The 72,089-nt window shown below is 40.1% G+C and overlaps 2 protein-coding genes across 5 annotated transcripts; one reads left to right on the top strand and one right to left on the bottom strand.

The window, feature by feature from the left end:
- Positions 1-17,511: 17,511 nt before the first annotated feature.
- LOC149310391 (gallinacin-10-like) lies at positions 17,512-27,847 on the bottom strand. 2 transcript variants are annotated; one of them, XM_089528283.1, is made up of 2 exons: positions 20,019-20,076; positions 17,512-17,651 (listed from the first exon to the last, which is right to left on the bottom strand). In XM_089528283.1, the coding sequence occupies exons 1-2, from the start codon at positions 20,074-20,076 to the stop codon at positions 17,512-17,514; spliced, it is 198 nt and encodes a 65-aa protein (XP_089384409.1). The 2 variants fall into 2 exon arrangements, 1 of the variants encoding a protein (XP_089384409.1); XR_016281566.1 differs by lacking the exon at positions 20,019-20,076 and adding an exon at positions 27,792-27,847 and having other exon boundaries at positions 17,579-17,651.
- A 7,856-nt stretch (positions 27,848-35,703) lies between these two features.
- LOC149310390 (uncharacterized) lies at positions 35,704-52,746 on the top strand. 3 transcript variants are annotated; one of them, XM_089528816.1, is made up of 5 exons: positions 35,705-35,837; positions 36,991-37,076; positions 39,856-39,988; positions 40,540-40,704; positions 52,488-52,746. In XM_089528816.1, the coding sequence occupies exons 2-4, from the start codon at positions 37,019-37,021 to the stop codon at positions 40,664-40,666; spliced, it is 318 nt and encodes a 105-aa protein (XP_089384942.1). In that variant the 5' UTR covers positions 35,705-35,837; positions 36,991-37,018; the 3' UTR covers positions 40,667-40,704; positions 52,488-52,746. The 3 variants fall into 3 exon arrangements, 2 of the variants coding, with proteins under 2 accessions (XP_089384943.1, XP_089384942.1); XM_089528817.1 differs by lacking the exon at positions 36,991-37,076 and having other exon boundaries at positions 35,704-35,837; XR_016281644.1 differs by lacking the exons at positions 35,705-35,837; positions 36,991-37,076 and adding an exon at positions 36,293-36,314.
- The last annotated feature ends 19,343 nt before the right edge of the window (positions 52,747-72,089 follow it).

Below are 72,089 nucleotides of genomic sequence, written 5' to 3'. Positions count from 1 at the left end.
TTAAAAACTTCCATTTGTCTCTCTTATACAGGGGTAGGCAACCTACGGCCCGTGGGCCGGATGCGGCCCGCAAGGCCTTGAGACCGGCCCCACCCTGGTCCTGCCGCCAATTGCCGCCAGAGCCTTTGGCCTCTCGCGTGAGGGCGTGGGGCCTTTGGCCTATCAGGAGGAGGCGGGCAAGGGGGGGCAAGTGGCAGGCAAGGGGGGCAAGCGGTGGGCAAGGGGGGCAATTGTCTATAGAAGCCTCAGAAACATGCATTTATATTAACATTTTTTAAAAAAATCAGCAATTTTTTGTGTGTCCTCCATTTTAAAAAAAGTGTCCTCCATTTGAAAATTTTGTCCTACATTTGTCCCGGTTTATTTATTTATTTAATTTTTTATAAAAATTATTTAATTATTTATTTTTTGGCTTCGGCCCCCCAGTTGTCTGAGGGACAGCAACCCGGCCCCCGGCTCAAAAAGGTTGCCTACCCCTGCCTACTTTCTTCAATACTCTCCCCTTTTAAAGGTCAGGGACACTATGTGGAAAAAATGATAAAATGCTAACAGGGGACAGAGAAACGAGAACTACTAAACACATTCTTTGCCTCAATCTTCTCCCAAAAGGGCAACAGCTGAATCTGAGGTAAGTGAAGCAGATGGTGCAGAAGGGGCAATGTAGCACAGAGCAGGTAAAGAGGTAGTACAGGAATGCCTGGCTTCTCTAAATGAATCCATGTTTCCAGGCCAGATCAAGTACATCAAATAGTATCAAATGATCTGACAGAAATAATCTCAGGCCACTGGCAATAATCTTTGAGAAATCCTAGACAACAGAAGACCCAGCAGACTGGAGGAATGATGCCCCCATCTTCTAAAAGGAGAAAAAAGAGGACCCAAACAATTACTGCTAGTTAGCCTGAAATCAATACCAGGAAAGAGTCCAGAGCAGACCAAGACAGAGAGAGTAGCTAATACTTCAGAGGACAGGGTCAGAATTCAAAATGGTTTTAACAGATTAAAAAGCTAGGTCAAAATGAACAAAATGAATTTAAATGGGAATGAAGGATATTTCACATAGGCAGAAAAAATACAGTGATATATAAAATAAAAAATAAAAATAATACAGTGATATAAGATGGGTGACACTTGGCATGATGGCAGTAGATGTGAAAGGGACCCAGGAGTGTGATATTGACCACAGTGTCTAGAGTGAGAGAAGTAATAGTATCATTCTATCCTGCTTTGGTCAGACCTCACCTGTAATACTGTGTCCAGTTCTGGGCACCACAATTCAGAAAAGATATTGACAAGCTGAAACATGTCCATAGGAGGGTGATCAAAATGCTAAAAGGTATCAAAAAAGGGGCCCTATAAGGAGCAACCTAGGAAGCTGGGTATGTTTGCCAGGAGCTCAGTATGTTTAGCCTGGAGGAGAGAAGGTTAAGGGATGACATGATAGCCATGTTTAAATATGGGAAATACACGGGAGGTGTCACGGCACTCTTTTGTCACAGCATTTATATGCTTCATGCTGAAAGAAGTGTTGAAAAATGTTGCCGCCACAGCAAAGGTGCCTTTTTGCTGGCTCTAAAAGGAGCAGTATTTTGCTGCCTCTTTTTGAGCTGGCAAATTGCCGGATTGGGACTATGGTGTGTAGTAGCTGCAGCCCTAATCCAATCTCCACCCCAGCAAAAAAATTCCCTACCCTCAACCTTTTTCTTCTTCCTCAAAGTGGTGAGCAGCCTCTACTGGATACACCATGTAATGGCAATTCACCCTTTAGACAGGTTGCAGTTTTGTTACTCTTTAACATCATACTTACCCATTTTCCCACCCCAAACTGAACTTCTGTTTTTCCCTTATCTCCCTCTCCCCACCAATGTGTGTGTGAACGTGTAACAGAGCGGGTGCATTTTTGGTACCCATGTAACCACTGGAGAATTCCATCTGTATAAAATTGGCCTTGGACCCTCTGGACCTTTCCACTGTATTGATTCTATGTCATATTGAGTTGGGGTTTAAAAGGAGATTTTTGAATTCTAAGAATCTAGTATGTCACAATCAAATTCTGGGACCATCCTGTTGAAAGAAAGGTATCTTCTTCGCTTAAAATATTGTTGAGAAGGGGCTAAAACATGGCAAAATCAGCCCTGCCCCCTAGAGTATATTTTGGACATTGGAGGTGTTTTTCAGAAACAGTAATTCAAAGGAAAACATTTGAGTCTGGAGAGACTGGCTTGAGGGGGGGGAGTTACTCTGTGACCATGGATCAACCTTTCCACACCACCTGCCTATCCATAATATGTTAACTATTAGAAGCAATAGTTCTTCAAGATCTCTCCAGTCGAACCACATGTCTCAGCACTGTGTGAGAGCAATATTTCCAATTTTAATAGAACCAGAAAGGTTGCCTTGGTAATGTTTTCACCATTATTCAGTTTTGTCAATCTCTTTCTGTTTTGAGGGAACAGACTCCGTTCCAAGAAATAAAGTTGAGTGTCACAAGAAGGGCGGACACTGCAAGCTTTTCTTTTGTCCTGCTTTGAGCTACAGATACAAGGGAAAGTGTACAAAATTCAAATATTGCTGCCAACCAACGTGGTTTCATTCCATGTATGACAAAAAGTAAGTACAATGATCCTAAGTCTGAGGGTGATGGGACAGCAATTGTGGTAGTCTTTTCTTCTTGCAGATATTGCCATTGTGGTTTCTGTTTCAGATTTGAACAGGGGAGTATCTGAGAGAGAAGTGGGATAGGCAAACAAAACTCAGTTTGTATCTTTAACTTCCACCTCCTCTCTGGGGCCATTTGCACTTTGGGTCAGGCCAGGAGGAGACACCAAGCTCTGAAGTTACCCTTCTGCAATTAATAAAGCAGCCCCTAGTGACCCAATATTTCTTCTTCTTTCTTTTTCTTGTAGTCGTGGGTGAGGAGGTGAGAGCAAGTCTGATAAGCAGAAGCCATCTGCTTTGGAAGATAAACTGTGGAGATAAATTGGTGCCCTGTATTTGTCAATATTCAATGGAAGCCCCCAGATCTCTCAGTTATAGGACAGATTAATGAAAGGGCATCTAATCCCTCTTACAGCTCTCCTGGAAAACCTCAACAATTCTGCTGTAATACAAATGCTGCATTGCAGTCTTTCCACCAGCTGAAGAATGAAAAACAAATCTTCTGATGTGCCTGCATAAAAATAAATGAAAATCAAAAATAAATTTCAAAAATATTGCCAATGATCCACTACTTAATAATGTTTCCTCTCTTTCTTTAGGTCTTCATCACAGGAACACAACAAGTTGCTTTATACAGAATCTTATGATTGGTTCAACTATCTCATTATTGCTAGCTCTGACTGGCAGCCATATGTCAGTTTCAGGGAACATTATTTCCTAGCCTTACTTTTTTATTCCCTGGTGTAACTTATCAATTTCCAATCCATTATTATGTGACACCAGCCTCTCTTAAATTAGATGATATCAGTATCTTCAGGCTGGCATGACAATACTAGGTGTTCATCATGCAATGTTTTCTATGGTATTTTCTCATCATGTTTTAGCCAAAGCTAAAATATACCCAAGGTTAGGTGTACCTAACTAAATAACTGACCTAAAATGTCAGCATACATTTCTGGAGACCTCTCATCAGTCTATATTTGTGCAAGAAAGATTTCGCCAGAGTCCCAATCCCAACATGTCTCCAAGGGCAGATGAACTTCATCCAAGGATATTAAAAGGACTGGCACAAGTAATCTCATAGCCACTGGCAATAATCTTTGAGATTCCTGGAGACTAGGAGAGGTCTCAACAGACAGGAGGAGGGCAAATATTGTTGCCATCTTCAAAAAGGGAAAAAAGAGGACCCAAACAATTACTGCCTGGCCAGACTGACATCAATACCAAAACAGATTCTAGAACAAATTATTTGACAGTCTATAAGTACTTCACAAATAATAAGCAGCAGATACATTATGAGGAATCAAATCTGCAAAAGTCAAACCTGCAAATATGGGGGGTTGGCTTTATTTTCTTAGCTTGAAATGGTGAGGGAAAGGAACTAAAACATGATGAAATCAGTATTTTTGGACATTTGGGGTGCTTTATTTAGAAATAATAATTCAAAGAATAATATTTGAGTCTGAAATAGCAGAGGTGAAGAGACTAAAATAGCCCAGTGGACATGGCTCATGCTTTCCACTTCTCTATCCAAACCATGTCATTTCCAAGGGGCAACATTCCTCGAGGTCTCTCCAGTCATAGTGACATGTCTCAATACTGTGTGAGAACTGTAATTTCAATTCTATTGGAACAAAAAATGTTGATATGCAATGAGTCATTGGTATTATTTACACCATATTATTTAGTTTTGTCCATCACTCTATCTGTTTTGAGGGAACAGATTTCTGTGCAAAAAATGAAGTGGAGTGTGCTTGCATGGGTTTGGTTTTCCACCTTTTCTTTTGTGTTCCTAGCCACAAAAACCAAGGAAAGTGTTCTACATTTAGATCTTGCTGCTACCTGACATTATATGCTATCCAATAGTGAGAACAATAATCCTATATTTGAGTGCCATGGGATAGCAGTCGCAGGAGCCCTTTGTTTCCAGCAAAATGCATAGATGGGAGGGGGGGCGGGACACAACTGAATTAAGGAGACTTCATATGAAAGGGATCTAGGAGTCAGGTAGACAGTGCAATGTAGCAAGTAAAAAGGCCAATGCAATTTTAGGCTGCATCCATAGAAGTATAGTGTCTAGATCAATGGAAGTAATAGTGCCACTCTACTCTGCTCTGGTCAGGCCCCATCTGGAATACTGTTTCCAGTTCTGGACACCACAATTCAAAAAGGACATTGAGAAACTGGAGTGTGTCTAGAGGAGGGTGACTAAAATGGTGAAAGGGTCTGGAAATCATGCCCTATGAGGAACAACATAGGGAGCTGGGGATGTTTAGCCTGGAAAAGAGTAGGTTTAAGAGGTGATGTGATTGCCCTGTTTAAATATTTGAAGGGATGTCATATTGAGGGGGGAACAAGCTTGTTTTCTGCTGCTCCAGAGAACAGGATCTGGAGCAATGGATGCAAGCTACAGGAGAAGAGATCCCACCGAAATATTAGGGGAAACTTCCTGACAGTAAGGGCTGTTCGACAGTGGAACACACTCCCTCAGAGTGTGGTGGAGTCTCCTTCCTTGAAGATCTTTAGACAGAGGCTGGATGGCCATCTGTAGGGTATGCTTTGAATGAGAGTTGCTGCATGGCAGGGGGTTGGACTGGATGGCCCTTGTGGTATCTTCCAACTCTAGGATTCTACGATTCTATAATATTTCCATAAAGCTCATCTGTCATTTTGATCAGGATGTAGATTCTAGATAAACCTTTGCACTGTGCAAAATTGGTACTTGGTTGTTTTGTAAGAAAATAGCATTTTCTGCACTTTACATGCTTGTACTAGTCTTCCCATCCTTTTAGTTTGAATATTAATTCTTCCCCAAAAGTAAATTAATCTGATTGTTATTTCCAACTAGAGTGAATCCATTAAATCAATACATATCAACTTTGAGACTAACTAAAAAAGAAGGCAGCATGAGCTTTTATAGACTTAAATCTATTTCCTCAGACCAAATGCATCGGAGGAAGTAGCCTTAAGTCTACGAAAATTTATGTTGCCAACTTCTTTCTTTAGTTAGTCTTTAAGGTGCCACAAGATTCCACAGAGTAACATGGCTATATATTTGAATTCTACCATTAAATCAATGACATTTAGCTACTATTGAACTACTGACTCACTATTCAAGAATTAATTCAGTGGGTCTACAGTTACTGTTGTTATGAGCTTTCAAGTTGATTTTGACCTACACTGACCCTATCATAGGGCTTTGTGGGCAAAATTTATTTACCTTTGCCCTCCACTGAGGCTGAGAGGCTGTGACTTGTCCAAGGTCACTCAGTGGGTTTCCATGATGGAATGGGGATTTGAACCCTGGTCTCTCAAAGTCTTGCTCAACTCTGAAATCACTGTATGAGGCTGTTCTGTTCTATTGTTGTTGAAACTAACTAGTTTCCCTTTTTCTTCCCAAGTCACCCATGTGCTAAAGATTGTAGTGGAATTTTGTGTGCCCTGGTGTTCCTACTAAAATGAACATGCCCTTCTTCCCAAATAACAGTATGGCAAATTGCCCAAAAGATTTTCAGGTACACATTTGTAATGCATCATACATTTTCAGGGGGTGGAACAGCTGAAGATTTAACATTTGCAATGGTATGTACAGTTCCTACTGCCTGAACACCTAGTACAAAAGAAACTGTAATGCCGTCTCTGAGCAATCTTTCTGAGTCTTCTTAAAGGAGCAGATAAATTCCCAACTTCAGTGTCCATAGCAATGAAGACCTGTTGTGTTTTCTCAATTATCCTTATGTTGATGCTAATTCCTAATCCAGGTAAGCAGTCTTGGAGAGGGTATTGCCTAGAAATGCATAGTTTGGGAGCAATGCTTATGTGGCAATGTCCACCTAACTCAGAAGGTGTTGTTTTTTTTAATGGTGGTTACATAGCCAGCAATCAGGGGTGCTTTAATAGTAGAGTCCTGCACAGACAAGAGGTTGGATTAGATGACCCTTGGGTCTCTTCTTTTTTATGATTTTATTATCATTCTTTTATTCTCCTTCCTGCCCTCTCCCTTTCCAATGTAAAGGTATCACACCACTCATAAAAGGTAATGGTTTATTTTCACAATGACCTACGAGTATTGTGTGACATTTAGTTTCACTTAGTACTCTGGTTTCCGAACTAGCAAAAAGGGACTGTCAAATTCATGATATGCAGAGTTGACAATGAGGAATCAGTGTTGCCCCAAAAGGTGAGGGATTGGGGTTCCCACCAATATTGATATTTTATCTGGGAGAATATATTAGCTCAGCAGGGGGTCTGTCAGAAGTTGGATAATTTTCACCTGAGTATACTAATACAAACTACGGGAGGACTCCAAGTTTACTGAATAAAGAGGGGTTTATTTAGAAATATGCAAGAGAGTACATAAACACACAGTGACAAATCAATCTAAGACATCACACAAGGCTACCAGAAATAGAGGCATGGAAATTGGATAGTGGAGGTTTAGGGTTATAGAGAGGGTGATATCTACCAGTCCTGTAGAGGAATACATGGAAAGCAATAGCAATAGCATATACATTTATATACCACTTATCAATGAACTCAGCACTCTCTAAGCAGTTTACAATCTGTACCCTAATTGCCCCCAACAAACTGGGTAATTTTACCAACCTAAAAAAGGATGGAAGGCTGAGTCAACCTTGGAGTGCCTGGGATTGAACTCACAACCTTGTGGCTACAGTACCCTCATTTAACCACTGCTCCAACAGGGATCCCCGGAAAGTGGGGAATTGCTCAGATGGTGTCTGATGGCAACACAATGAGTGAAGGAGACCTTCTGTGCATACATGAGGCCAGAGCTGGAATTATATTTCTATCTGATTTCCTAGCCTTGAGGGGTACTTGGTGCCATCCTTCAGTGTAATAAAGACTTCCCAAAGAATCAACAGTGGGATTCCAAAATGACTGATGGCCTTAACTTTGGAATAACAAAACAATGATTGGATTTGGGATAATTCCAACATGGATGGATGGATGGATGGATGAATAGGGAGGTTGCCTGGGAACACAATTATTATTATTATTATTATTATTATTATTATTATTATTATTATATCCCACCTTCCTCCCACTTCAAGGACTCAAGGCGGCTAACAAAACAAAAACAAAACCATCACCCATGTCAATATGTAAAAACCTGGTGGCATAAAAATATTTTTTATCTGCCATCAGAAAGAAAGCGAACATGGAGCCATTCTGGTCTCTCTAGGGAGGGAGTTCCAGAGCTTGGGAGCAGCCACTGAGAAGGCCCTCCCTCTTGTTCCCACCAAACACACCATGGGACAGAAAGAAGGGCCTCTCCGGATGATCTAAACACTCTGGTGGGCTCATACAGGGAGATACAGTCCTTCAAATAACCTGGACCCAAGTCGTATAGGGTTTTACAGGTCAAAACTAGCACTTTGAATTGTGCCTGAGCTGTTGCAACAAGGGAGGTGTATGCTCCCTGTAACCTGCTCCAGTTAACAGCCTGGCTGCATTTGTTTGAACCAGCTGAAGTTTCTGAGCACTTTTCAAAGGCAGTAATCCAAATGAGATGTAGCCAAGGCATGTACCACCATAGTCAGATATGACTTCTCCGGGAACGGGCATAGATGGTGCACAAGTTTTAGCTGTGCAAAAGCACTCCTGGTCACCACTGATACCTGGGCTTCCAAGCTCAGCACTGAATCCAGACGTATTCCTGAACTACAAACCTGAGTTTTCAGGGGAAGTGTAACCCGATCTAAGACATGCTGAATCCTTATTTCTAAATCTGTCTTTTGACAGATCAGGAGCACCTTTGTCTTGATTAAACTACAATTTGTTTGCCCTCATCCAGTCCATTACATCAGCCAGACACTGGTTTAGGACAAAAACAGCTTCCTTGGAATTAGGTGGAAAGGATTGATAGAGCTAGATATCATCCACATACAGGTGACACCTTACTCCAAAAGTTCGGATGACCTCTCCCAGTGGTTTCATGTAGATGTTAAAAAGCATAGAGGACAGGACTGAGCCCTGAGAAACCCCACAAGTCAATGGCCAGGGAGTCGAACAGGTATCCCCCAGCACCACCCTCTGAGAGCACCCCCCAGAAAGAATGGGAACACTGTAGAACAATACCTCCAAGCCCCATCCCAGAGAGGTGACTCAGAAGGATACCATGGTTGATGGTATCAAAAGCTGCTGAGATGTCCAGCAAAGCCAACAGGGAACACACTCCCCCTGTCCAGTTCTCTGAATAGGTCATCCACCAAGGTTACCAAAGCTGTTTCTGTCCCGTAACAAAGCCTAAAACCAGACTGACATGGATCTAGATAATCTGTCTCATCCAGGAACGCCTGGAGTTGGGAAGCCACCACGCACTCCAGTACCTTGCCCCAAAATGGAAGATTGGAGATGTTTTCTAACCTTCAAATAGGGAACATTTTTACGGCTCCATAGAGTTGAAAAAGTTGAGCTGCTTTGCTGCACTGAGGGGGGGGGGGGGGGATATTTCTGCAAGATGCAAAATCTTTGCAATTGCTGTTTTTCTTCTTGCCAGTATTTGCCCAAGTGCTCTGGAATACTAAATTCTGACCACATTTGGTAAATTGTTGTATACCCATTTGTTAAATGATAAATATATTCATTGTTCAGATTAAATTAGACATACTGGTTTAAGGTGATGAATCACCTGGTTTTGTAATGTGTTCTGGGTAGAATGGAGGGTATCACTTGAAAGAAGACTGAAGCAAGAGGAATGAGGAGCTATATTTAAGGAATCACAGTAAGTCCGGAAGAATTCACCTACTTTGAAAGTTTTCCCATTTCTAAATGTTATGGCTTGAATCCTATTAGTAGTCCCAGCTAGAGTACCCTATTGAATCACTTGGAATTAGCAACATATTGATCTCTATTTCAATATTTGATTCAGTGAGCCTAGCTAATCGGATTCAGGTCTAGATGTTAAACTTTATACAAAAATGGTAGGGAGATGGATGAACTAAAATCATTTTTTTCCTCAAATACAGGATTGACTACTATAACAAATAAAGAATTATGTATGAGTGCTGGGGGGTACTGTGTAATGTTTAGTTGCCCTCCTACCTTGTCGATCATTGGAAGCTGTGATGCTACTTTTTCTTGCTGCAAGGGGTAAGAATAAACATTTTGCATAAGAATAGCATTACAAATGTATCCTTGCTTGCATGTCAAAAAGAAACAATGAAACAGAAATATGATCAAAGAATTATTGCCTGATCTGTGCAGGCAGATCAGTTTTGTGTCAGGGGAGGCACCTTGTAAACAAAAACGTCTCTCACTGCTATTTGACTATATGTGAGAATGAAATGAGGATGCATCTTCTAAGAGGAATGCAAAGAACTGTAAAATGGATATTGTTATATTGTTATATACTCCCAATATTCTTAGGTCATATTTGGCAAAGAAAAATGATCAATTCAGATAAAGCCGGAAGCAACAGAAATGTGGGACCTGTTTTAGTCTCAATAGTGACTCTTGGGTCTGAGGGATCAGGCAGCAAAGATACTAAGGTCAGGCGCAAGTGGTCACATGAGGCAGACAAGTGCATTAAGTCCCATTCAGCCAACACCACAGAAAAGGAGAAATATGAATTTTAAGATCAGGATTGCAAAGTCACACAATAAAGTCTTGTGATTTGTAGTTTTGAGGCACCAGCCTTCTTTGGCAGAGAGGGCTAAAGCTACAAATCACAGGATTCCATAGGACAGAGCTGCAACACTTAAAGTGGTGCCAAACTGCATTATTTCATTAATGTAGATGCATCCAAAGAAAGAATGTTTCTTTAGCATGGCTTACCTTCCTTAGGCCTTATGATCACTTTCTGACTGTTCCTCTTCAATGTCATTTTCTTACAAGCCACACCAAAGACAGAACTATAGTCCATTTGGGAAATTTCTGGAATGTTCTGCTCGACCACTATAGATAAAAGAGAAGATGGACTAAAGAATCCTATAACCTTTTTAAAACTACAGATTGTTAAACACATTGCTCAGGATTCTAGCACATAGATAATTTGAAATTATCTATATGAAATACAATAAATAAATAAATAAATAAATCTTTAAAATGTAAAAATTGCTGAACATCTTTGGATAGAGATTGTTTCATAATTGTTGGATTGTATTGGACTCAATCCTATTATTAATTTCAACTAGAGTAAATCCACCAAATTAATTGGATTTGCATAAGTGTTGATGTACCATTCAACAGCTGCATCATCACTGCAAAAATAATGCAGTTTGACCCGACTTTAACTGCTATGGCTCTGTACTATGATGAAATCCTGGGGTTTGTAGTTTGTTGTAGCATAGCACCAGAGCTCTCTGAAAGCGAAGGCTAAACCTCTCACAAAACTACATATCCCACAATTCCATAGCATTGAGCCATAACAGTTAATAATGTGGTGTCAAACTGAATTGTTTCTGCAGTGTAGATGCAGCCTACAATTCTTTTAAAAGATTTAAAAGGGACACTTTGGCAGGTTTTAGGTCATTGCTTTTATTGTTTTATTGAAAACTGTCATCAAACTGCTTGAAGAAAGAAAATTAGGGAAGCACTACGTAAACTGAACACATCAATGCTGGTTTTAAAGGAACTGGACTTTTTTCCCATTGAATCTTTGTAAAAAAGTGAATTGTAAATAGAAAAAGAAATAAGGTGGGGGAGGCATCTTAATAAACACAGAGCAGGAATATAACTTTTCACTAAGCTTCTTCTCAAAGGTAGCAATGAATAATTTCAGTAATTTTCTTCCCACTGCAAGAAAGTCTTTTAAAATTATGCCTTTTTGAAGGCTACTTGCAATTTGGAACTTTCTGCACAAAATTTGGACATTTTTCTGTGCAAAAACAGCATTTTCTGCATGGAAGATAATGTTTCAATACAGAAATGTTAATCCCTGACTAGAAAATGCAAAAAATGTGCATGTTTTTATGCAAATGAACCATGTGCAAATTTTATGCAGAGTAATTACAGTTACAGCATTTTCTGTGTAGAAATCAGCACAGAACAATATTTCTGCATTGAAAACCTATTTTCCGCACATAAAATGCTTTTTCCCGCACATAAAATTTCAGCTCAAAATAACCAAGTGTGGCTTTTGCTCACAATAAGTTCTGAACTGTGAAGATCCTCATCAGTGTTTCTCAACATTTTTTTAAAAAACATGCTTTTTTCCCATTTTCTAAGCATTTTTGAATATTCTTTTTATCCCTAACACAAAGACTGAATGTATGGACCTGAAGAGAGAAACTAACGCATCCAACATGTACTTTTTTCACATGAAAAATAAATAAAAAAGAGTGAGAGATAATGAAGTCATTGTAGATAATGAGATATTTGTTCAGGAAAGAACACTGATTCAGTTAATTGTTTTCTTGTCTTTGCCAATATTAGGTGAGAATCCATTTTGCCAGGATGATAGTAGGACATCTTGTCCTATGACACATCTACTAGAAGAATCATCATCTCTTGCTTAGATATCAGCCGTACAAACTTTCCACTATGTTCTTTTCACCTGCTGAAAAAGCAAAAATGTCTCTTATCATGTGGTTGTTTTGAAACCTCTTTCTTTAATAAAGATATCAATGAAATGCAAGGATGAGCAATATGCCCCTCTGTTTTTTAAAGTGAGACAGGAAGATCGTTATGATTATTCATTCAAAAATTTGCTTTATTTTTTTCAATAATACTCTATCCAAAACAGCTCACAATGTGCCCAGTTTGCAGATGTTTTTCATACCTCCTAGGAAGAAAGAGACAAGACCAGTGTTTGTCTAAATTGAGGCTACTACTTTATTTAGGGCTATAGATTTATTTACAACAAAATATGTGGAGCAACATCCCCAATGTCTGTGAGAATACAGGGGCAGAAGTTCTATCACAACCTCATCCACATCATAAAGAGGTTTCCCCTGGTAACAAGCCAACTACCATCTTAGTAAAAAAATATCTGTACTATCTATCCATGTATCCATGGGATATCCCAGGGCAGCCCAAGGGTGGTTCTCTTAACAACTGCTGGGCTTCAGAATCAGAAGAATAACTCTGAGGAACATCCTTCCACTGTAAATATGATTCTGTGTGCTCAAAAATACTTTCTACCACTTCCCCCTGAGTCTGCTATGGATAAAAAGCAAGCACCTGACAAAGACAAGAACAAAAACATTTACATCAACTAGGGGTGCATCTACATTGTAGAAATAATGCAATTTGACACCACTTTTAGTGGTGTAGCTCCATTCTATGAAATCTTTAGATTTGCAGTTTTACAATGTCTTTAGCCTTCTGAAACTCCTGCCACTCCTGCCAAAGAGTGTTGGAGCCATGGCAGCTGAAGTGCTGTCAAACTGCATTATTTCTACTGTGTAGGTGCACCCTGGAGAATTACTGGTAGTAAAAAAAAAAAAAAGATATTTGTTGCTGTACTGTCCTAGCTAACAGATGCTTGCAGTTTACTATTGAACATAGATGTGGAATGTACAATACACATTGTAGAGTAAGATAACTGTAACATAGCTATATAACTTGTACTGATCTTTGAGTGACTAGAACCTTGCTTTTGGAACCTGGTTCTCCTCAATGGTATCACTAAACGATGTGGAGGGTGCAGCCCGCACCAGGTGACATGAGAGAGGGGGCGTCACCTGGTTGGACCTTCCACACACACCCATGTGTGTGGAGTGCAGTGCTGCTGCCAGCACCCATCTTTTCTCTGTTTCCCTGACTCTCTTGGCCAAGGGAGAAAGGCAGCAGAGTAGGAGGGGCAAGCATGCAAAGGTGTCTGCCTCCCTCAATATTCCCCATTGCTTTGCCTACCTCAAGCTCAACCTCACCCCCCCCACATACACACCTTCCCCCACACACACCTTCCCTGTTGTGTTGGCTAGCTTGGTCCCCCACCCCCTCCACCTACACTGGGTGGCACCAATGCTAGTAATACCACTGGTTCTCCTAATAGCAACAGCTATTAGTGGGCACTCATTTTACTGACCGACAAAAGGATGGAAGACTCAGTGGACCTTGGAGTTTCTGGGATCAAACTCACAACCTTGTGGCTGCAGGACTGGCATTGAACCACTGCACCACCAGAGCTTCTATCAATAAAATAAAGCTACTTGCAACCACCCTAAAATCTCTGTGACTTTTCCACAATATTCTACCAGCATGTCATCATCTCACCTTCCACTGTCCTAGGCCTGAAGCAGATAAGCCAAAGAAAGCAGCTTCCATCCACTTCAGGGCATGACATTTAAATAATCTACGGCCCTGAAGCAGATGGAAACCATGCTGAGGTCATCTAAGGCAGCCCAAATCCGGCTGGAAAAGAAGTGGAAAAAACCTGCTCCTGCCACTAGTGGCTTGAGACCACTGGTGGCAGACCAGTTGGGGAGAAGGCCATCTGGTTGCTGTGGTCCCGGAACAATTGTAGTCAGAGTGGCTGCAGATTACCCCATTTCGCCCATCTGCTTCACCGCCTAGCTATGCCAGCTGATACAATTCTTGTCTATACCTGTATTTTAAGGACCGTTTCAAACAGGTAATGATGCTGTACTGGGTGGAATCAGATTGGTTAGACCCACCTAAAGTAGACTCATTGAATGCTGAGTCAACATGTAGCTCAATCCAGTTGATTCAGTGTTACTAGTGTGGTTACGGCTAACTGAGCCACAGTACAGACCACCCGAAAATGGCAGTCTGCAGGAGTCCATTTTAACTCCAGAGGGATACCACAGCTGCTAGACTGCACAACATCCATCCAGAGTTAAAAGAACTGGGTTTTTCCAGGTTCTTTCCCCAGTGCCCTGGTTACGTCGCAAGTGCACCAATGGTGCACTCATGACGTAAAGGATGTGCAGATGCTATGAGTCCATTATGTAAAGATGATGGCTCCCATGTGGACGGGAAGTCACCATTACTATGCCACCACACCAGGCTAGGGTCAGGTACTGTGCGGTTGGTGCGCGGTCTCTAACCCTAAAATCGGCACTGGCACAGAGCATTTGGCTCATCTGTTCCAGGCCTGGAGGACACAACGTTATGTGCACAAGTAAAATCTATGAATAGTGCTCTCTGAGCAAGTGTCTGAAATCACATGTTTCTCCTATCCTATCTACACTGGCATAGAGCATCCTGGAGTATCCTGGCCCTGGAGCTACCCTGGTCCGGCCTCTGTTGTAAAGACCTTCGGTTCTGATGCCAGCCAGCAGATTGCACACGTGTCCCACTCAGCTACCTGCCATATCTGCTAACACACTGAGTCACTTCATTCTGAGGTCAGATTGATGTGCTCAGCCTTGATCACTTGTCTGGGTACCTTGTTGTGATCTCATAGTGAGTGACTGGTGGCAGCATTGGATGTACTGGGTGGCTGACTGAGACACATTTTAACCAGCTGCCCAGTATTGGAATGGAGGGCTCTGAAGATAGGGAGCAACTGGTGAAAAGGTATATTTGGCTCTTTCAGACAGGGCTCAAGTCATACAAAGAGGGCTTTAAAAAAACATACAGGGGAGAAAGAGGGAAGTGATAATGGAAACACCATATAGTTTGCATGTTACTTTGAGATGGTATGGCACAAGAGTCGGCACATAATTAAATAAGGCTTATTATACTGAACTCAATAAATGAGGGCTATAAAAGAAGAGCAGTAACAATATGGCTCTCCAATTGAGAATACAAAATAATTATTTCAAAGCTCAAATCTATCTCTATCCAGTGTAAAGTTCTCAGGCTTCCCTGAATGCTTTTTTTATAACTGTCTTTATCTAATAAAGAAATGTGTAATTTTGAAAGCTACTACACAACATTTATTTTTTTTGTTAGGCCTAATAAATATATTACCACAATGAAGACTGTAGGATGTTTTTATGGCCAACATGGCTATGCTTGCAATTGTACATATAGATTATTGCCTTTTCTACCATTTATTTGACCCTTTGCAATGTACTTAAAATGAAAGACCAACACGGGAAAGATGTTCATCTGCTGTTTATTGCTATTTGTTTAAATCTGAAGAATACTATAACATGACACTGGCCCTTTCTGCTGTGCTTCAAAGACATGTGCATGACAAAAATTAGCCAGTATTTGTTTTTTAAAAAAAGAGTATTCTTGTGAATTAAGGTGCTGGAGGCAATGCAAGATCTGAGTTTGGCTCCCGCATTAGTTAACAAAACATGGGGAGCCAAGTGAAATGCCACCAGAAGAGAAAAGCAATGCAATCAAAAATGTAGATTTTGTGATCGATTCATCAGAAACATCTTTGGAGTGTTGAAGAAGAAGATAATGGAATGGATTTGCTTCCAGGATGGGTTTAGTGCTGATAGAAGTGGAGCGATCGTGGCACAGAGGCATCCTTAACCCAATACCCTATAAAAATGCAAAAGAGATACATTAGCTTTGCTGTGGTATAGCCCCAGTAATAGTTGAACTGCTTCCAGCTAGAAGTGAAATGTGATACAAGGCATGACACTGGCCATTATCACACATGTCCTGTTTTTGTCACAACTGTGTTAGAAAATGGGAACATACTGGTTTTAAAGTAGCTATTATCACATGTCTTTTCAATAGTGTAACTGGGGCTGTTTTTGCCATCATGGTCTCTTCCACACTCCCCCTTGACCTTGCCTCAATGCCCTATGCCCTACCCAAGGTGCCTTGAAGTTTTGTTTTATTTTATATATTTTTTCACAATTCTGGAGTTATGCTAATATGTTTTAAGTTTTTAAAAGAAAAGAAATATGGAAAAAATAAAGGAAATTAGGCTGCTTGGGAATAACTAGGAGAAGAGGGAACAGAGGGAGAGAAAGAGACTGTGATGCCTTGTGATTGACAATATTGTAACTGTTGTGGCATTTGGGGACAGCATTGAGGTCTAATGTAATTGGGAGCGTATTGATGAATTTCCCCTATCAATGAAAAGGGACACCCTAAACATGCTTGGGAGACAGCAGCTATGGGTCAGAGGTGCTGTTGTATGATAAGTAAGAAAAAGGTAGTACTGCCAGGTCACACAGTAGGACACATTTTAAACGATCAGCTGGCATTGGAACAAAGGGCTCTGTATCTTCTGAGATGTTCTGGTGCAAAGGTCATTTTTTAAAATCTGCTATAAGGGAGGTATAACCTGGGTTTGGCACATTTTCTCTCTCCCACCCACCCCCCTTCAATGCTGCTGCCACACTGCAGAACTAATGCAATTTGACACTACTTAAACTACCATGGCTCCATTCTGTGGAAACCTTGGAGTTATAGTTTGTTGTGCCACCAGATGTCTCTGACAGAGAATGCTGAATATCTCACAAAAGTACAATATTTCAGAAATCCATAGCATGGAGCCATGGCAGTTAAAGTGATGTCAGACTGCATTAATACTGTACTGCTGATACTGCCTTAGAGGCTTGATTGGAACCAAACATGTGTCACCCCAGCACCGAGTCAAAACATGGCTTTTAATTTTAAACCATCAGGGACTAATAGACTTTACCCAATTTGCTCAAGTATCATGGTTTACATAATTTTAATTTTTCCCCAAAGTGGTTTGAAATTCTCTTTACTGTAAGCGTTAAATAGGCCAATATGACAAAATAAAAACAAAATAGTATTTTAAAATTGTTCTTTTCATTTTAAACAGTTCTAAAGTAATGTTTTTGTACACTGTCTTGAGATCCTCAGAGACAGCATGAGATATGTTTCAATAGATAAACAAAGTTTGCATTGGATGAAGTTACAGTTCTTCTCACATAATATGTATATCTAAGGGCACCGGGCAGAGTGCCACTATACGGAAATTGTCTCCAAGCAACTATGCAAGAACAGCATAGAGATTTAAAGCCTTCTGAGGCAGTCTACTTACTTTCTACAGCAGTTCAATGCTCCTCCATGGCAAGTTCCAGATTCTGCAGAGAATGGTGGGCATGGCCCATTTATGCAGAAGCCAGCACTACTTCTGCATTGTATAGTATCTTCAAGAGGAGGAGGCTGAGTATAACCTATCCACAAAATATAAAGAGTTACTTTCTTGACTTGCAGTACATTCAGAAGTAAAAAGAAATTAGTGGTAACTGTGAGCATTCACAAAGGGGAAACATAAACATTGGTCTGAGGCACGTTATACTAAGTCTGGAGAGCCAGCATGGCATACATTGTTGGACTATGATTCTAGAGACCAGGATTTGATTCCTGGCTTTGCCATGAAACCCACTGGATGATTTTGAAATCGCTGTGTAACTTTGGGCAAGTCACCCTCTCTCAGCCTAAGAGGAATGGCAAACCACCTCTGAACAAATCTTACCAAGAAAATCCCATGATAGGTTTGCCTTAGGTAGGTTTGCCTTGACTTGAAGGCATACAAGAACCACAAATGTTGAAGGCAAATGACACACAAACACACATTCTAAGTCTGACAACCTACATTGTGGTTGTGTAAAACTCTGCATGTAGGATTACAGAGCAATTGCACTTTACAAACCTGGTAATAAATGGCAACAGTGCACAACACAACCAGGATTCCAAAATACACTGCCAAATATGCATATACACCCATGTACAATGCAAAATTTGAATCAATCTGCATCGATGTACTCTAGTGTTTCATGCACAACTCTGCTTTTGTAATCGTGAACTGAATATGATGCTTCTGCATTGGACAAAAATGTCCAACCACTTCTGTATGGGAATTTTGGCATGTGTAAGATTACTAACAGAGCTCCAACTCATGAGTTATTGCCATTGAACTGGGTGAAATCTGATACCTCATCCAATTTTTTATCTGCAGTTCTAGTGACATGCATTGATGCTGAAAGAGCACACAATGGGGCTATGTATGCCACACAGTGGGGCTATGTGTCTCCCCAAACACCTATGTGTTATCACTTCTTTAACTAATTTCAAGTCTTAACCAAACACTCTTCTGTTCTCCAAAACATTTCAGACTGCAGTTTAATATTCTTTAATAATCCAGACTAATGTTTCTTACTTTATAGTTTTATAGTTTTATGGTTATATTTCAGTGAGATAAATTGGCTGTTTATTGTATGCTGTTTTATATTTTATGACTTTTAGATAATATGCCGTGACAGGTTTTATGTAGTTTTAATGATGGTGTAAAGTGCCATGCAAAACTTATGGCACTATATAAATAAATAAATAAATACTACTACTACTACTAATGATAATAATAATAATAGTCTTGCCCTCAGCCTTTAACCCATCCCAGTGCTATGAACCAGCCTGAATAGAATAACACACACACATTTGGAGGGGTACACACAGTCCTCCTATATGTTAAATGAATAAATGAAGCTAACAACATTTTTTGGTATATTCAGTATTCTCTGCCAGAGAGCTTTAGTGCTTTTCAAACTACAAATCCCAGGAGTCCATAGGATGAAGCCATGATAGTTAAAATATTATCAAAAATGTCATAATTGTGTAGTGTGAAGAAGACTTGGATGTTCTCTTCCATCTGTTGATACTTGTCTTTTGAGCATGAATAGTGTCACTGAAATCTGCCATAGTGGAATCAGTAGGACAACATATATATAATTACACCCTGAAATATAATTGTATTACTTATCATGAATTGCTTGTCATATAGTAATTCCTCATCACATAGTTCATGATAGAACACTGCATTATAAAGGTATTTTGTTCTATCTCTGGCTTCTCCAGAGGTGCACCTATACTATAGAATTAATGACATATGATTCAACTTTAACTGTCATGGCTCCATCCTACATAATCCTGGGATTTGTAGCTTGGTGAGGCATCAGTAAACTTTGGCAGAGAAGGCTAAAGATCTTGTAAAACTACAAACCCCAGAATTCCACAGGATGGCACTATAGTCATTAAAGCAATGTCAAACTGCACTGATTCTACAGATCAGATGCACCAAAAGAAGTAGACTTTGGGGTTAGGGAACTCTGAAGGGTTATTGCCCATCAACATATAATGAGACGACATCTACATTGCAGAATTAATGATGTTTAACACCACTTTAACTGCTATGGACCAATGCTGTCAAATTCTGGTATTTGTTGTTTTGTGAGATATTTTGGCCTTCTCTGTCAGAGAGCTCTGGTGCCATTACAAACTATGAATTCCAGGATTCCATAGGATGGAGCCATGGGAGTTAAAGTGATGTTCAGCCACATTGATTCTGCAGTATGGCTGCAGCTTTGGCTTGACTTGGTACCAAGCAATATCATGAATTAACCACACTGAACTTTTGAGATGAGACAGGTTAGAAATCTCACTAAAAAAATCTCAGGTCTCTCTTTTGTTTTTTTTACTAGACCATGCAGCTTCCTACGAAGACTGGAAGAGTTCTTCTACCCAGCTTCTTTTCCCCCTCTTACCTGGGCAAATTTGGAAGAGGAGGACAACCACAGCGAAAATGAGGTAAAGGATCCTCATGATGGATGATCTGGTGAGCTCTGAGTCTTAGTGAACAGAAGGATTGTCTGAGGTTTTGAGGTGGACGAAGAAAGAGAAAGCTTGCCTATTTATAGGGTTGAAATTATTGTGAAATGGAGGTGTTCGGGCAGTTGTCAATAAGTAACTGTCCTTAACCATTTGGAAAATTTGTTGGCCACAGCCTGTTAACTGTAAATTTCAAGTGACGTGACCAGTAAAGTGATGGTGCAAAATGCAGGGTGCCAAATCCATTAACCTTTACTTATTATATAACTTGAACCACTTCCAAATCACATCAAATTCCTTCTGCCCCCATCAGTTGGGACAAACCAGAGGTGGTGGTACTGGGAAAACCCTTTTGAAATTAGAACAATGTCTTCCATATAGAATCCTGAAAAACTAAACCCAGATGATTTTCCAGCTTTTCAGCATGGTGCTACTTTGTCACCTGGCTTGACAATGAATTTAATAAAATATTGGATTCCAAATTGGCCCTGTAATCTTTAATTAGTTACATCTAGGATGGACAATGTTCAACACTCATATCCTACTTTTGTCAACCCTGAAGCCCTCTCACACCAGTCCTGTGCAAAGCCCACCAGCCCTCCAATTAAAAAAAAAATTAGGGCAATTTGGGGGCGATTTGTGCCCAGATTCACATAGAAAGCATGAAAATCCACAAAAATGTCCACACAATACCCCTAAAACACATACTATCCCTAGATAGCTCTGATTTCCTCTGCAGTCACACTCAAAATGCCAAAAAGAACTATTCTTGTTGCCATTTTGAGAGGGACTGCAGAGGAAAATTGTGATTGTGGGAGGTGCAACACGGGAGGGAATCTGCAAGGGAAATCGGCCCCTGTCCCCCACACAGTTACTATTCCTGAATTAATCAAATAATGGGAGACAGAATGAATTAATAGCATACTTGTGTTGTACTGTTTTAACTGTACTGTTCTTCAGTGTTTTTTATCTTGTATAAACTGCATTTTATTATTTTAATGAGTGATGTGTTGGTTGTTGTTGTTGTTGTTGTTTCTTACCCACCTCTTCTCAAGGGTCAAGGCAGGGAACAACAACAAATCAACAATGAATGGCATCAATTTAAACACATTAATTAAAGCACACAACAGTTTGAAAGGACAAATAAGACACATACAGTCTAAAAGAATCCACATTTAAAATTCAGCATCTAAATTCACAATTTAAAAATTGTCTGGATAACCCTGACAGAAAATACTGTAACAGTTTCATTCTGTTTTAGAATTATTTTAAATTCTATTTAATTCTATTTTAATGCTCTCTTTTGTATGTTTTAATGGTATTCTTGCAATGGGAGAACTGTTAATTTTTCACAAATGTGTGTTCAATCCGTACCTCAATGTTGCTGGAATCATTTTGGTATCTACAAGATGTATATGTTCCCCCATGGAGGTGGTTGAAAATTTTTGTCTAGTGTGAATTTGAGGTCAAAATGGCAGAAGCAGAGATGAACATGTGGTACCATTGTGCATTAATGCCTATTATGCATTGTGCACAGTGGTGACATTGCACATTGTGTCTGGATGCACAAGTGTGTTTGGTTGTGCATTCATTTTCACATTTGGTGTTCTGGTTCCATAGAGCAACACTGCCATTCAACAGAATCAATGCATAACCCTGGAGGCAGAGATTGTCAATTTACAACCCCAATGAAGGATCTCAGCCATAACATTCCTGTGCATGCCATAGGATTTTAGCACACTCATTTTACATGCACTGCTTCTGATTAGGATTGCAGCCCACCACCCATCATGCCTTAAAATATCTCATTCTTTTTTCTCTTTGCCCTGCCATTTTCAACCCAGTAATAGTCATTCTATGACACTGATCGTACATAGGCCAAAATCCTGCTGGAAACATTGAACTGTACATCCAGTTGTACCAGCATAAGTATTTTTGGGAGCATTGAAGAGAGATTTAGTTTCAGTATCAAAAACCTCATTTAATGATGCCTTTGCCCTGGGATAAAAAGCCAAACAGTTCTTGGGAACATCTCCAGTGTCCCCAGCCATTTATTGGTTACAAAGGTGAAGTGGGCCTTGTTTTCATGGCCTGAATAAAATGCCCCCCCCCCCCCACCAATTTCCACGGAGAGTAGTCCTGATGATGCAAGACCCAATCCCTGGTTCTGGTGAGAATTGTCTGGATGACATCTGGAGAATTCAAACTAAACCCATCATATACTGCCCCCTTTACAACTTTTTTTTTTAAATCACCCTTGGTCTTCCAGATAGCTCTGGAGCCCTCTGTTACAATGTGGAATGGCTGTTTGCACACACATCTCACTGTGCCACCTGGCACCGCTGGCATGTGCCACTCATTCTGAGGTTAGATTGGGGAACCTATACATATTATTGATGCTGGGTGCTTCATTCTGACCTCAGAGTGAGCAATTCCTGCCAGAAATATCAGTGCCAGGTAGCACAGTGGGACAAGCATTCAAACAGCCACCTGGAGTTGCCTCAGCTTGCCCAGGTAACAGGGACATTGAGTCAGCTCTGGGGTCAGTATACTCTGGGCTGCTCCTGGAATATTCTGGTCTATGTAGACCCCACCCTGCTGTAGTGCCATCTGACCTTGGAAACATGGCAGAGATAGACTGATTAGTACTAGGAAAGGGAACCACCAGAGAATGCCAGTGCTGTAGGCCAAACTTCAGAGGAAAGCAATGGCAAATTATCTTTGAATATTCTTTGCCTAAAGTGGTGTCTGCAAAGACTAGAATATCTTGGGGGCAGCTTGGAGTATCTTGGTTCCAAAGCTGCCCCAACATCTTTCCTGTTTCCTTAGGCCCTTCATTGTGAATCTGGGCAGTTGTGAATCCTGGCAGAGGTTGAGCCCAGGGGGGATTCAAAGTAAATAACCCATGTAGACAAGGGCTATGTTACAGATGGGTTTATTTGAATCAAGGAAATCATGACCTTGACGTTATGCTCTGGCTACTTCTGTTTTGATCAAAAAAGGAGGGTGAGAAGGTGAGAAATGGGGTAATTGTCCTAGAGGCTGAGAAAGTGAGAAATGGGGTAATTTTGGTCCCAGAACACTGTGGCAAACCTTCTCTAAAAGAAAGGCTAAAGATATGTGAAAATAGATTTGGATGTCAGAAAGGAAGCAAAATAGGATGATAGACAGGGTCGTTTCTTTAACATTCCAGTTGTTGAGAAGGTTAAGTCACAATGTTTGCATAAATGGATAGGGAAACTCCCCTTGAAGTAGTAGGAAAATTCCATGGCTGTGTCTTAGGAGAGTTTATGTGGATGACTGAACCCATTGCTGAATATTTATAACACCCATTTTTAATAATCAACAGGAACAACAACACCTATTATGAAAAGTGAATCCATTAATACCATAATCTTCTTTGGCAAGAATGTAGTTATTATCTAAATGTTCCCGGCTATGAACCACACTGCTAATTTAACCTCCAGCTATTTGTGTTCCTCTGCAAGAGCGAATAAAGTTGGCACTCAAGTGCAAAATTTACAGGGGGGAAATGCATTCCAGATCAGTAAAATGCTGTCAATAAAGCAACACATACTCCAGTCAAGCCCCATCACCTATGCAAAATCTTCCAAGTATTCAAGGTGAAGCTTGGTTTCAGGACTGATTCTGCAGCTCAGCTGCACATCCATATAAGAAATGACTGCTCACTACACTGAGTTTTTGAGTGATTATAATGTTTCCAGTCTCCCAGAACTTAATAAACTGACATTCTTCTTTTTAGTTGAATGCTAGAAAACTCATTAGTTTATAATGATCATACATGTAAACGTTCAGCTAGGGTATTCTTATTGTTGATGATCCTGTGAATGAGAGATTTCCAAGAGCCCTGGCCTTCTACTGGCCCATTCAAGTCATCAACACACAGAGCTGTTGTTTCCTTAAGTGAATCAACCCACCTGTAATGTAGTCTTCCTCTTTTCCAATTGCTTTCCACTTTACCAAGCATGATAGTCTTTCCTATATCATCTCATAGGATGAGACTACACAGGCCAGAATAGTCCACACTGCTCACAGAGCATTCTGGCCCTAAAGATGCTCCCCATTCCCCCCATTACCTGGGTGCTTGACAGTGATGCCAGGGGGCTGTCTACACATGTGTCCCTCTGGTCTTGCTGGTGCCACTGCTGCTGATATGAGCCACTCCTCTGAGGTTAATATGTATCACATGGCTGGTTGGCTTGTTGTGACAACTTGCACCAGTTGTGCCACCCAGCATCATTGTGGAATGTTCCAAATTTTCTTGGTAAGTTTTTAAAATTTGATTTAAGGGAAGAATGGCCTGGATTCAGTGCAGAACTGGCCTTCCCATGTGAAGACAGTCTGCGGCCAAATCAGGGTTTTATATGGAAACTAGTGGAAGTCTGCCCCTGTAGATATGCTCATAGTCTCATGATATGTCCAAGGTATGGCGACTTCAGTTTAGTCATCTTGGCTTCTAGGAAGAGTTTCTGTGCTCTGGGACCTGTTCTTTTGTCTCTTTGACAATCTGTGGTATCTGCAGAACTTTCCTCCTGGGCTGCACTGCAAATGAGCTGATTTTATTTCTATTACTTGTCTTCATAATCCAGCATTCAGAGCCTTGCATAGAAATCAGAAGTACTGTGACATGGCTAATTCTGACTTTTGTATCCACTGATATATCTCACCACAATCTCACCACCATGTAAAGATAGTGTCAAAATGGGAGAGCAATCTTATCAGTTTATTATTAGATTTCTTGTAATAATGTGCAGAACTAGAAAGAATGTAGTTCTGAAAAGTGGCTCATAAATAACTAGGACCCTGTCCATGAATTACAATAGTGTACATCCAACTTATGCCATTGAAACCCACTTTTTCCCATCACAGAGGTCAGAATGTTTTTATAAATTTACTATTTATGCAAGAACCAAAATCTTCCCCAAACCATCTATTAAATTGCAACCTTTACTCCAACACAGACATTTTTATGCCATTGGAAAGAGTGTGGTGTGTGTGTGTGGAGGGGGGGGGGGGGACAAGCAGAAATGTGTCCAGCTATTTTCCTGTAATATATGTACTCAAAGGAACATCTCAAGGGCCTGGAGGTCTCTATGGGTGCCTCTTGCAGCACATTCAGCTGCAGAAAAATATTTGTACATGTCTCTATGGATCCCCCCCACACACACACACACACTCTCATACAACATGGAAATGGATGTGGGGAGGGATAGATCACTAAGGTAGGTATTTTCAGGAGGAAAAGGACCAGGAGACATCCCTATGAATATATAGTTATGTGCCAGATGTACATTTTCTGGTATAGGATCTCAACCATTGAGTTGGCTTCAGACAGTAACTGGCCAGAACCTTTGACATTACAACCAGTGTTGATAGCTCATGATGTTCCAGCAATATCTGTCCATGTGAACTGAAGACTGAGATGATGGTTAGATGAGACTAGTAACCTGGATCCCCATAACACTCTGATCAGGTGGCAGATGTAACATGACTGTGAGAAAACAATAGCATGTAGATCTATTCTTATCATCGGAACAAAAGACTCCAAATTTTCACCACCACTTTGTAAAACTTAAAGAGATATTTTTGCACATTTTCCCTGATTGGTTTTTATATTTGGGAAACTTAACTGTCAAACTTTTTGCACAAAAACCACTGAATTTTGCAGAGACAATTTTGGCCAGAACTCATTGAAAAAGTCTCAAAAATGCTCACAACATGTTCTGATCTGTCAAGGATGGCTAAATATATGAATAGCCTTTACAAACCTAAGAAGAGCAACTGAGATTGTAGTCTATAGTCAGACAGAGGCTGACACTTCAGAGATGAGCTCTTATTTTTAAGTTTAACTGGGACTCTACAAGTGCTCTGTCACAATCATACCATTTGATATATCATCCTCAAGGACATATTTCCATAGTTTATATCATCCTCAAGGACATATTTTCATAGTTTATTTATGTTCCCTAAATCTTCATAGCATTCGTAAACTAAAGGTTCATTTTACCAGAAACCTCAGGGCATGGTATGAATTATCTTTTTGTGTCTCTCAGAATACAGAAAATAAGTCTGAAAATGACACTTAAGAACAGTTGGGTGCAGCTTTGCTCCCATCCATAAGCTGACATAGCTACAGATTGTTCCAGACAGGGAAGCCAGAAGATCCCAGCTGGCTTTGTGCATACTGGAATACCCTATCATTTTTTCCTGAATTCAGAAACATAGCTGTGTCTGTCTTTGAGACTTACTGTTTGATAGAAGCTTTCGTAGACTTAGACTAATTCCTCAGATGCATGGTATGTACCAGAAAGAACCTTTATAACCAGACTGTATAGCCATAGAAATGCAAAACTGGTAGGTATGGTGCTGAAGTGGCAAGTTCAGTTTGTTCCACAGTAACCGCCATGAAAACTGAACTTGTTACCTCATCACCATACCCACAAATTTTCATTTCTATGGCTATTCATACAGTCTGATTATAAAGATCCTTCCTGGGCACCCATTCACTCCCTGCATCAGAGAAAATAGGCCTAAGTTGCACCTACACTGCAGAATTAACAGAGTTGGACACAGTTTTAACTGTCATGGCTCAGTGCTATAGAATTCTGGAATTAGTAGTTTATGAGCTATTTAGCCTTCTCTGTCAGAGTGCTCTGCTGCCACAATATACTACAGTAATTCCAGAATCCTATAGGAAGGAATGGTGTCAAACTGCATTAATTCTGCACTTTGGCCACAGCTTTAGTCTACTGAAGCTTAGCTACAACTTTTTGCACACAATTAGTCTCAAAGGTGCTACAAGATATCTTTGGGTACTGATTTTACTGTCTGTTGCTGGATCCCTTTGCATCCTCCCTTTCCTGTGAGCCAGAGATCCAGTGTTACATATTACAGTAGGGCTTTTCTCTCTCTACCAGCACTATATTATATCTTGCTTTTGACTTTTTGTTTTGAGCTGAGAACAGCACTGAAATGTTTGAAGAAGAGGGAATTGCAATGGGTAGTTGTGTTGCAATATGGACTTTAGTCTAGGAAATGCAGATCTGGTGGTTAGAAGCTGAATTCTTGAACAGGGGTATAAATCTTTGAGTCTCTCATCCTCAAATGTGAGGATAAATCATCTCCTTGGTTCACTTCTCTTGGAGACAAGGATTATTTCTGTGTGGGTTTTGCCTGGAATTCACGCATACCAAAATGTTTCAGGAATTTATTCTATGCAAAAATATTTTCTGCTCAAACATTGCAGGTTTTGTGGAAAGAGGAAGGGCTGAAATTCTTGAGTTACAGTCAGATCCATGACTGTTCTGTATTCCATAAGACTAAGTAGTTCTACTGTAAAATATATAAATGTCTCATCCTCCATTTACCACCAGCAGGAGCTTTTTAGTGTGCGTGTGTGTGAACTGGTGTAATATTGATTTTAAAGTATGCAAAGGAATAGTTAAGACTAACTGAGCAAAAGATATTGTAGCATAAGGTTTTGTAGATGTGGTCTAATTGCAACTGAGGAAGTAGTCCAAGCCTACAAAAGCTTATGCTACAACTTCTTTCTCACAATTAGTTTCAAAGGTGCTACAATATCTCTTTGCATACTGATATTCCAGACTAACATGGCTATGTCCCTGAATTGATTTTAAAGGTAAATACATTTTTAAAAGTAATAAAGCAAGGGAGTCTATATTGTTTACCTCATGATCTCTAGGGAAGGTCAGGTTGCTCTTTCCCTTCCATAACTGCTTTTTTTGATCCTGTGGGGCAAACAGAAAGCATGGATAGCTAGGTTTTAAAACAGCATGAAAGGAGCCTTAAGCCTCCTCTCAAGCACTCCACCAACAATCAAAAGAGCATTTCCCATCCCCTCACAGCTACTATCAACCTATCTTTTCAACATGGAAATTGACATCCACAAATTCTGCATCTCACATGTCATCTTCAACTAGGTAAAGTGAATAAAATACTCTGAAATTTCAGGTCAAATTGAAGAAATTGAGAACTGGCAACCTTCCAGGTACAGGCATGGAGAGGGGGAGATTGGTGCCAGTCTTCTTTGCTGGAAGCTTAAAGAACCTTTCATGAATTCATACATAACAATCTGGTTGCTTGTTAACCAATAACCAATAACTAATTGCTATATAATATTCTTGATGCTGATCCATTGTTCTGATGGGAATAAACCAAAGAAAAGATAGGAAAGGTGATGCTGGTGATGGTAAGAACGGAAGATTTAGGACTGATATATGTGTGTGTGTGTGTGTGTGTGTGTGTGTGTGTGTATTTCTACCATTATGAAGATTTTCTTTAAGTATCCAAACTCTTATCCTCATCCCTGACACCAACACAAATTTGAGCTGACATAGGTGTATAGCACAATCCAAAGGGATGAAATTAGGGCTTCTAGTGAAGGGCAAAGTGTTTTAAGCTTTCATTCCTAACTCTTAATTTTCTCTGTCTTCAACCATGTCTCAGAATTGTCTAGCAACTGAAATTCTACAAAATTCTATCAATCACCTATTAAAATAATCTTTATTGGTTAAGTTATGACGCACAGATGAAGAGATGTGATAATCAAGTGCCTATATTTTCTCATATAAAGAAAGGTTTATTCTCACGTGCTTTGGAATGGCAAACAATCTCTCTTGTATATTTCATTTTATCTTAAATCTATTGTATATGTAGGGATGGAAAGCTATAAACTGAGCTAATCTAAATGTCTCCACCAATTGTATACTAATATTTTAGAGCACTTGGATATTGAGTAAGATTTCAAAATACATGCAAAGTCTTCTGTAATTTCCTGAGTGCTTTATGAATTGTTTTGTGATGGGCAAACATACTGTTTAATTTCGTATGTTGAGACCTTTGGCCTCCAGTAAACAAAAAGGCATTTCTTTTTAATACTATTCAAAATAAGCCACCTCTTGTCCCATTTGCATCAGCTCAAGCCATCATCCGTGACAGACAGTGTGACCAGTTGATCTGTTCAACTCTCAGAGGTCACATATGCTGTTATCTGGAAAAATAAGACTCATTGTTGCATTTGTCACAGATCAGAAACTCACAGCTGGAGCCGTCACAGGCCACAGGCCATCAGGTATTCCCATTTGATGTGGTTCATTTGACACTGATCAGCAAGCTTCCCACCCCAGCCTTCATTGCCTTAGCAACCAAGTGGCTAGTCAGAAAGAGCTGAGCAAAGTCCTCTGAGTGTAAGCTCATGCATACTTCCTTAATTCCAGAAAGAAAACATCTCTGCCCATGTGGACTGGTGAGAACTTGGCAAAGCAATGATATATTGGGTGCCTTCTGTTTAACAAACCACTCCTGGATTAATTGGGAAACAGTGCATATAATTGGGAAAAACATTTATTTGCCTCCCACATGGTAAATTTGGAAAATGGACTCTGGCCAGGTTTAAAGGAGAATCTGTATATGTATATATGTGTTTATGTGTCACTTGTTATGGTGTAATCTAATATGCAATTTGTTATTGAGTTGCAATGGCTAAGCCCCCAAAAGCAGTTTATCACATGTCTTCCCAGCATTCTCACTACAATTGCATTAATGGAGGGAAGTGCATACATACTGGATTGGGAGCACTTCGTGTTGCATTCCCTTCATTAGTGTGACTGGGCTGTTTCTGGCCTCTCATGGTCTTTTCACCCTTATCCTTAACACTGCCACCCTGCCATCTGCACTATCTAGAATGGCTTTCATTTGTGTGGGTGTTTTTTTTTTTTTTATTCAATGCAATTCTTGAATTAGGTAAATGCAGTTGAACAAAAATAAAATGAAATAAGTGAGGGGCAGATGTCTATTCTGGAACAACAAAGGTGAATGGGCATGGGAGAGAGGAGGAGTCACTAATACCATGTAACAGGAGTAGTTTACTGCGCTTCAGGACTAGCGCTATACAGCACTATTAGGAGCTTATTGATGGGTTTTCCCATCAGTGGCAAAGTATGGGCAGTGTCTAACAAGGGAAGATGGCCCATATTTATCTTTAGAATTGAATTCCTTCTCCTCCTCCCCTCAGATTGCCTTCACTGACACTCACACAATTAAAATGAATGACTGAGATGGCTCTTTGGGGTACTTTCCCAATTCTGTGAATCTATGAGTCTGTGAGACAAGGGGTTTTTCAAAAGAAATTCTGCTATTTTCAAGGGAACTAAAAGAGAACAAGAACATATAGCTGTAACCAAGGGCAGAAGGAAACAGGAAATGTGTCAGAGAAGGACACCTAATTCTTTTAATGAAATAAGTATTAAGAAGAGAATATAAATATTTTTTGAAAAAAAATAAAATGTGTGGCTGAAAGGAATCATGGGAAGAGTGAAATGGGGGCCAGTTTGAATCTTGTTTTGCTATACTAGGGAGGGAAAGTAAACAACCTGACAGAGGGGCTGAAAGAATTAAAAGGTAATTCAAAATGTATAGTTTAGGAGGTTAAAAAAACCCAAAGAAATAACTTCATGTAATTACTTATTTGTTACAGGAGCATTTTGAATCTCTAAGAAAAAATAAATAAAGTTCAGCTAAATAAATATGGACAAAGGTGATACATCTGCAATACAGTGGAGTGGAGAGAAGGAGGCAGTCAGCTGCTTGGACTATGGTCAAGAGGACTTCCAAACAGTGGGAACTAGTGGCAGACTGAGTAAAGATATTTGCAAGTGTAGGACATTAAATAGTAAGTAGTGAGAGTGTGTAGATGAGGATGAATTAAGTAACTGATGATTATTAAAAGATAAAGGTTTCCCCTTTGATGTTATTGTCTAGTGGTGACTGACTTGGGAATAGTTTATTGGACACTGGCATAGCTCCATCTTTTTAAAGAACATATGAAATTGATTTCCATGAGGGACATCACAAGCTCTATAGCTCACATTTTCCCTTGGATAGAGCAAAATTGCCAGAGATTTTTCCCAACAGCAAGACTTCTGTTCTATAGGATACATAAATATTGCACACACACAAAAATCCATTGTTTCCAGACAAAAGTTCTGAACACTGAAAAATATTAAAAAAATAAAAATGCAAAGAAAGAAAAAAAAGAAAGAACTGAAACCTCTTATCTAATTCAGAGAGGGAACTCTGAACCTTTTCCCCCTTTTTTCTCAGGTATAGGAATGAACAAGCAATTATTTGTATCCTTATGATGCTCTGAACTGAAATCACCCCTACAGTTAAGTCATTCTTTAACTAGAGAGTCCATTAGGATGTCATTAGTAATATTACTTGAAAAAATCCCATTGTTATGAATTTCAAAACTAACTGACCTGATCTGCACAGAATGAAATGATAAGAATGAAGTTATCCTTCCAGTTTCACACGTTTCCAAATTTTCAGTGTGTTCCCTGGATCAAGGGATATGATTTTTATTCAGACTTAATGCACAATACAAATACAAGGTTCTCAATTACTTAATAGAATTTTCCAGTATAATAAAGACAGTAAAATAACAGCAAAAAGGGTGGTAGGAACCAACCACATTAGTCATAGGTTTCTATGGCCCTGTCCAGATGGGCCATTTTGTATGTACTCTGTACATACTAGGGTTGCCTGGGGGCATCTCTTTTAGATGCCTACAACCCTATTACGTACGGAGTACGTACAAAATGGTGGTGCCCTGTTCACACGGGTGCCGCCATTTTGATGTAATGGCTGTGTTGCGTCCAAAGGGTGGCTGTTACATCATCGTGCCGCTGAAGGGCACTTGTGGCGCCCTTTCAGCGGCGCCAGAAGGAGCTCCATTTTGGAGCTCTTTCTGCTGGACGCATCACTTTTAAATGGCTGCACCAGCGATACAGAGAGAAAGGGGCTGAGTGGCTCCTTTCTTTCTCTCCCCGCCGCTGTTAGGGTGTCCTTGGGGCATGAAGCCCCAAGGACACCCCTTTCCAGGCCACGGGGAAGTGGCCTTTTGCCGCTTCCCCGTGGCCTGGAAAAGCGGTGGATTGGGGCCTCATAGGCTGCCGCTGTGGCAGCTCAGGCCCCAATCCATCGGGGAAAGGGGCGGGTGCAGGCCACCACAAAGGGACAGTCTGTATCCCGTCTATAAAATCTGAAAAAGTGTCCAGATCTGTATTCATTTGCAGATTTTTGGCTGCTGCTACACTGCAAATTAATGCAGTTTGAGACCACCTTAGCTGCCATGGCTCCAGCCTATGAAATCCTGGGATTTGTAGTTTGTTGTGGTATCAGAGCCCTCTGAGAGAGAAGGCTAAATATCTCACAAAAGTACAAATCCCAGAAATCAATAGCATGGAGCCATGGCACTAAAAGTGCTGCCAAACTGCATTAATTCTGCAGCATAGATGTAGCCTCTGTCTATTCCAAGTATTGTTAGATCTTGGCATATAATGGCATATCACCTTCCCAATAACAACATTTGATGATTCCCCCCCCCCAAAAAAAAAACCCTACCTTTTCAATCAGGCTACACCCCACCTTTTGCTATTTTGTAAAGCCCTGGAGCATGGCTTCAGTCCATTGTCTTTCCATTTTGGCCATGTGCATCATCTAAACAAGTAGGTTTCAAAAAAGATAAGGAGGGGAGCATTTGTTTTAGCTCCTGCAGACAACTCCTAAGTCACTGTATTTCCTCTGTAAACCCTTTTAGCGTCTCTGCCTGATGAAGAAGCCAATGAAACTTAAAAAGCTAATGCAATGTTTTATTTGCCTTTTGGTTGGTCCTATAAAGGTATCATCTTGAGAAAGGTTTTGGATTTTATTAAAGTTCCAGGAAGTGTGAAACCTTATTAATTAGGTGTGTTATATACCATAGACTAGCAGCTTCCATGACTCTGATGTTTTCTTTTACAAATATTTAAAATGAATAATGCTACTTTTGCATATTAAAATAAACTGAGAACTTATTTAGAAAAATTGCAGCTGTAATTACTTCTTGGCTTTAGGCTATTAGTCGTAAGTAGCTAATAATTAACTAGCCAAATCTGACTTCTAAGGAATGTCACTGTTATTGTTAGCCTTGGTCACTGGTTGCCAACCTCAAGAAATATTCTTTATTTTTCCCTCTATGCAGATATACCCATAAACGTGGAAGAGTGCCAAATAAATTCTAGTTTCTTCACCTGAGGTGGTTCTTTCTGATCATAAACAAAGGCAAAAACCATTTCCTTGTTGCAATTTGATGAATGAATCTCTTTTTTCCCCCTCCAGCTTAGACCAGGGTTTCCACCTTCAAACTTATATATATTAATTATGTGGTTATTTTAGAAACCTGTTCAAGATGCTTTATCTCTATGTATTTCAATTTCTGATGCATTAAAGTTAATACCACCATATTAATGTGAAAAAACAGTAATGGAAATTTTATTATGTATTATATGGAGGGATGACCAACTTTCTTTCAGCTTAATTGTTTACTGGTGAGAATGCAGTCTGGAGATAATATCTTAAGTATTATGTTCAATGTTTCTTTTCATAGCTAAGAAATGGTTCATAAATTAGTATAAGTAGCTAACAGACTTTTTCTTCCTCCCCTTCTTCCTTTTCATTAATATATGCCTCATCTTGCACCCAAGGTTGGGACTCAAGCCATCTCACAAATTAAAATGATTATATTATTGATAAAAAGTATACAGAAACATTCAAACAAACCTAGTAATACATCCAAAATATTAGTTATTGTTCCACCTAGTTTCTCATGTTTTTGCCCTTACATTGGTCTCAGTCTGTTTCTGTATATGTAAACATATTCCCAGCTCCCTAGGTCTTTCCTCATAAGGCATGCTTTTCAGGCCCTTCACCATTTTGGTGGCCCTCCTTTGGACATGCTCCAATTTGTCAACATCCTTTTTGAATTGTGGTGCCCAGAACTTGACATGGTATCCCAGGTGGGGCCTGACCAAAGCAGAATAGGATGGCACTATTACTTCCCTTGATCTAAACACTATACTTCTATTGATGCAGCCTAAAATTGCATTGACTCATGTTCAACTTGTGGTATACTAGAACTCCTAGATCCCTTTCACATGTAATCTTGTTAAACCAGGTGTTCCCCACCCTACAGTATATCAATGAATTTCATTCTTTCTACTTAAGGTCTGGAAATCATGCCCTATGAGGAATGACTTATAGAGCTGGGTATGTTCAGCCTGGAGAAGAGAAGGTTAAGAGGTGATATGATAGCCCTGTTTAAATATTTGAAGGGATGCCATCTGCCGGGGATACTTTGATTGTGAGTTCCTTCATGGCAGAGGGTTGGACTGGATGGCCCTTGTGGTCTCTTCCAACTCTACTATTCCATGATTCTTACATTTCTCCTTGTTGAAGTTCATTTTCTTAGTTTTGTCCCAGCTTTCTAATCTATTAAGATCATCTTGAATTTTGCAAAAACAAGCTTGCTCCATCCTTTATATGACATCCTTTCAAATAATTATATATGGCTATCGTTTCACCTCTTAACCTTCTTAATCTTCTCTGGGCTAAACATACCCAGCACCCCAAGCCTCTCCTCATAGGAAATGGTTTCTAGACATTTCACCACTTTGACTGCCCTTCTCTGGGCATGTTCCAGCTTGTCAACATCCTTCTTAATTTGTGTTGTGCAGATCTGGAAACAATATAGCAGGTGAGGCCTGACCAAAGCAGAATAGAGTGGTTCTTTGCCCTTGTCTAATATGTAGTTTTCTTCCCACTGGAGTGGTCATGATTTGTTGCCTGTCTTGCACTTAATTTTACCCACTTTATGCACACATATATTCTTCTTTTGTTGGAGCTGATATCCCACTTCTAACAGGTCAAGGCTGTCATAACACAAAATATGAATAAATTATAACAATCAGCATACAACAGCCCTATTTTCCCAAGTGGTTTGGTTGGTGGGAATAGTCTGAAAATTAACACATAGAAGAAAAGATAGAAACCTGCCTAACGGAGGTGACAGAATCTTCTCTAACAATGTCTTTGCTATGAATTCTCCTCTAACTGGCCTTCCTATGTCACCCTCTTTTTATGGAAGTTGTTCCTCAACTGCTCATTGCATGGATGTTACATGTCCAATGAAGATGAGAGGAACCTAAAATGGCACGGAGAGTTTACCTCTTTCTTGTGTTCAGCCCAGGCCATCTCTGAGGATGTAATTCTTTGCTACGTTTCTTCCTGAAAGAAGCAACATCCTGTTCAGAGAAGCATTCCCAGGCATTGTGTGACTATTATTTACATTTCCCCAGCCCCCCAATATGTTTTGCACAAATATTCTTTAGTATTCTTTCCACCCCTAGACAGAGGCAAACACGTTTTGTTTCAGGAAGACTGTTGGATTGTATCCCTTGAGATTTGTCCTATGCCCCAGCAAAAAAACCCAGATAAGAAGGGGGGGCTCTTGTCAGAGAAGTAATCCATTTGACACCAACTCATTGATAAAGAAACATGATCACAAGATACTTGGAAACAAGTTTTTCTTGTTCGTATGATAACATTGGAAAGGGCTTATTTGCCAACTTCCTCTCCAGGGAGTTTCCCCAGCAATTTCTTAGTAGACATTGACCCAATCCAGACCTAGCTGGCTTAAAATAGTTTGCTTTACTGCATATTTGACACCTATCCAATTAACTGAACAATTTTCTTTGACGTAGAGGAAAATCACCTGCCATGAACATCACTCTGAACAAATTTTCTATTCAAAGACTGTCTACTAAACAAGTTCTGCTTTTGCACTTGTGCAGTCTGTTTGATGATTGACTTTTCAGTGGAAAGGATTCTCTCTTGTGGTGAGTCTGGATGCATTTATGGTTTTTCTGTTATGGTCATATTTATTGAATTGCTTAGCTTTAGTTAAACAAATCCTAAACTCATTCTATATTAGGGGTGCATATCTTGTACCATCTCAGTATGCAGTGATTGGGAGGTTTAAACCTCCCATCCCCATCTGTTTATTCTAGAAATTGCTGGTGCGTCTCTCAGTCCCACCACATTCAGAGGCAACTGTTTTGTGTCTGGTCTTGGAGACATGTGGTGTAGTGGTTTGAGCACTGCACTATGACTTTGGTGATAATGGTTTGGGCCCAGGGTACTTGGAGGACCGCCTCTCCCCATACAATCCGCCTCGCACTCTCAGATTGGGCGGAAAACATTTGTTAAGAGTTCCCAAAGCAAGATACATTTCATCTCGGAGGACATTTTCCATCTCAGCCCCACAGCTTTGGAACTCCTTGCCCGATGAGCTCTGCACTGTCACCTCCCTAGAGGTATTCAAGAGGAATTTGAAGACCTTCCAATTCCGCCAGGCTTTTCCCCATGAGCATTAATGTTATTTTTATCTCCCCTTGATGATGTATACCGTTCAATCCAGCTATTTGTTATGGTTTTTAATGTTTTTAATTGTTTGGTAAGATAACTGATTTTAGGTGATGTATGGTATGGGTGGTTGGTTGCACATTGTTGGGGATATATGTTGTTTTTAATTGTTTTTGTTATACTTTTCATGTTGGAAACCGCTGTGATCTGCATAGGAATAGCGGTATAGAAATAAAAAAATTATTATTATTTATTATAAGGGTATGATCCTCTGCTCAAGCATAAAAACACACTGGGTGACCTTGGTCTCCCAGTGGGTTTCATGCCCAAGCGGACTATTGAACCTGATCTCCAGAGTCACATTCCAGCACTCAAACCACTATGCCACCCTGTACTAAACCTTTTATAAAAAATGGAAAATGAGAAAAGACACTCATCTTTACACTTTCACTCAGAATAAGAAAACAAAACCAAATTGTATTAATAGTCTTTTTCTTGTTAAAGACAAGAATATTGGTGAATATTTGTCATTTGCCTAGAAGCAATCGGTAAGACTGCTAGACATTTCAGCAGCCTGATCCAGGATTAAACACTTATGAATGGATATACTGTGTATTTTCCATACAGAACTGTAATTCCTGTTCATCCACCAACAATGAAGAGTAATCACCTTCTCTTGACTGCCTTCTTCACAATACTCATGGTGACTCCAGGTATAAATGCATAGATAAATTCAGGAACTATACAAAAGAAATGAGGGGAAATGACTTTTGGGCTTCTCACGTAACAGACAGTGACAGACCAGTATCTGTTGAAACAAGAATTTTTAACTTTCTCTCTGTTACCCAATCTACTTTTTCAAACTAGTTTTGAGGATACATATCCATCCAGCATGATCCTCTGAACCCGTTGGAAAACCTTTTCCTGTTTTTCACAGGGATTTAAATAGAAAGGAAGAGAAGACATCTAGCAGGCTTTAGTCCATATCAAGGGCATCATTTCCTGAACAGGCTGTCCAGAGACCATAGCACCCCTGCCCCCCATCATCAGCCACTACGTGATGCCTTTCATTCTAAGTATGGTGAGGCTACTGGTGAGCAGCCAGGCCAGATCCTGAACAGAAGGGCCCCAGATGCTGTCTGGCCATGTGGTGGGAGCTGACTGGTGACCAGAAGGAGGAAGGTAGATGAGGCAGTATTCGATACACCCTCAGAAACCCTTTCTAGACACCAATATTGTGTGACCAAGCCACAGTGATGCCACTGGCCTATATCTATATCTATATATCTTAGGCCTAAACCAAGAGTAGACATTGTATGGTGTACATGCTGTGGTGGCCCATAGTACTGGCTGCCTCCCATCATATTGAGCTTCCCTTCTGATTGCATCTCCTGATTTTTTTTTTTTATGGAAGTTCTTTCATGGTTCTTTATAGATCAGTTTGCTGCTTCTTTTTTCTTACCAGCTTTTCTTTCTGTTTTTGTTAGGCTGGAACTTGCCAGCTCTCTGTGTGACACCTCACACATCCTACAATACACAGAGCTTTCTACTTTATATTTTATGCTTTAACATTACAGTATTTAAACTTCTGGATCTTAAATTTCACAAAGAATAATCCAGACCAGTGCTATATGATGTAGTGTCAAAGGAGCACGAAAAAACTACTTGCTGGTGGCTATGGCACCCTTTCCAGGGCACCAACAGGAACCGCTTTTTGTGGCTACCTTTTGCACCAAGGAAAGGAGAGACTGGGGCTGCCCTTAGGGGCAGTCTGTTGAGCCCCTTAGTAGACCATAAGGTGAACTTGAGTCAGCAGTGTGATGTGGTAGCCAAGAAAGTCAATGTAATTTTTGGTTGCATCAACTGGAGAATAGTGTGTTGATCGCAGAAGTGATAGTATCACTGTATTCTACTATAGGCAGGCCTCACCTGGGATATGTCTAGTTCTGGGTACCTCAGTTCAAGAAGGATGTTGACAAGCTGGAAAAGGGGGTGTTCTGGGAACGGGATGGGTCCCAGAATGCATTTTAATGTATGGAGAAATGCCGCAGTTGCTGCCAGGCATTCCAATTGCATCCCTGCTCCATTCCAGGGAGTGCGATTTGGGACAACGCTTTTGAACAATTCTCCCAAATTGCGCCCCCTGGAATGGAGCGGGGACACAATTGGAATGCCCGGCAGCAGCTGCGGCATTCCTCTGTGGAGTAAAATGCGTTCTGGGACCCATCCCGTTGCCAGAACGCCCCCTTTTCGGCACGCAATGGGCCCATTCCAGGGCCCATGCAATGAAGTTCTTAGATTCCCCACTCAGCCATGGAAACCCAATTGGTGACCTTAGGTAAATCACATACTTTGAGATCTAGAAGGCCCTGTGATAGGTTCACTTTAGGGTTGCTATAAATTTGAAACAACTTGAAGGAACACAACACCAACAAGATCATAATTGTGCCTGGAAATGAACAGATAGACAGTGAAGCTGTTGCAAAAAGGTATGTTTTTGGTAACCACCCCAGTCAGCAGTTTGGTCCTAGAATTTTGGACAAATCATATGTTAAACCATATTATTGTTTTTTGTTTTTTTAAAAAGCTTTTAATTTGCCCAGCTGATGTGTTTTGAGAAAACGCTACTTCACAAGCTGTAAAATTGCAAGATTTATACATTTATTGGTAAATGTTATACATATTTTTTTTAAAAAAAAATCAGACGAAGTTTTACATAAAAATGCTTAACAAACCATCAATATACACTTTCTACTTGTTTTTATTAATTTACCCATTAGAATATTTTATCATATAAAATATAATGCACTACATTAGAAAAAACCTCTTGTTTTACATCTGGGACATATTATTAGTGAATACTGAATAATATGGACAAGCTCAAACTAAAATATAAATAAAACTATACACAATACTGCTGTTGAACAATCTTCTGTATTGCACTTGTTTGTTTATACCTAAGTGGTAATCTGTTGTCCTCATATGTGACAAACACACTTTACATGGAAAAATCCTGTATGTCTTGAAGATGTAGCCAGACATTTTAATGATTAAAGTTGTAAATTGCTTCTCTGTTTAGAAACACACATTGTTCTTGATCCTTGCTCTCCTTATATGCTCAGTTTTCTTATACTTAGCTCAGTTGCTGTTCCATGGATTGTAACAGATTGTAGATTGTACGATCTAAAGAACAAAGGAAAGGAAAATGATTCTAAAGAAGCAGGCATAACTGTTTGTGCTCATAGTAAAGGCTGGTTGGATGAGAAATTAAAATGAGGGGGATTCAGTGCTTCCAGGACAGATTATGCTCTTGCCTTTTGCCAGGGGCTGGTTCCTTTTTAAATAAAGAGTTAACGTACTTACACTGACCTGTGGATAAGTCCACTCAGGTTTTTTGGGTTAATTTTTGTCTAAAATTTCTAGACTTATACATGAGTATATACAGTAATTAATATTCTACATGGTATAAGTTTAACCTTTTATTTTGTGCAGGTTCATCTCCTGATACTCCACATGATACATTCAGCTGTGAGCTTAATGGAGGTTTCTGCTATCATGCCCCTAAGTGTCCCTGGTGCTTTGGTGAATATGGGTTCTGCAACTCAGATGTGACTTGCTGTTTTAGGTAAGTCCTCGTTCTTCAGGGCAGACATCAGAGAATGGTGGAAGCGGAGCCTGATCAAGAAGTGATAAGAAGCTGGGCAAGAGATTACTAGAGGGAAACGTTTTTCAGTTATACTTTCTCCACCAAACATTGTAAATCTCAAGTTCTTTCCTCCCTGAGTATGAAGATGTGTGCACATTTTGGAAGTGTCAAGATGTAGAGCTTAGGAGATTCTATATACAGATAGATGGAGGGAGGGAGGGAGGGAGGTGACATTCCTTATAGAGCAGTACAAACATGCTGCAGTGCAAGGGATGCACAGCCCAAAATTTCAAGTAGAGGATTTCCATCAAATTATCTCCATGCAAAATACAGAAGATGTGTGTGTGTGTGTGTGGGGGGGGGGATCCAAGGATAATCTCCTACAAGACAGTGAATTAACATCTTCCATGCTACTAATTGGAAGTACCAGACGTTCTCATATCCCCACCAAAAATGTATGCATCAATGAAAACAGGAGTGAAGACTGACAGTGTTTCGGTCATAATCTTTTTATATTCAAATGTTTATAGGGAGAGCTGGCGTCCTGAGTGTGAAGAAGCAACAACTCCAGCTGATGCTGAGACTCTCAGAACAACATTATCACCTCCCAAAAGCGATGCTTCCCAGAAACGTCTCTGTAACTCTAAGGGTGAATAGAATTAGATATCTATTAATGTTGCCCACCATGTTAACAGGTAGGTCACTGCATGAAATGAAGTCTAAGTAGCTATGTATTGATTCTTCTGTTTTTCCTCATCCTTGGCCTACCTCTCCTTCATCTTAGTAGTGCCAGCAAAATTCCCCACATTTACATTTGAGAAAGAAATCCAAGGTGGAGACAAATTGCTGGCATTTCTCCCCAGATGAACTCTGCTATGTACCCACCTGCCCAGCCAAAGCATTGGCAAAATAGTGGCAAAAACTGATCACACCAAACGTTTGTGGCAAGATGGTACCAGAAAAGTACACTCATACTCATACATCCACTCTTATGACCATTTTATCCCCTACAGGCCCCTTCATGTAGCAATCCAATCTGGAGCCTAGAGAGCAACATCATCCAATTTTTGTTTCTACTGAGCTCTGTTTTGGTTCCTAGAATTGCCAAGGTACTAATTTTAGCCATCTCTCAAGCTGTTTTTTGGGTGTCTAGAAGTATTGAAATGGAAAGCCTCCCCTAAGAAAGCAGGTTGTAAGAGGTGTGCAGTTACGGCGGGGCACCATTACCCCTGTGCAATGGCTTCCCTGGTCCTGTTGTATACTCTTGGGTAGGAGTGAGGACCCCTGAAGATTATCCAGCTGCCACCATCACTATTTAAACGCATCTGACTCAGTAACTAGTGAGAGTTGCTGAGGGGGCTAACTTGCACTTTTCCTACCTCTGATTTTGAAGAGACTTTCCCTACCCCTCCTGTGGGAGATGAAAATTATATATAGGCATAATTGCACACATGCTGAAGAAAGGCACAGGAAGACAGCATGGAAGACAGGAAAGCTTTAAAGGGAAGCTTTTAGAAGGGGTACCCAAAGTGGTTTACTGGTTTTGAGGGTACTGTTACATGAACTGGTACCTGGGGAAATTTTCAGTCGTTTGGCTGGGTTACAGCAGCCCGGGATACATCCCAGTTTAATCTTGACCAGTATGTATCTTTTCAATCCATTAAAAAAAAAAAAAAACCTATTTCCATTTTTTTCAATACATTTGACATGAAGTCCCAATTAACATTGTTAAATGTTTTATCCACATCTCCAAAAATTAACAATAGTTGTTTATCACAGTTTTTTCCGTGATATTCATTTAAAATATTTCTGATATTGTCTTTGATCATTCTGTTTGGTAAAAATTCCGATTGATCATCATGAATCCATTCTTTCAAAATTGTTTTCAGTCTTTCTGCCAATATTTTATAATCAGAATTTAATAAAGATATTGGTCTGTAATTACTTGGTTCTAATAAATCTTTATATTCTTTAGGAACAATTGTAATATTTGCGTGTGTCCATGATTTTGGTATTTTATCTTTCAGGATTTCATTCATTGTTCTTTGAAGTGGGATTAGCAATTGTTTTGTAAAGGTTTTGTAAATCCATCTGCCCCAGGAGCTTTGCCAATTTTAATTTTATCACCATTAGAATCTCTTCAGTATTATTAATTAAGTTCTTCCTCTACTCTTCTGTTATCTTTGGAATATTTTGTCCATTTAGATATTCCTCAATTTTTTCTTTATTTCTTTGAATATCTTTGAATAAATTTGAATAGCAACATTTGAAACATTTGTTTTATCTCTTTATAATCAGTTGTTGTTTTTCATCCATCTCCAATCTCTTTTATTGTTTGTTTTTCTTTTTTCTTTCTCAGTTTATATGATAAAACCTTTCCTGGTTTATGTTTTATTTTATTTTGAATCTCTTCGATTGTTATTATTGTTACTTGCTTTTGTAAATACTGAATCACTTGATGCAGTTTTTTTTATCTTGAGGACTTTTTTCATTCTGATTTCTCTATCTTTTATCTCTTCCATTATATTTTCTAACTTCTCTGTTTTTTTTTCTTTTCACTTTTATATTTTTCCTTATATAACTGGTTTAGATGTTTCCCTTATATAAATAAAGCATAATAATAATAATAATAATAATAATAATAATAATAATAATAATAATAATAATAAGGTTAGGAAATCCTCTATTTAAATTTTCTCAAAAGAAGTAATTTATATTTGTCCCAATTTCTCTTAAAATTTCTTCCTTTTTCAGTAGATTATCATTTAGACGTCAATTAAACATTTTCAACGCACAAATTTAGATGCATTATTACCTGGTTATGGTCCAACCAAATCTTTGGGTAAGATTTCTATCTTGTTTAATCTTGTACTCAAATGGGATGAAATAAAAAATATCTCCAAACATGACTATGATTTGTGCCTGTTCAAGAAAAAAAGTGAAATCTCATGCATTCCCATACTTACTTTTCCAGACATCTTTAACTGACATCATGTCCATGATATCAAAGAATTCTGTAAGGAGTTTCCCTTGGTTTATTTTCATTTTTTCCCCAGACAGCATATCTAATTTGGGGTCGATTACCCCATTCCAATCCCTCATCAGAATGACAGAATCACAATTGATGTTTCCTAGGTTTTTAAACAAATTATTGTAGAACTTTCATTTCTTCTCCAGAGGACCATATACCTCTACACACACACACACACACACACACACACACACACACACCTTGTAAATTCAGTTTTTTTGCCTCGTATTTAGGATTTACATAAATTACAACTCACTTCTTTTATATTGATTCTGCTGAGATACATTCATTCTGACATTCCTTAAATGTTTAATATCTTTTTTCTTAATTCTTGTCTCTTGTAGACAAGTCAAATCAGCTCTTAATTATTATAACCTGTGATATTTTTTTCCTTTTTTGAGGTGTATTTAGGCCTTGAACATTTCAGGTTTTCAATTTTAGTTTCTGTATCATTTATTTAATTATTAAATTTGTTTATTTAATAATCCAGGGGATTTTATTCTAGTTCTTCTTTTTCTCGTCTTTCTTTCTTTCTTTCTTTCTTTCTTTCTTTCTTTCTTCTTCTCCTTCTTCTTTGTCATCTTGTGTTTTTGTCTCTTCTTGTGTCTTATATATCGAGTCTTCTTCTACTGCTTTTTTGTCCTCATCACTTCTTTTATTATCAGTCTTATTCGTTGAACTTGTCTATTTCAATCTCAAAAAAATTCAGATCTTTTAGCTTTCCCATTAAGTTTTCACTAAGTTCTTGATTTTAGTAAACTTAGAGGAATACTGAGTGTGATCCCATGGTCAGTAATACTAAAAGAGAAGGGAGTTCAGGAAGGATGGGAGTTTCTCAAAAGGGAGCTACTGAAGACACAATTTAAAACAGTTCCAATGAGGAAGAAAAATAGGAGATGTCTCAAGAAATCAGGATGGATGACTAAGGAACTTACAACTGAGCTAAGTTTTAAACAGAACATGTATAAGAAATGGAAAAATGGAGAAATCACCAAAAGAGGAATTCAATCAAATAGCAAGCACGTGTAGGGGTAACGTCAGATAAGCTAAAGCGCAAAATGAACTCAGGCTTGCTAGAGATGTTAAGAACAGCACAAAGGGCTTTTATGGATATGTCCGCAGCAAAAGGAAGAAGAAGGAAACGGTAGGGCCACTGCGTGGAGAAGATGGCAAAATACTAACAGAAGACAGAGAAAAGGCAGAATTACTCAACCTTCTTTGCCTCAGTCTTCTCAGAAAAAGAAAAGGGTGCTTGACCTGAAGATAATGGAGCAGAGGATTGAACAGAGCAAATTAAGCACAGAATAAGTAAAGCGATAGTATAGAAATACCTTGTTAGTCTAAATAAATATAAGTCTCCAGGACCAGGTGAACTACATCCAAGAGTATTAAAACAACTGGCAAATGTAATATCGGAGCCATTGGCAATAATCTTTGAGAACCCCTGGAGAACAGGAGAAGTCCCAGCAGACTGGAGGTCGGCAAACGTTGTCCCCATCTTCAAAAAGGGGATAAAAGAGGATCCCAGCAATTATCGTCCAGTTAGTCTGACATCGATACCAGGAAAGATTCTGGAGCAGATCATTAAACAGAGAGTCTGTGAACATCTAGAAGGCAATTCCATAATCACAAAAACTCAACATGGATTTCAGAGAAAGAAGTCATGCCAGACAAATCTAATCTCTTTTTTTTTGATAAACTTGATAAACTTGCCAGCTTGGTAGATAAAGGGAATACAGTGGATATAGTATATCTTGATTCCAATAAGGCCTTTGACAAGGTTTCCCATGACATTCTTGGAAACAAACTTGTAAAATGTTGGTTAAACAAGATAACTGTTACAGTGATTTGTAATTGGTTGACTGGCCGAAGTCAAAGGGTGCTCAACAATGGTTCCTTTTCATCCTGAAGAGAAGTGACCAGTGGGTCCCACAGGGCTCTGTCCTGGGCCCAGTGCTGTTCAACATCTTTTTCAATTACTTTGATGAAGGAATAGAGGGCTTCCTTCTCAAATTTGCAGATGACACCAAATTAGGAATAGTAGTTAATAACCCAGACAACAGGACCAAAATTGAAAATGACCTGAATAGACTAGAAAGCTGGACCAATGCTAACAAAATAAATTTCAACATGGAGAAAGGTAAGGTACTGCACTTAGAGCGGAAAAAGCAAATGAACAGATATAGGATGGGTGACACCTGGCTGAACGAGAGACTTATACATGTGAAAGGGATCTAGAAGTCCATATAGACCACAAGTTGAACATGAATGAACAGTGCTATGTGGCAGCTAAAAAGGCCAATGCAATTTTAGGCTGCATCAATAGAAGTATAGTGTCTTGTTCAAGGGAAGTAATAGTGCCACTCTATTCTGCTCTGGTCAGGCCCCACCTGGAATACTGTGTCCAGTTCTGGGCACCACAATTTAAAAAGTATGTTGAGAAACTGGAGTGTGTCCAAAGGAGAGTGACTAAAATGATGGATCTATGTGAGTTATTAAAGTAAAACTTAGCTTGTTACTTTAGATCTGACAAAGGGGTTGCTTCTTTGATGACCTCACCAATAAACTCTTTCTGGTTTCATCCATGAATTATGTTCATTGCATTAGATTGAGACAGAACATTGTACTATGAGAAGAATAATACCAATTGACAATGCTTTACCCAGATCTATTCATGTAACCACAAGATGAGCAACTCTCATATCTCACTCACTAAATTAGAAAGAGGATCCACCTTCTGAATGATTTCAGGCTATCTTCTGCAAGTATTTTAAGAGGGAACAAAAGGGTAAATTATTTGCAGTGTAATTTCTATATTGCATTTCCTTCTATTTTGTATTTTTCATTTAGGACACTAACAGCTTGTACAGACCAGTGTTATATGCCAGCCTCAGGGCAGAGTGGGGATGCATGCCCTGATGCTGCTGTCATGCCGTGTGCCTGGCTGCATGGCGGGCAGTGTCACAGTGCTCCTTTGGCACTTCATCCAAATGACGCAGTGCCAAAAGGAGTGGCAGAAGGTGCTGCTGCACCTTTCTGAGCCACGGAAATGCCAGATCAGGGCCACAGCATGTAGCTGCCCTGGCCTCCGATCCAGAATTGAAAGGGGGGGTCTGTTTAGCCCCTACATTTCCATCAAATGTTAGAAAAATACCGAGCAGCACAGGGTAAAGAGTCCTGCTGTGGCACAGCATGGGATGAACTTTTGGGACAGTGTGTGCACATCCAATCTAATATATAATTCATTCTATTGTTGTGAAAAATGTCTATTGAGACTTAAATGGTGATCCAAAATCCATAACACCTCTGGTCCCAAGCATTTTGGATAAGGGAAATTCAACCTGTAACTTGTTCCATTGTTATGAAAAATATCTATTGAATCTTACAAGGTGAATGTGTTTGCAATATTCATTTATAGTTGGCCACACAAAACCCAGAAAGAGGTGAACCTCCATGTCATCATGCTGAACAAACTGCAAGGGGATAGAGTCTTATATCTCCCACATTAAAGAGGGTGAAATACCCTGCCCGTGTGGTGGTTGGTTGGTGATATTCTCATCATCATGAGTATCAACTAAAACACAAGCAAATCATCTGGCTGCTACATGTTTATTTCAAAACACTTATATGTGATAAATTGGAGTCATCAGTCTTCTGCAGGACACCGTAATTGCACCTGAAGTATATGGGAACACTTGACCTCAACAACGAGGAGTTTCTCTGTAAAAAGATAAAAAATGGCAAAATGTAAATTATGTCAGACGATTTATAATGAAAGGACATCATTATATGTTATGTGGAATGTAGTTTGGGAAAGTCACTACAAGAAGATGTGGTGGTTGTAAGATTACACAGAATTTCAGAAAATCATAGAAGAGTCTGATACTTGAATGAAAGGCTGTTTCTCATAATAACTAAAGCTTGTCTACACTGATGAAATAAATTGACCTCACATCACAACATCCATGAGTCAGACACAGGATGTTTTTGATGATTCGCAAGGATGTTTCTGTGAATTCACAGGGAATGGGGTTCCGGGGGATTTAAATCTGATATCTAAAAAGTCTCCTTTTACTCTGAACCTCTTCTAAAAATCTGGATTTTCCTGCATATGGCCAGCCCTTTGAGGCAACTTCAGTGGGGAGCAGGAGATGAAGGTTTTTGGTGGACAGGACCAGCAATCCTGGTTTGTGTCACCATGGTGGGTTTTTTTTTAACTTCACCATCCATGAGATTAGTAGTGAAGGGCTATATCAGGCTATCCCCTCCATCTTCTTCCATGTTTGTTTTTATTCTTTGTACTCATCTACCGATCCTCCCCCCCACTTGATCATTTTTAAAAAATTCAATGAATGGACCACGTGCATTCATACTTCCCCCTAAACATTTGCTCGCTCACTTACTCATGCAGAGTTCTACAATGTATGGATGGGGGAGGGAACATGTGAGATCTTCATATGAGCAAGCAAAGATGTAGCAAGTTGTGTGTGAGACCCCCTAGTTCCTCTTGGTGGAGCCAATGGCACACCCTCATGGGCCACAGTTGGTTGACCACTGTGGTTTACCAGGTCCAAGGGATGCTCCACCCATGGGTTGATCCAAACAGCAGAGTGGAAGGGTGGTGAATCATGTTTCATCCCTTAGCTCATACCAGGTGCTCACTGGCCTGTTTCCTACACTCATTCCCTACAGTACCTGCCAAATGTAACCAATATGTCATCCAATCATTGGATGCTACTGATTGATGAAGCAAAGGGAGGGAGGGCGAGCAGGTGTAACTCCAGCAATTTGTACCCCTAGAATAGGTGACTATCTAACATCACAGCAGAACATAGGGACATAAATGTGTTTAGGGCATGGGGAGAGATATGTGAAGTCAATAGGTGAGGTCAAAGTAGAGGACACAAAATCCCTCTGTTGCATAAACTGAGCAAAGGAAGAGATATTCCTAACAAGTGTTTTCCTTCACTGCCCCTGTGGATGAGGCTTTGGTGATTAGGGATATGAAAAAGGTCATTGCTGTTCATCAAACATCTATGATTGGGGGGGGGGGGGTCAATGCTCAGCTCACATTTTCATGAGCTATGAAATTTGGCACCTGCTAAACCAAGGTATGAAAATTTGCAAATGCATCATTCACAATAAAAGCAACTAGATGGGCACTTCAGTGATTTTTTTCCCTTTCTTCTTTTTCCCCTTTTGCTTAAGTAGTTAATGTAACAGTCCCTCAGTCATTCATTTTAACTGTGTGAGTATCAGTCAAGGTAATCTGAATTGTTCCACAGGAGGGGAAGAGCAGGAGAGGGAGTGCTATTCTAAAGATAAACACAGGGCATCTTTCCTTGTTATAAGCTGGGAACAGAGTGGTTTATAGTTCACACCACTAACTGCAAGAAGAGTTAAGGAGGGAAAACCAGCTAAGTGTTTTATAGCCCACGTCCAAGAGGATGCCGTGCTCTATCATATCAAAAGCCGTTGAGAGGTCCAGAAGCCCCAACAGGATCACATTTCCTCTGTTGATGCCTAAACGAAGGTCATCAGCCAGAGCAACCATGACTGTCTCCACCCCATATCCAGTCCTGAAGCCTTGATCGGTTTATAGCATCCCCAATCCATGACATGAACATTTTGAACACACAACTCATTAGCTCTGAAAGACTGAAAAGAAGAAAACTTACCCTAACAGCATACAACACTTTGAAGTTCCCCCACAAGTTCCAAACTGTTTAGTACCCGTTGGACACTCTTTTTTAAAACATTCACCATTCGAGGAACACTCTTTATCAGTCTTTGGCTCAGCACAAGTGCTACTTGCTTGTCCTAGAATCAGAAAATTATACACTTGAGGAACACATTTGAGCTATGTTGAGCTATGCATTTTCTATGATTCTACCAATCTAGGTCTGTACCCTTTGGTCAAAATTCTTCACGTTTGTGAAGACACACCCAACTAAAGGTGGTGGCAGGTTTGGGTGTGAAATCAAACTCTTCTACCCAAAAAGGCTCTGAAACTGAATGTAAAGTTCAAAAAAGGAAGAAGTTTAATTTAAACACCAAAAATAAAGAGTTTTCTCCTCCCCAGCTCTAGATAAATGATACTTTACAGTTGGCTTTCAGCAGTCTTCCAGATGTCATCTCTCTGGGTTTGATCTCCTCACTCAATGGAGCTGGTGCAGGGTCTTTCAGCTCCTGATCTCTTTGACTTGATGTAAATAACTAAATTCTGGTAACTGATTTGGCTAAAGTACTTGGTAACTAAAATGGCTAACATGTAAGAAATGCCCTTTCCGGCTGTCTGGGCCTGTTTGCCACTAAAAGACAGCTCTCTGCCCGCTCACAGCAAAGACTGCTCCAAACTAAAAGCCTCTAGCTAAAGCAAAGCATGCTGCGAAAGGCAAACCAAACCTGGAAAGAATGCAGGGGATCCTATAGCTCCTCCCACAACTAATACAATGAACTTTCCTACTCTAAAATATTCTATAGCCTGAACCAACACGAAAGAAAATGCAGGGGGAGATTTAAATAGTCCTGGCAGGACAACACAACGTTCATCAGGGCTTTTCATTTAGAAAGCATATCTCGACACCCCACAGATCAGGTCTTTTCCTATGCATCATCAGTTAAGCAGCAGGAAAATAACTTCTCTTCTGATCAAAGGTGTCATTTTGATCTTTCCCCAAACTTCTACCAAATCCTTTCTCTCTTCTGTTTCACCACCTTCTGGTGGTTAATTGACGCTATACTGCTCTCCTTCTGCATTTATCCTTCTATTTCCTGATAATTGCCTCACAATTAACAATACATACATTAGATGTATGATACTGTCATCCTCTGTTTCTTGCTATTTCTTCATAATCAACAATACTTACTTTAGATGTAATATCCTCAGTAATCCCCCCTCTTGATTTCAACATCCTCTCCAATTTATTCCCAGTATTAGGAGCCTTGGTGTCTCAGTGGTGAAATGCCTGTACTGCAGCCACTTACTCACAAACCACAGGTTTGCAGGTTCAGTACCAGCAAAGGGCTCAAGCTCGACTCAGGCTTGCATCCTTTCAAAATCACTGAAATGAGTACCCAACTTGTTGGGGGAAATTAACTTACACATTGTAAACTGCTTAGAGAGTGTTTAAGTGCACTGATAAGCAGTATAGAAATGTACTTGGTATTGCTATTGCTATTATCCACAATCATATTTATTTATTTAAAACTATATGTTCCTTAGCAAAAACTGATAATCAGAATAGTGTAATCTTGTCCTTTTGGAAAGAAATTGGTTGTTCAAGCTAAATGCTGGTGATTTAATAGCGATAATACTTTCTTCTGGCATATAATATTAATGTTTGAGTGTTGTGTTGGTTATTCTTTTCTGCATGGATCTATTGCAACAAATGAATTCTGTCTTAGAATTTTTTTGGGATATTTGTAGATACCTATGGACTTTTACAATTCAGCCATTGTGACTCATCAGAGAAGCCACACAACAGAGAAACCATAAAATTGCTAAAAGTGTGAGAAATGTTTTCATGGAATCATAGAATCATAGAGTTGGAAGAGACCTCAAGGGCCATCCAGTCCAACCCCCTGACATGCAGGAACACACAACCTAAGTACCCCCAAAAGATGGCCATCCAGCCTCTGTTTAAAGACTTCAAAAGAAGGAGACTCCACCACCCTCTGACGCAATGTGTTCTACTGTTGAATAGCTCTTACTGTCAGCAAGTGCATCCTAATTTTTAGGTGGAAATCTCTTTTCCTGTAGCTTGAATACATTGTCCTTGTTCCTGTTCTCCACAGCAGCAGAGAACAAGCTTGTTCCATCCTCAATATGACATCCCTTCAAATACTTGAACATGGCTATCATATCATCTCTTCTCCAAGCTGAACATACCCAGCTCCCTAAGTCTCTCCTCATAAGGCATGGTTTCCAAACCTTTCATCATGCACAGGCAGTACATTTAGATTCTATTTTATAAATCTGTTCTAATTCCCTTTGATGCCACCATCCTGGCCTCACAGGGAGAGAAGAGGCAGGCACAGCTCCACCATGATTAGCCCACAGACAGATGAAAGGCTCTCCCTCTGTCCAACTGCCACTGCCTTGGCCACTGAGGGAGAGAAGAACCAGCAGTGTCTGCTGGACTTGGTCCTTTTCTTCACTGCCATTCCCTTTTCCTTTTGTGTCATGTCTTTTTTAGCTTGTAAGCCTAAAGGCAGGGAATGATCTAACAATTTGTAAGCTACTCTGAGAGCCTTTGCGGCAGAAGAGCAGGTTATAAATATCATGAATGAATGAATGAATGAATGAATGAATGAATGAATGATTTAAAACCAAATCCCTGGGATTTACAACCTAATAGACGATCATCTTAATTGGATATTGCATGCTCTCATAGTTGAAAAACCTATACTCCTCCAAGTGATGGAAAGTTGAAAGTTTTCCATCACATTGAATTCCAAGTGGATAGACTCAACCAAGGAAGCCACAGACTTGATTGTGGTCTTGGGGGTTTCTCATTCATAGAGCCACAATAAGTCAAAGGCGCATTACAGACGCGCCGATAGTGCATGGTAGGGTTGCCTTGGTGCGTATTAGGGTTAGGAAGGGGCGTCCCTTCCCGACACTCCTCACCCTAATACAGACTGAGTTCGTACAAAATGGCAGCACCCTATGTACACAGCGCCGCCATTACGACGTCACGAATGCGCCACCTCCAAACGAGGGTCTCCAAAAGAGACCCAAAATATGAGTTTGTAGGAGCTAGGTAGAACAGTAGAAGACAAAGATTTCCTAGAGATGTCTCATTCATAGGGTTTCCATGGGTCAAGATTGACACAAAGGAAGTTAACAACAACAAACAACAGCAACAACCAACCAAAAAGTAAAAATCATATCCCACTCCTTTACTTCAAGTGATATTCTTCCCAAATGTTTTGTTTGCAGAAGCACCAGTACATTTCCCTTTTACACAAGCACCTTTAAAGTTTGTTAGGAAGAGAAAACGGAATTTCCCCAGGAAGCTTCTATGATTTTTCATTAGGAAAAGGTTTAAGTGTTGTTGAGATAAAACATGTCAATGCAGTCCCCAATGTGTTTTAACTTTGTTGGAAGTAGAAGCCTCATAGAATCACAGAATCATAGAGTTGGAAGAGACCACAAGGGCCATACAGTCCAACCTCCTGCCATGCAGGAGCTCACAATCAAACCATCCCCAACAGATGGCCATCCAGCCTCTGTTTAAAGACCGCTAAGGAAGGAGAATCCACTACACTCTGAGAGAGTGTGTTCTACTGTCGAACAGACCTTACTGTCAGGAAGTTCCTCCTAATGTTGAGGTGGAATCTCTTTTCTTTTAGCTTGCCTCCATTACTGTTATTCAAAAAGTGAAATAAATAAAAACTGGATCTCAAAGACAGAAACTTTTTGTCTTGCTAATTTACTTTCAGATCTTCCATTACACAAATGGCCTGAAGGAGGAGGCACCTACCTGCATGAATACCCTTCCATATCATCTGAACTAGAGACAACAACCACAACATCTTGACAAAATGGAGGCCTGTGACTAATATCATCAATTCTTTTTTTCTTTCTCCTGTATGATTTTCAATGCCTTTGCCTGAGGAAAGGCCAGTGGAACTTTGAAAGCTTGCAACATCTGTAATGCACATGTTGGTTGGACTAATAAAAGTATCACTGTTTTGTGGATTTTTGATTATATTGTACTTTACTAGTAATGCTAAACAGGGATATTTTCCTCCCACCATAAGGTGACAGAAAGATGAGATCTTTATAGACCTGAACAAAGTAAATTTGTTTAAAACTAAAACTAATAATTTTTGAGTTGAGTTGGAGAAATTCTACTGAAGATTTGCAAAAGGCAAGAGGAGCATATCAAAGGATTCTGTTTCAATGGGTGAGGAAACAGTAGATGCTCCTATCACTATGGAGTTTTCTCAGTTGATTTTCATTCTTTGGCATGCCTTACCTGTACAGAGCAAGAGGATTCCTGAAAGGACAGTGATGGAAAGCCAGCTGATCTGCATTGCTTTAGGCTGACCAGGAACTTAAACAAGATAGGAAGGTTCTGTATCTTCCTAAATGCTGAATGTTCAGATATATATATAGGGCCTTGTCATACAGTGACACGTCAGCTCTTTTCAGTAATGATCTTGACCTGATTTCAATTTGTTCACTTCGTCATGTAGTAATCTTCAAGGGGACACAGTGTGCAAGACAAAAGGAAGTAATCTGGACAGTACATTAAACTGATGATAGATTCTGGATCCATCAGTTGGAACAATGGATCAGTGCACATAAGGGTGAGGAGGAGGAGAAGAATTTGATGTTTTTCCCTGGTTCGGGACTCAGAGTAGCTTGTGTATGCCTTCAAGTCACCTGTTGACTTATGTTTTCACAGGTAAGCAATACTCAGAGAGTTTTCTTAGGTGAGGAATATTAAAGAGATGGTTTAACCAGTTCCTTTCCCTGAAATATAAGGTCCATACAGAGACGCTAAAATAAGGACGCCTTTCTAAACACTCAAAAAGGAGAGATGTAATACTGATGGATGATTTCAACTATCCTGATATTTGCTTAAATTCAAACTCAGCCAAATCCTCAAGGTCTAGCAAATTCCTAACTTGCCTTGGAGACAGTTTCATTGTCCGAAAGGTGGAAGAGGCAAAAAGAGGATCAGGCAATTTAGATTTGATCCTAACCAACAAGGATGACTTGGTTAATGGGGTGCAAGTGGTGGGATCATTAGGTGGAAGTGACCATGTTCTCCTGGAGTTTGTTATACAAAGGAAAGGAGAAGTCAGACATAGTCAGACACACATTCTAGACTTTAGGAGAGCGGATTTCAGTAAACTTAGAGAAATACTGGGGGTGATACTAAGAGAGAAGGGAGTTCAGGGTGGATGGGAGTTTCTCAAAGGGCACAATTTCAAACAGTTCCAGTGAGGAAGAAAAATGGGAGGTGACTCAAGAAACCAGGATGGATGACTAAGGAACTTTCAACTGAGCGAACTTTTAAACGGAACATGTATAAGAAATGGAAAAATGGGGAAATCAAAGAAATAGTTAGCCTTTGTAGGGATAAAGTCAGAAAACCTAATGTGCAAATGAACTCAGGCTTCCTAGAGAAGTTAAGAACAATAAAAAGGGCTTTTTTGAATATGTCCACAGCAAAAGGAAGTAGAAGGAAATGGTAGGGCCACTGCATGGAGAATATGGCAAAATGCTAACAGAAGACAGAGAAAAGGCAGAATTACTCAAGACCTTCTTTGCCTCAGTCTTCTCAGAAAAGGCAAAGGGAGCTCAACCTGAGGATAACGGAGCAGAGGACAGAATAGGGGAATTTCAGCACAGAATAAGTAAAGAGATAGTAGAGGAATACCTTGTTAATCTAAATGAATTTAAGTCTCCAGGACCAGATGAACTAAATCCAAGAGCATTAAAAGAAATGGCAAATGTAATATCGGAGCCATTGGCAATAATCTTTGAGAACTCCTGGAGAACAGGAGAAATCTCAGCAGACTGGAGGAGGGCAAACGTCTCCATCTTCAAAAAGGGTGTCCGGGAAAGCAGCCAAAGGGCTGATAAGGCAGCTAGTTCTCAAACAAACAAACCCCCTCCCAGCACAGCAAAGTCAGTGTAAACTACACAGTCCTGGAGATTCACAGTAGTTCTACCAAAAGGGATTACCAAGAGAATTGTCAGACGGTCCGAGGTTCAGGGCAACAGATAGGCAGGTCGATAAAGCAGTCCAAGGTCAAGGTTTCTGGGTAGTCAAGACAAGAAGCCAAAGGATCCAGAGACAGAGTCTTTCCTCTAAAAGAGTCAGATATCCACTGGCAAAGAACCACACATGCTCCAGGTGCTTAAGAAGGCAAGGAGCCGGCCTTCAGCTGTGTCTGATTACGAAGACACTTCTGATAAAGCCTCCGAGATCTTCGAAGGCCCTCTCTTTCTGCTCGACGCTCATTGAAGGTAGGCACACTGCCCAGATACTCCTCCATGTCCACAGCCTCGGCACCAGGCAAACTTGACTGCTGAATCTCTGGAGGGGCCATAGACTCTGTTCCAGCAGAACTAGGGCCAGCCTCTGGCTCCTCCATTACAGGTTCAAGCCCCAGGGGCTCTGGCTCCTCCATTACAGGTTCAGGTCCCAGGGGCTCTAGCTCATCCTCTGAGTCCTCCAAGCCATCCTCCAGGCTGGGCATGACAAAGGGGGAAAAAGAGGATCCCAACAATTATCGTCCAGTTAGTCTGACATCAATACCAGGAAAGATACAAGAGCAGATAATTAAACAGAGAGTCTGTGAACATCTAGAAGGCAATGCCATAATCACAAAAAGTCAACATGGGTTTCAGAGAAACAAGTCATGCCAGACAAATCTGATCTCTTTCTTTGATAAAATTACCAGCTTGGTAGATAAAGGGAATGCTGTGGATGTAGTATATCTTGATTTCAGTAAGGCCTTTGACAAAGTTCCCCATGACATTCTTGGAAACAAGCTTGTAAAATGTGGGATAGACAAGGTAACTGTTACATGGATCTGTAATTGGTTGACCGGCCGAACCCAAAGGGTGCTCAACAATGGCACCTTTTCATCCTGGAGAGAAGTGACCAGTGGGGTCCCACGGGGCTCTGTCCTGGGCCCAGTGTTATTCAACATCTTTATCAATGACCTGGATGACAGAATTGGGAGTATACTTATCAAATTTGCAGATGACACCAAATTAGGAGGAATAGCTAATACCCCAGAGGACAGGATCAAACTCCAAAATGACCTGAATAGACTAGAAAGCAGGGCCAAACGTAACAAAACGAAATTCAACACGGAGAAATGTAAGGTATTGCACTTAGGGCAGAAAAATAAAATGCATAGATATAGTATGGGGGACACCTGGCTGAATGAGACTACATGTGAAAGGGATCTAGGAGTCCAAGTAGACCATAAGTTGAACATGAGTCAACAGTGCGATGCGGCAGCTAAAAAGGCCAATGCAATTTTTGGCAGCATCAATAAAAGTATGGTGTCTAGATCCAGAGAAATAATATTGCCACTATATTCTGCTTTGGTCAGGCCCCACCTGGAATATTGTGTCCAGTTCTGGGCACCACAATTCAAAAAGGCCATTGAGAAACTGGAGCATGTCCAAAGGAGGGCAACTAAAATGGTGAAGGGTGTGGAAACCATGTCCTATGAGGGACACCTTAGGGATCTGGGGATATTTAGCCTGGAGAAGAGAAGGTTAAGGGGTGATATGATAGCCCTGTTTAAAAATTCGAAAGGATGTAATATTGAGGAGAGAACAAGCTTGTTTTCTGCTACTCCAGAGACTAGGACCCAGCGCAATGGCTGCAAGCTACAGGAAAAGAGATTCCACCTCAACATTAGGAGGAACTTCCTGACAGTAAGGGCTGTTCAACAGTGGGACAAACTCCCTCAGAGTGTAGTGGAGTCTCCTTCCATGCAGGTCTTTAAGCAGAAGCTAGATGGCAATCTGTTGGGGATGCTTTGATTGAGAGTTCCTGCATGGCAGAATAGGGTTGGACTGCATGGCCCTTGTGGTCTCTTCCAACCCTACAGTTCTATGATTCTATGACGGTCCCATCATTTACTCCATGCCCCATCACTCATTCCTTATTTTAATTGGATCTCAATTGGATTATTTGACTGTTTAATTGTTTAATACTTGTTTTGGGGGAGGGTGGGCAATGGAGGTGTTGGGATTTTGCATGAAATTATAATATATAAGATGCCTCGATTATCTTCCATAGAGGGGAAGGATACAGATAAATAATAATAATAATAATAATAATAAATATTATTATTATTATTGGCAATATATATTTAGATTAAATTTGCCCTTGGCATCCTCTGAGGCTGAGAGAATGTGTCTTCACAAGTTCGCCCAAGGGTTCCTTGCCCAAGCTGGGAATTGAAACATAGCCTCCAAAATCATAGTCCAGTGCTGTAAGTACTACACCATGCTGGCTCATCTCTCATTAGGTACGTATAGGCAAATACAAGTATTTTAAAATAATAAAAATAATAATCTCAAATCCAGAACACTTCTTGGCCCAACCATTTTAAAAAAAAGAGACTCAACCTATCACTTGATATAAAGTTGTAAGATTTATCTACGGAGTCTTAAAAGGCAGCTATGTTTGCAATATTCAATTCAAGTAGGACACTCTGAAAGAAGCATGTCTCCATCTGATCATGCTAAACAAAGGGGCAGAGTCTTACATTACCTCACACTAATTGGGTTGAAATACCATGTCTCTGTGGCGGTTGGTTAGTGATATTTTTATCCTCATACCTATTAACCAAAACACAAGCAATGCATTCTGGTTGAATATTTTTATATTTTAGTCGTACAGGCGATAATCTTCTGCATGACACAGTAGTTGCTGCTGAAGTAAGTGGGAATCTTTTGTCTTTAAAATTCATAACCCAATCTGCAAACACATAATAAAAGGTAAGACATAAAGTAAATCAGCAGATTTATTAACAAACAATATCTCCTTCATATGTTACGTATAACACAGTTTTGGAAACTCATGTCAAACAAATACAATGGGAGGAATTTATTGCAACCTTTAAAGTTGCTACCTCCCTTCTGTAACCACTCCCAACCTGTGGAATCATCTGCCAAATGATACATCAAATCTCCAACTTAGACGCCTTCAAAAAAATCTGTCAAGACGGATCTCTTTAAGTTACTATGCCATTTTTCATCAACAGGAGTGGAGAGAGTGGATCAAACTCTACTGGCCAAGAAAAAACTCTACACTGGACTGATTTGCTTTTTATGTTAAAGAGTGTACTGGGCCTCATATGCATGGTTTGATCATTTGCATTGGTGGGAATAAGTTAAGCTTGCTCAAGGGCAATGGCCCTCCTTCACAGGCTCTGCATGATTTGTGTGGTATTCATGGGAGATGGCCTCTTGTGTACTGGGAGAGCCATGGCCCTTGGTAGGAAGGATTTGTACTCAACAACAAGGTCCTCATTTTACAGACTACCTATCTTTTCCTGGATATCCAAACTAGCTGCCCTGACATGCTTTTGTTTGGGCTATTCTACACTTTCTCCCTTATCTGGAAATAAAGTTATATTGGCCAGAACTCTATTGAGGGGATGGCCTTCCAAAGTGGGGATCAAGTTGTTTCTTAGAAGGATGTAATGGGAGGTGAGGGCTGTTTTGGCTAGCATGGTGGGGGATAGGGGCTAAGCAGATAGCTGGCTCTTATCTGTACCATATAGTGGGTGGGGAGAGATGAGTGATCAACTGTGGCACCCTTTTGGTGGAAGAGATGCCTCTGGAACCGTCCGCACTGATCCGTCAGCTGGAAAAGTTAGGAAGGAGGCTATCCTTGGGGCGGCCAGGGGGTGTTTCCCTCCACAGAAACTATGGAGCTTGAGGCTTGGATTCTCTGGTACGTCTTCCAACAGTTGACAGGCACGGGAGCAACCTAGTTTGTGGATTCTCCTCGGGGCCAAAGCTGTTTCTCCCAAGGGAAGCTGTGGAGGAGGTCTAGGAGAAATCACCTGCCTTTGCTGGTCCCACATTAAATTGCTCCTCATTGTTTGTTGCACTTTTCAAGAAAGAGGTTTAAACTGGGAAAAGTGTAAGCAAAGGGGCCAAACAGATAGCCCAAAAAAGCTGGCTTCAGGGCAGCTAGGGAGCATGGCCTTTTGACACAACAAACTTCAAGCAGCTCCGAAGACATGGAGTTCTGACTGTCAAAGGGTTAAAGTCAGCACACTGGGAAATGCTTAGATGTGTGTGTGTGTGACCATCATCCAGCACTGGAAAGGACAAGGCTGATTATACACAGCTGAAGCTCATAGGCTCAAGGACACTCTGGTGCCTGAGTGCACTAAGCCTGGATGATGAAACATGTGTCTGGATTGCACAGGAGGACACTTTAGAGTGTGGGACAGGAAGTGATTGAGTTTGGGAGACTGCATAGTCTGAAGGCTATATAAACTCAAGGGCTTCCAGTGATTACTTGTGGGATGTAGTAGGAGTTGGTATTCGTGTGATCTGTATTATAGCGTTGGTGATTTGGATAGCACTCTGTAAATAAAGATAGCACTTCGGGAGACTTGGCTTGTCTGGTCGTTAATCAGCTGAAGCCTGGCATTGGTTGCTGAGAGTCCCCGGAGATTCCTGCATTTCTTCAGTTCCTGGAAGACATCCAGTTGCTGTTATCTCTACTGAGGGCTGTGAACCACGTTTCTGAATTTGCCAGTTATACTCAACTATCTGCCAGCATTGGTTATATGGCTCCACACACCTGGAGTGCACAGTCAAAATAGGAGTGGATCTTTTCACCTCCTTTTTGAGCTCGTGGCAGGACGGATTGGGGCCAAGACAGGTGCTTGCCATGGCTCTGGGGCAAGCAACTCTTGGGCAGCCCCAATGCACCCTTTTGTGGCAGTCTGCCCATACTTTATCACAGGTTCTGTTTACAGTCTTGTTATTTCATAGACTGATCATCAAACACATATGTAATATACTCACATGGTCTGCCATGGCCACAAATAACAAAATGCTATTCCACCAGTCAAAAGAAGGATGTTGTTCCTACTAAGCCACTAAATGCATATTTGGTTGTATTGAAATTTATGACACCACTCTATACATTGTTCTCTCCTTTATAGGGCTTTATAAAATGATTACATACTAATGCATAATACAGTTGGCCCTTCTTATACACAGATTTTTTATACATGGATTCAAGCATACACGGTCTGAAAATGTTTAAAAAAGTATAAATTTTAAATATTAAACCTTGATTTTCCATTTTTTATAAGGGACACTATTTTGCTCTGTCATTATATTTAATGAGACTTGCGCATCCATGGATTTTGTTATTCACGGGGTATCTTGGAACCAAACCCCAGCGTATAACAAGGGTCCACTGTATTTTTAAAATAAATTTCATCATTTATTTTTAGTTTCAGTATCTAATGTGCTAGTTTATATTTTCAGTGTCTTGTAAACTGTGGTTATTTTAAAAATTTCAATCTCATCTTTCTCCCAATAATTGTCACGTATTACCCTGGACTCAGAGGACTCTGAAGACATGGAGAAGGCTGAGGCATGGGGAGATCTGGGGCTGCCTGGATCAGCAGTCTCAGAGCAAGCTCAGGACGCTGCTGAGGGAGAAACAGACTCTGTGAACTGTAGGCTGCAGGCGCTAGGACTTGTGCAGAGAAGGCAGTTCAAGGAGCCTGTGACTAGGTCTTCCAGGCTAAAAGGCAAGAGGAGAGCAAATAGGTTTCAGTTGAGAGAAGCACAGGCCCTTAAAAGAACTCCCGCTGCAGAGGTTCTTTGCGACCAACAACCAGTTTTGCGGCCTTGTTGTTCTTGTATTCCTTGTTCATGGATTCAAGTTATCTGACCTCTGGGCTTGCCTTGGAACTAAGCTCTTGCCTCTGCCCTGTGACTGACTGACTGGTATTGTATGATCCTTGGACTGGACTCTGGACTACTCTTTGACATATTCCCCTGCTGTGCTACCTGTTGGAATAGTAACCAGTTCTACACTTGACCCATTATATGGTTAATGACCCTTACAGGGTTAGTGAAGAGCTACTGAGCATACAGAAAACCTTCCGCTGTATATGCATAGCTCTAATCAACTTTTGAGCCTTAATAAGGCTAGCTTTATAGTGAGCCTCTCTCTCTCCCTCTTTTGCTCACTCTATTCTCAGCCTTCTTTTCTGTTGCATTATACTTGTGTTATTTGATTGTATTATATAGTTTGTATTATTATTTGCTATTTGTTATTTTTATGTTTGCCCTTACTATTATGCTTTATTTTGTATCCTTTATATATATGGGTTTTTTATGATTGTTATATATATTATTTGTTTCCCTTTTAAGCATTTATAGATAAAGCCTTTTTATAGTACCTTGTCTCAGTTAGTCTCTTTTCAAATCCATTGTTCCAACACTGCCCTCAGTAGAGGTGAGCAGGACAATAATGGTACATGAAGTAACTAAGGCCTTTGGCTGCATACAAGAACACACTTCCACCCAACACTGTGAAATGAGCCAGAAAGGCTGGAAAGACCATGTTTATAGGCTTATAAAATTGTGATGTTTGCTTTCATTCCTTGCAAAGGAGTCTCATACTGTGCTAAGAGTAGTACACTTGGGTGAATAGGAAAGGTGAAATGTGTGAAGCTGGTAGACATCCACTCTGAGAGCAAGGTCATCTTAAACGTAGGTGAATGTATCTCTGTAAACCCAAGGAGTTAGTGTCTTGTCCCACCAGACAATATGGGGAAACACCAGTGAGCCACCTCGGCTTGATGTCACTCGGTACAGTCATTCATGGTGTCACCTCCCTGACCTCCTCCTATACCACACCATACAGAATCCCTCAGTAATGTTTTTTGCACTAATGTTACTTGTAAATTGTAATTCCCACATAACACAGAATGTAGTGGCAATAGTTGTGACATAAGCAACTAGCAAAATTAAAATTTTTAAATTACAATATCATATGTACTTTTACACCATTCATGTGGTTAAAATCAAAACTTGGTAAGGAAACAATAGAGTTCAAAATAAAATTGTTTATTAAATGCACCAAAATTATGTTCATTTTGATGTTAAACTTTACAGCTTTATATGAGATGTACTAATGGGTCTGGTTTTCTCATAAATGAAACAATGTCTACCCCCAACTCCGCCCCCCCAACAACAACTAGAACAAATGGGGATGAAAAGGCCAGCATTTGAACACTTAGTTAACATCTCAACCAAATCAGAACTTGGTTTTCCTGGCCTTCACAGCTGTGACCATCTTAATCATTTCACCAAAATCAAAGCCTTGTTCCAGCTCATTTTCAATCGATAATATAATAAGATCAGAAAGCTTTGACTATCCCACTGTGGTTTGCAAGTACCTTTTTTCTTCTTCTAAGTTTCATCTTTGAAAACTTCCTCTCACATGAATCCACAGACACATAGATTGTCAGGAATAATTTTAAGCTTAGTAAAGCCCTGGAAGAGATCCTAGGAATTTCCATTCACCTATGCATTACAAAACATCCAATATCGCCCAATATTTGACTGCTTCCAGATAAATCTCTGCTGCTTTGAGGTACCTTCTCAGCCTTGATATTTCCATTGAAAGCTCAGTCTCTGATACCTTATCATAGAAAGAAGTCAGTTTTGGAATACACATCTTTAAGTCTTCTTCAGTGGCAAATAGGAAACTTCATTTGAACACACTCAAACTTGGCTGCTATTTCCTTGATGCCTCAGGAATTCAGAATGAAACTCATTGATGCATTCAAGCATCATCCTCTGATTTTCTTCCTTCAGAGTAAGTCCAGAATTGCTTACTCCCCTGCCATTCCCTTCTTGAACTTGACTCTTCTCTTTACTGAAATTCCATATTCATCTGATTTTAAAAGTGTCTGTTCAATTGCATGCTCTACTATGTTATTGCGCTCCTCATGCAGAAAATGTCTCAGTCCCTCTAGCTTTGTCACTACTTTGTCGAAAGTTAAGCCTTGGTCTGCAGGTACTACTGTTTTACATACACTTCCAAAAGACAAAACATGCCCTGCTGAAGATCTTGTTTCTGAACTTTCATGTGGACCACAAAGAGCTTCAGATGCTGCCACAGACATATCAAACTGTTCTTTAACTGGCTTAATTGCAGCATGATGAGCACTCCTTCATGTTTTAGAGAGATTTTTCAGTGACACTCTAGTATGGACAATAAAGAAATCCCATCAAAGGGAGGAAACAGCAAAGAAAGAGAAGATTGCCTCAAGACTTTAAAAAAATTCTCAAATGATGCATTTTCAGCAAAAGAGTGCTGACCACACAAGTTAAGCAAATGGTCCACACAGCCATTTAAAAACAGTTTTCTTGTTCTATTCCTTAAGAATGGCTTATACATGTCCATGGATTTCCACCATAGTGGAAGCATTATCATAACCCTGAGCATGACCCATTAAAATCTACAGCAGAGGCAGAGTTGATTGAGCTCACTGCCAGAAATTGTTGAAACATCAGGAGCTTTAACGTTGGTGTTTTCTGGAGGATTCTTTTTTTTTTCAGAAGGAAGCCCACAGTCGTGTTCCCGTAATTTCCTAAGACTTTTCAGTATGGACACTGACGGAACCACGGCAGTCACCTGCAACACTTGTGGGATGTTTGTCTTCTTGCCTACAGAAGAGGAGAACTTCACAAGTTGGTAGCCCTCTTGGAGGAGAAAGTGCAGCAGTTGGAGTCCAGAGTAGCTACACTTCAGCATATTAGGGAGCAGGAGGATTTCCTGGACACATCAGAACTAACAATCCTGGATGAATACCACGCAGAGGAAGATGCTGGAGCTGAGGAGGTCACTTCACATACACAGGAGGCAGACAGCTGGAGGAAAGTCACACAGAGAAGCAGGCCAAGAAGGGATTGTTCAGGGAGCTTGCAGCTACAGAATTGATTCAAAGCTCTTTCCCTTATCAAGGAGGATGAAGAAGAGCAGCATGGACAGACTTCAGGGACAGAGCAGGCAAGCCTGAGAGTCCCACCCCAGGGAACAGCCGCTGCTAAACCTCGTAGGAGGCGTGTGGTCGTAGTGGGGGACTCCTTGCTGATGGGTACAGAAGCAGTGATTTGTAGGCCTGACAAGACGTCTCGAGAGGTGTGTTGTCTTCCAGGGGCAAAGATCCATGATGTGACAGAGAGGCTGACAAGACTGGTCAAGCCTACTGACCAATACCCCTTCCTTTTGGTCCACGTGGGAACAAACGATACTGCAAGACACAGCCTGCAGAACATCAAAAGGGATTACGAGGCGCTTGGTAGGAAGCTGAAAGGAATGGATGTACAGGTTGTCTTCTCATCTCTTCTGCCAGTTGAAGGGCATGGTCCAGGAAGGGAGAGGAAAATAGCGGATGTGAACAACTGGCTTCGCAGATGGTGCCGCCGAGAAGGATTTGGATTCTTTGATCATGGGCTGCGGTTCCATGAGGAGGGACTTCTTGCAACGGACAGGTTGCATCTCACACCAGTTGGAAGAAATGTTTTTGCCAACAGTCTCAAGAACTTGATCAGGAGGGCTTTAAACTGAGTTCCGTGGGGAAGGGAGACCATATTAAGGAAGGCGAAAGGGCTGGAGAAAATAGTCAAACAGACATAGAGGAAACAAGAAAAAAAGTGCAAGGATCCAACAGTGGGAGGCAAAAAAAAATTGCACAAGCAGCACGTAAATGGGACCCATGGTCTGCGATGCCTCTACACTACTGCACAGAGCATGGGAAATAAGCAAGATGAACTTGAACTCCTAGTACAACAAAGCAAATATGATATAACAGGCATCACTGAAACCTGGTGGGATGAGTCTCATGATTGGAATGTGGAAATAGAGGGGTATAACCTTATTAAGAGAAATAGGCCAAACAGGAAAGGAGGAGGAATAGCACTATATGTCAGAGATATCTACACCAGTGAAGAGATCCAGGACATCAATACTGACAGCCAGCTGGAGAGCATCTGGATTAAAATTAAATGGGAGGGAAACAACAAGGATGTTACGATGGGAGTCTACTACAGACCCCCAAGTCAGACTGAGGAATTGGATGATATCTTTCTAGAACAGATGACCACACAGTCAGAAAAGAGAGATGTAGTATTGATGGGCGACTTCAACTATCCTGATATTTGTTGGAATTCAAACTCAGCCAAATACTCAAGGTCCAGCAAATTCCTCACTTGCCTGGAAGACTATTTCATGGTCCAAAAGGTGGATGAGGCAACAAGGGGGTCAGCTATTTTGGATCTGATCCTAACCAACAAAGATGACTTGGTTAAAGGGGTACAAGTGGTGGGATCCTTAGGTGGAAGTGACCATGTTCTCCTGGAGTTTGTTATACAATGGAAAGGAGAAGCCAGGCATAGTCAGACATGCATTCTAGACTTTAGGAGAGCGAATTTCAGTAAACTTAGAGAAGTATTGAGGGTGATCCTGTGGTCAGAAATACGAAAAGGGAAGGGAGTTCAGGACGGATGGGAGTTTCTCAAAAGGGAGATACTGAAGGCACAATTTCAAACAGTTTCAGTGAGAAAGAAAAATGGGAGGTGACTCAGGAAACCAGGATGGATGACTAAGGAACTTTCAACTGAGCTAAGTTTTAAACGGAGCATGTATAAGAAATGGAAAAGGGGAGAAATCACAAAATAGGAATTCAAAGAAATAGCAGACATGTGTAGGGGTAAAGTCAGAAAAGTGAGAGCACAGAATGAACTCTGGCTTGCTAGAGAAGTTAAAAAGAATAAAAAGGGATTTTTTTGATATGTCCGCAGCAAAAGGAAGAAGAAGGAAACGGTAGGGCCACTGTGTGGAAAAGATGGCAAAATGCTAACAGGGGACAGAGAAAAGGCAGAATTACTCAAGACCTTCTTTGCCTCAGTCTTCTCAGAAAAGGCAAAGGGTGCTCATCCTGAGGATAATGGAGTAGAGGACAGAAAAGGGAAATCAGAAAAGAAGAATTCAAATTAAGGGCTTATGCTGATGACCTTGTTTTGACAATTGCAAATCCAAATGAAAGTATCGACCAATTGATACAGATACTCAAAGATTATGGAAAGATAACTGGATATAAAATTAACAAAACTAAAACAATTATGCTTACAATGAATATAACGGGAAAGGAAGTGGAGGAATTGGAAAAAAGATGAGTTTTCAAAGGAAGGAAATGGTAAGATACTTGGGCATCATATTGACAACAAAAAACATGGATCTATTTCATAACAATTATGAAAAATTATGGAAAGAAATAAAAACTGACTTAAAGAGATGGGAAAAATTAAACTTATCATGGACTGGAAGGATTTCTACTATTAAAAAGATGATTTTGGCCAGGATGATATTTCTGTTTCAAAATTTACCAATTATTGCAAACAATAGCATTTTTGAGAAATGGAATAAAGACATTTTGACTTTTGTTTGGCAAAATAAAAAAGCAAGGTTAAAAGCAAAAATTTTACAAGATAAAGGGCAGGATTCGCTTTACCAAATTTAAAATGGTATTATCATGCATGTATATTAGATTGGCTTATAGATTGCTTTAAATTAGAAAACAAGAGATTATAAACTCTAGAAGGAGAGGACCTAAGATATGGATTCCATGGATATCTATTTCATGACAAATTGAAAGTCGATGGAAATTTTAATAATCATTTTATTCGAAAAGCACTCTTTAAAGTTTGGTTGAAATATTAAACAAAATGGTGCCCAAAGAATTAGGGGGGGAAAGTGGATTTGTTATAAAGATATAATAAATACTACGGGGAAAAAAGAGTTACATTAAAAACACAAGAAGAACTCCTTAACAGGGGATGGAATTGTAACTGGTTTTCTTACAGACAACTAAAAGAGATATTTAATATGGATAATAAATTGATAGGTATAGGTTCATGTGATACAGAATTTGAAGATATAATTTGGGGAGAAAATACAAAAAAAATCTCAAAATTTTTCAATATAATTTTATGGAATTTACAAGAGGAGACAGTGAAGGAATTTATGATTAAATGTGGGGTAGATTTGCATCAAAATATTGAATTTGAACAATGGGAGAAATTATGGAAAAAGAGAATTAAATATACAAAAAATATAGACATAAAAGAGAATGTCTACAAAACAATGTACAGATGGTACCTTACACCTTATAAATTATCCAAAATGTTCAAAGGATCAAAAGGGATGTGTTGGAAATGCTATTTGGAATTAGGAACCTACATGCATGTCTGGTGGAATTGTGAGGTAGTAAGTAAATACTGGAAAAAAATTCATGAAGAAATGAAGAAAATGTTTAACTTCAACAAACGTGCAGATCCGAAGCTATACCTTTTAAGTATGTTGGAGGACCAGAAATTGGCAATTAGGAAAGGTAAATTAATATTTTTAGCCACAACAGCGGCAAGAATGGTTCTTGCAAAATATTGGAAAGCAAAAGAAATACCATCGATTGAAGATTGGAAGTGGAAAATATTTGATTTTTTTGAAATGGATAAATTAGCTTTATCAAGATGTCAATCTCTACAAAAATTTTATGAAGAATGGCAATTTTTGATTACATATATCCAGCAGGAAAACCCAGAAAACAAATGGATAGATATATTAGAGTGAGTCTGAAAGTTAAAAGGATGGGACAGAGAAATGAATGATATAATAATAAGTGATCCAGTAAGTAATTAAGACACGGTGACAATTAGTAACAGACAGGTATATGATGTATGTGTAGATCTAAAAACATACAAGTTTTCTTTTTTTAACATAAGGGTTAAAATCATTATTTCTTTTGTTTTCTTCCATTACTTTCGTTACTCTAGACTTAGGGAAATAACAAGCACAGAAGAGTATCTTTTTTATTAGTCATCTATGGAAATTATCTTTACGAATAATTAAGAGATAGTAGATAGTTATTTAAGTTTATAGATTTAACGGTTCTAATGCAGCAACTCTGGAAGTACAAGAATGAAGACAGTAGAATTTGATAAAGGTATTTGTATTGTATATATTAAGTTGTTTTACGGAATAAAAAGTTTCTGAACACTGAAAAAATCAGTTAAGACATAGAATATCACAAAAAGTAATAAATAAAATAAAATATGTTAAGCACTACATTTTGAAAACACCAGTAAAGTTGGAAAATGGCTTGCAAATAGACTTAGGAACAAAAGAGAGGAAAAAACAATAATAAAACTTAGAGATTTTACAAGCTTGTTTGCAAGAATATCATGGGGAACTTTGTCAAAGCCTTACTGAAGTCAAGATATACTATATCCACAGCATTCCCTTCATCTACCAAGATGGTAATTTTATCAAAAAAAGAGATCAGGTTTGTCTGGCATGACTTCTTTCTCTGAAACCCGTGTTGACTTTTTGTGATTATGGAATTGCTTTCTAGATGTTCACAGACTCTATGTTTAATTATCTGCTCTAGAATCTTTCCTGGTATCGATGTCAGACTGACTGGACGATAATTGTTGGGATCCTCTTTTTTCCCCTTTTTGAAGATGGGGACAACGTTTGCCCTCCTCCAGTCTGCTGGGATCTCTCCTGTTCTCCAGGACTTCTCAAAGAAGCCAATGGCTCTGATATTACATTTGCCAGTTCTTTTGATACCCTTGGATGGAGTTCATCTGGTCCTGGAGACTTATATTCGTTTAGGTTGAACAGGTATTCCTGTACTATCTCTTTACTTATTTAGTGCTGAAATTCCTCTTTTCTGTCCTCTGCTCCATTATCGTCAGGTTGAGTTCCCTTTGCCTTTTCTGAGAAGACTGAGGCAAAGAAGGTGTTGAGTAATTCTGCCTTTTCTCTGTCCTCTGTTAGCATTTTGCCATCTTCTCCACGCAGTGGCCCTACCATTTCCTTCTTCTTCCTTTTGCTGCGGACATATCCAAAAAAGCCTTTTTTGTTGTTCTTAACCTCTCTAGCAAGCCTGAGTTCATTCTGTGCTTTGGCTTTTCTGACTTTACCCCTACACAGGCTCGCTATTTGTTTGAATTCCTCTTTGGTGATTTGCCCATTTTTCCATTTCTTATACATGTCCCTTTTTAATCTTAGCTCAGTTGAAAGTTCTTTAGTCATCCATCCTGGTTTCTTGAGACATCTCCCATTTTTCTTCCTCATTGGAACTGTTTGAAATTGTGCCTTCAGAATCTCCCTTTTAAGAAACTCCCATCCATCTTGAGCTCCCTTCTCTTTTACTATTGTTGACCATGGGATCAAACCCAGTATTTCTTTAAGTTTACTAAAATCAGCATTCCTAAAGTCTAGAATGCATGTCTGACTATGCCTGGCTTCTCCTTTCTACTGTATAACAAACTCCAGGAGAACATGGTCACTTCCACCTAAGGATCCCACCACTTGCACCCCATTAACGAAGTCATCCTTGTTGGTTAGGATCAGATCTAGAATAGTTGAACCCTTTGTTGCCTCTTCCACCTTTTGGACAATGAAATTGTCTTCGAGGCAAGTGAGGAATTTACTAGACCTTGAGGATTTTGCTGAGTTTGACTTCCAGCAAATATCAGGATAGTTGAAGTTGCCCATCACTACTACATCTCTCCTTTCTGAGTGTGTAGTTATCTGTTCTTGAAAGGTATCATTCAGTTCCTCAGTCTGACTTGGGAGTCTGTAGTACACTCCCATCATAACATCCTTGTTGTTTCCCTCCCCTTTAATTTTAATCCAGATGCTTTTCCACCTGGCTTCCAGGATTGATGTCCTGAATCTCTTCACTGATGTAAATGTCCCTGACATATAAGGCAATTCCTCCTCCTTTCCTGTTTGGCCTATTTCTCTTAAAAAGGTTATAGCCCTCTATTTCTACATTCCAATTATGAGACTCATCCCACCAGGTTTCAGTGATGCCTATTATATCATATTTACTTTGTTGTGCTAGGAGTTGAAGTTCATCTTCCTTATTTCCCATGCTCTGTGCATTAGTGTAGAGGCATCTAAGACCATGTTTTCCCTTTACTTGCTGCCTGTGCAAGTTCTTTTTCCTCCCACTGTTGGGTCCTTGCACTGTTTGTCTTGTTCCCTCTCTGTCAGTTTGACTATCTTCTCCAGCCCTTTTGCCTTCCAGAATACTGTCTCCCTCCCCCACATAATTCAGTTTAAAGCCCTCCTAATCAAATTCTTGAGGCTATTGGCAAATATGTTTTTGCCAACTGGCGTGAGATGCAACCCATCCCTTGCCAGAAGTCCCTCCTCATGGAACCGCAGCCCATGATCCAAGAATCCAAACCGTTCTTGGTGGCACCATCTACAGAGCCAGTTGTTTACACCCGCTATTTTCTTCTCCCTTCCTGGCCCATGCCCTTCAACTGGGAGAAGAGAGGAGATGACAACCTGTGCATCCACCTCTTTCAGCTTCCTACCTAAAGCTTCATAATCCCTTATGATATTCTGAAGGCTGTGCCTTGCAGTATCATTGGTTCCCACATGATTTGTAGGCCTGACAAGATGTTTCGAGAGGTGTGTTGTCTTCCAGGTGCAAAGATCCGTGATGTGACAGAGAGGCTGACAAGACTGGTCAAGCCTACTGACCAATACCCCTTCCTTTTGGTCCACGTGGGAACTAATGATACTGCAAGACACAGCATTCAGAACATCAAAAGGGATTACGAGGCGCTTGGTAGGAAGCTGAAAGGAATGGATGTACAGGTTGTCATCTCGTCTCTTCTGCCAGTTGAAGGGCATGGTCCAGGAAGGAAGAGGAAAATAGCAGATGTGAACAACTGGCTTCGCAGATGGTGCCGCCGAGAAGGATTTGGATTCTTCGATCATGGGCTGCGGTTCCATGAGGAGGGACTTCTTGCAACAGACGGGTTGCATCTCACGCCAGTTGGAAGAAATGTTTTTGCCAACAGTCTCAAGAACTTGATCAGGAGAGCTTTAAACTGAGTTCCGAGGGGAAGGGAGACAATATTAAGGAAGGCAAAAGGGATGGCGATAATAGTCAAACTGACATAGAGGAAACAAGGCAAACAGTGCAAGGACCCAGCAGTGGGAGGCAAAAAAACTTGCACAGGCAGCAAGTAAAAGGGAACCATGGTCTGCGATGTCTCTACGGTAATGCACAGAGCATGGGAAATAAGCAAGATGAACTCGAACTCCTAGTACAACAAAGCAAATATGATATAATAGGCATCACTGAAACCTGGTGGGATGAGTCTCATGATTGGAATGTGGAAATAGAGGGGTATAACCTTATTAAGAGAAATAGGCCAAACAGGAAAGGAGGAGGAATAGCACTATATGTCAGAGATATTTACACCAGTGAAGAGATCCTGGACATCAATCATGGAAGCCAGGTGGAGAGCATCTGGATAAGAATCAAAGGGGAGGGAAACAACAAGGGTGTTACGGTGGGAGTCTACTACAGACCCCCAAGTCAGACTGAGGAATTGGATGATATCTTTCTAGAACAGATGACCACACAGTCAGAAAAGAGAGATGTAGTAGTGATGGGCGACTTCAACTATCCTGATATTTGCTGGAAGACAAACTCAGCAAAATCCTCAAGGTCTAGCAAATTCCTCACTTGCCTGGAAGACAATTTCATGGTCCAAAAGGTGGAAGAGGCAACAAGGGGGTCAGTTATTTTAGATCTGATCCTAACCAACAAGGATGATTTGGTTGATGGGGTGCAAGTGGTGGGATCCTTAGGTGGAAGCGACCATGTTCTCCTGGAGTTTGTTATACAATGGAGAGGAGAAGCCAGGCAGAGTCAGACACGCATCCTAGACTTTAGGAGAGCGGATTTCAGTAAACTTAGAGAAGTATTGAGGGCGATTCCATGGTCAGAAATACTAAAAGATAAAGGAGTTCAGGACGGATGGGACTTTCTCAAAAGGGAGATACTGAAGGCACAATTTCAAACAGTTCCAGTGAGAAAGAAAAACGGGAGGTGTCTCAAGAAACCAGGATGGATGACTAAGGAACTTTCAACCGAGCTAAGTTTGAAACAGAACATGTATAAGAAATGGAAAAAGGGGGAAATCACGAAAAAGGAATTCAAAGAAATAGCAGGCATGTGTAGGGGTAAAGTCAGAAAAGCTAAAGCGCAGAATGAACTCAGGCTTGCTGAAGAGGTTAAGAACAATAAAAAGGGCTTTTTTGGATATGTCCGCAGCAAGAGGAAGAAGAAGGAAACGGTAGGGAGAAGATGGCAAAATGCTAACAGGAGATAGAGAAAAGGCATAATTACTCAACACCTTCTTTGCCTCAGTCTTCTCAGAAAAGGCAAAGGGTGCTCAACCTGAGGATAATGGAGCAGAGGACAGAATAGGGGAATTTCAGCACAGAATAAGTAAAGAGATAGTAGAGGAACACCTTGTTAATCTGAATGAATTTAAGTCTCCGGGACCAGATGAACTCCATCCAAGGGTATTAAAAGAACTGGCAAAAGTAATATCGGAGCCATTGGCAATCATATTTGAAAACTCCTGGAGAACAGGAGAGATCCCAGCAGACT

The sequence above is a fragment of the Sceloporus occidentalis genome, unplaced genomic scaffold (assembly GCF_023333645.1).
Source record: "Sceloporus occidentalis isolate IW3139 unplaced genomic scaffold, rSceOcc1.0.p SCAF_6, whole genome shotgun sequence".
Classification (NCBI taxonomy): domain Eukaryota; kingdom Metazoa; phylum Chordata; class Lepidosauria; order Squamata; family Phrynosomatidae; genus Sceloporus; species Sceloporus occidentalis.
The sequence above is the reverse complement of the archived record's forward strand: the minus strand, read 5'-3'. Positions and strand labels throughout refer to the sequence as shown.

Bases quoted from the DNA above. Each gene is read 5' to 3' on its own strand.
- LOC149310391 (XM_089528283.1), bottom strand. From the start codon at position 20,076: ATGAGGATCCTTTACCTCATTTTCGCTGTGGTTGTCCTCCTCTTCCAA. The intron at 17,652-20,018 runs GTAAGAGGGGGA...TTTTGTGGATAG, and splicing joins CCTCTTCCAAATTTGCCCAG to GTTATACTCAGCCTCCTCCT.
- LOC149310390 (XM_089528816.1), top strand. From the start codon at position 37,019: ATGAAGAGTAATCACCTTCTCTTGACTGCCTTCTTCACAATACTCATG. The intron at 37,077-39,855 runs GTATAAATGCAT...TATTTTGTGCAG, and splicing joins AATACTCATGGTGACTCCAG to GTTCATCTCCTGATACTCCA. The intron at 39,989-40,539 runs GTAAGTCCTCGT...AAATGTTTATAG, and splicing joins GATGTGACTTGCTGTTTTAG to GGAGAGCTGGCGTCCTGAGT.